Consider the following 72,089-nt stretch of genomic DNA (forward strand, 5'->3'; position numbering starts at 1 on the left):
TTTCAAAGATGCCCAGATCTGAGCTAAACGTTGTATGTCTCCAGCTCATAGAAATAACTGCATGACCCAACTCCCTTACTTCCAGCTTGTATGGATCACATAATTCCTAACAAAGATTTGACACAGATTAACAATTCGGGCATTCAGAACATATAGCACGTTGCTGTAAGCAAGCACATTCTCATTCTAAGTTGCAAGTTACTATGTATGAACAAGTTTGTATAGGTATTTCAAAGATGCCCAGAACTGAGCTAAACTTGGCATGTCTCCAACTCCTAGAAATAACTTCATGCCCCATCTCCCTTACATCCAGGTAGTAAGGATCTCATAATTTCTAACAAAGTTTTGACACAGATTGCCACTTCGGGCATTCAGAACATACAGCACGTTGCTGTAAGCAAGCACATTCTCATTCAAAGTTGCCAGTTACTATGTAGGAACAAGTTTGTATAGGTATTTCAAAGATGCCCAGAACTGAGATAAACGTTGTATGTCTCCAGCTCCTAGAAATAACTTCATGCCCCAATTCCCTTACTTCCAGCTTGTAAGGATCACATAATTCCTAACAAAGATTTGACACAGATTCCCAATTCGGGCATTCAGAACATATAGCACGTTGCTGTAAGCAAGCACATTCTCATTCAAAGTTGCAAGTTACTATGTAGGAACAAGTTTGTATAGGTATTTCAAAGATGCCCAGAACTGAGGTAAACGTTGTATGTCTCCAACTCCTAGAAATAACTACATGCCCCATCTCCCTTACATCCATCTAGTAAGGATCACATTATTCCTAACAAAGTTTTGACACTGATTCCCAATTCGGGCATTCAGAACATATAGCACAATGCTGTAAGCAAGCACATTCTCTTTCAAAGTTGCAAGTTACTATGTAGGAACAAGTTTGTATAGTTATTTCAAAGATGCCCAGAACTGAGCTAAACGTTGTATGTGTCCAACCTCTAGAAATAACTTCATGCCCGATCTCCATTACTTCCATCTAGTAAGGACCACATAATTCCTAACAAAGTTTTGACACAGATTCCCAATTCGGGCATTCAGAAAATATAGCACGTTGCTGTAAGCAAGCACATTCTCATTCAAAGTTGCAAGTTACTATGTAGGAACAAGTTTGTATAGGTATTTCAAAGATGCCCAGAACTGAGCTAAACTTGGTATGTGTCCAACTCCTAGAAATAACTTCATGCCCCAACTCCCTTACTTCCAGCTAGTAAGGATCACATAATTCCTAACAAAGTTTTGACACAGATTCCCAATTCGGGCATTCAGAACATATAGCACGTTGCTGTAAGCAAGCACATTCTCATTCAAAGTTGCAAGTTACTATGTAGGAACAAGTTTGTATAGGTATTTCAAAGATGCCCAGAACTGAGCTAAACTTGGTATGTCTCCAACTCCTAGAAATAACTTCATGCCCCATCTCCCTTACTTCCAGCTAGTAAGGATCACATAATTCCTAACAAAGTTTTGACACAGATTCCCACTTCGGGCATTCAGAACATATAGCACGTTGCTGTAAGCAAACACATTCTCATTCAAAGTTGCAAGTTACTATGTTCGAACAAGTTTGTATAGGTATTTCAAAGATGCCCAGAACTGAGCTAAACGTTGTATGTCTCCAGCTCATAGAAATAACTGCATGACCCAACTCCCTTACTTCCAGCTTGTATGGATCACATAATTCCTAACAAAGATTTGACACAGATTAACAATTCGGGCATTCAGAACATATAGCACGTTGCTGTAAGCAAGCACATTCTCATTCATAGTTGCAAGTTACTATGTAGGAACAAGTTTGTATAGGTATTTCAAAGATGCCCAGAACTGAGCTAAACTTGGTATTTCTCCAACTCCTAGAAATAACTTCATGCCCCATCTCCCTTACATCCAGGTAGTAAGGATCTCATAATTTCTAACAAAGTTTTGACACAGATTGCCAATTCGGGCATTCAGAACATATAGCACGTTGCTGTAAGCAAGCACATTCTCATTCAAAGTTGCAAGTTACTATGTATGAACAAGTTTGTATAGGTACTTCAAAGATGCCCAGAACTGAGCTAAACTTGGTATGTCTCCAACTCCTAGAAATAACTTCATGCCCCATCTCCCTTACATCCAGCTAGTAAGGATCTCATAATTCCTAACAAAGTTTTGACACAGATTCCCAATTCGGGCATTCAGAACATATAGCACGTTGCTGTAAGCAAGCACATTCTCATTCAAAGTTGCAAGTTACTATGTAGGAACAAGTTTGTATAGGTATTTTAAAGATGCCCAGAACTGAGCTAAACTTGGTATGTCTCCAACTCCTAGAAATAACTTCATGCCCCAACTCCCTTACTTCCAGCTAGTAAGGATCACATAATTCCTAACAAAGTTTTGACACAGATTCCGAATTCGGGCATTCAGAACATATAGCACTTTGCTGTAAGCAAGCACAATCTCATTCACATTCGCAAGTTACTATGTAGGAACAAGTTTGTATAGGTATTTCAAAGATGCCCAGAACTGAGCTAAACGTTGTATGTGTCCAACCTCTAGAAATAACTTCATGCCCCATCTCCCTTACTTCCAGCTAGTAAGGATCACATAATTCCTAGCAAAGTTTTGAACACAGATTCCCAATTCGGGCATTCAGAACATATAGCACGTTGCTGTAAGCAAGCACATTCTCATTCAAAGATGCAAGTTACTATGTAGGAACAAGTTTGTATAGGTATTTCAAAGATGCCCGGAACTGAGCTAAACTTGGTATGTGTCCAACTCCTAGAAATAACTTCATGCCCCAACTCCCTTACTTCCAGCTAGTAAGGATCACATAATTCCTAACAAAGTTTTGACACAGGTTCCCAATTCGGGCATTCAGAACATATAGCACGTTGCTGTAAGCAACACATTCTCATTCAAAGTTGCAAGTTACTATGTAGGAACAAGTTTGTATAGGTATTTGAAAGATGCCCAGAACGGAGCTAAACTTCGTATGTGTCCAACCTCTAGAAATAACTTCATGCCCCATCTCTCATACTTCCAGCTAGTAAGGATCACATAATTCCTAACAAAGTTTTGACACAGATTCCCAATTCGGGCATTCAAAACATGTAGCACGTTGCTGTAAGCAAGCACATTCTCATTCAAAGTTGCAAGTTACTATGTAGGAACAAGTTCGTATAGGTATTTCAAAGATCCCCAGAACTGAGCTAAACGTTGTATGTCTCCAACTCCTAGAAATAACTTCATGCCCCATCTCCCTTACTTCCAGCTAGTAAGGATCACATAATTTCTAACAAAGTTTTGACACAGATTCCCAATTCGGGCATTCAGAACATATAGCACGTTGCTGTAAGCAAGCACAATCTCATTCACATTCGCAAGTTACTATGTAGGAACAAGTTTGTATAGGTATTTCAAAGATGCCCAGAACTGAGCTAAACGTTGTATGTGTCCAACCTCTAGAAATAACTTCATGCCCCATCTCCCTTACTTCCAGCTAGTAAGGATCACATAATTCCTAGCAAAGTTTTGAACACAGATTCCCAATTCGGGCATTCAGAACATATAGCACGTTGCTGTAAGCAAGCACATTCTCATTCAAAGATGCAAGTTACTATGTAGGAACAAGTTTGTATAGGTATTTCAAAAATGCCCGGAACTGAGCTAAACTTGGTATGTGTCCAACTCCTAGAAATAACTTCATGCCCCAACTCCCTTACTTCCAGCTAGTAAGGATCACATAATTCCTAACAAAGTTTTGACACAGGTTCCCAATTCGGGCATTCAGAACATATAGCACGTTGCTGTAAGCAACACATTCTCATTCAAAGTTGCAAGTTACTATGTAGGAACAAGTTTGTATAGGTATTTGAAAGATGCCCAGAACGGAGCTAAACTTCGTATGTGTCCAACCTCTAGAAATAACTTCATGCCCCATCTCTCATACTTCCAGCTAGTAAGGATCACATAATTCCTAACAAAGTTTTGACACAGATTCCCAATTCGGGCATTCAAAACATGTAGCACGTTGCTGTAAGCAAGCACATTCTCATTCAAAGTTGCAAGTTACTATGTAGGAACAAGTTCGTATAGGTATTTCAAAGATCCCCAGAACTGAGCTAAACGTTGTATGTCTCCAACTCCTAGAAATAACTTCATGCCCCATCTCCCTTACTTCCAGCTAGTAAGGATCACATAATTTCTAACAAAGTTTTGACACAGATTCCCAATTCGGGCATTCAGAACATATAGCACGTTGCTGTAAGCAAGCACATTCTCATTCAAAGTTGCAAGTTACTATGTAGGAACAAGTTTGTATAGGTATTTCAAAGATGCCCAGAACTGAGCTAAACGTTGTATGTCTCCAACTCCTAGAAATAACTTCATGCCCCATCCCCCTACTTCCAGCTAGTAAGGATCACATAATTCCTAACAAAGTTTTGACACAGATTCCCAATTCGGGCATTCAGAACATGTAGCACGTTGCTGTAAGCAAGCACATTCTCATTCAAAGTTGCAAGTTACTATGTAGGAACAAGTTTGTATAGGTATTTCAAAGATGCCCAGAACTGAGCTAAACGTTGTATGTCTCCAACTCCTAGAAATAACTTCATGCCCCATCTCCCTTACTTCCAGCTAGTAAGGATCACAGAATTCATAACAAAGATTTGACACAGATTCCCAATTCGGGCATTCAGAACATATAGCACGTTGATGTAAGCAAGCACATTCTCATTCAAAGTTGCAAGTTACTATGTAGGAACAAGATTGTAAAGGTATTTCAAAGATGCCCAGAACTGAGCTGAAGGTTGTATGTGTCCAACTCCTATAAATAACTTCATGCCACAACTCTCTTACTTCCAGCTAGTAAGGATCACATAATTCCTAACAAAGTTTTGACACAGATTCCCAATTCGGGCATTCAGAACATATAGCACGTTGTTGTAAGCAAGCACATTCTCATTCACAGTTGCAAGTTACTATGTAGGATCAAGTTTGTATAGGTATTTCAAAGATGCCCAGAACTGAGCTAAACTTGGTATGTCTCCAACCCCTAGAAATAACTTCATGCCCCAACTCCCTTACTTCCAGCTAGTAAGGATCACATAATTCCTAACAAAGTTTTGACACAGATTCCGAATTCGGGCATTCAGAACATATAGCACGTTGCTGTAAGCAAGCACATTCTCATTCACAGTTGCAAGTTACTATGTAGGAACAAGTTTGTATAGGTATTTCAAAGATGCCCAGAACTGAGCTAAACGTTGTATGTGTCCAACCTCTAGAAATAACTTCATGCCCCATCTCCCTTACTTCCAGCTAGTAAGGATCACATAATTCCTAACAAACTTTTGAACACAGATACCCAATTCGGGCATTCAGAACATATAGCACGTTGCTGTAAGCAAGCATATTCTCATTCAAAGATGCAAGTTACAATGTAGGAACAAGTTTGTATAGGTATTTCAAAGATGCCCAGAACTGAGCTAAACTTGGTATGTCTCCAACTACTAGAAATAACTTCATGCCCCATCTCCCTTTCTTCCAGCTAGTAAGGATCACATAATTCCTAACAAAGTTTTGACACAGATTCCCAATTCGGGCATTCAGAACATATAGCACGTTGCTGTAAGCAAGCACATTCTCATTCACACTTGCAAGTTACTATGTAGGAACAAGTTTGTATAGGTATTTCAAAGATGCCCAGAACTGAGCTAAACGTTGTATGTGTCCAACCTCTAGAAATAACTTCATGCCCTATCTCCCTTACTTCAAGCTAGTAAGGATCACATAATTCCTAACAAAGTTTTGAACACAGATTCCCAATTCGGGCATTCAGAACATATAGCACGTTGCTGTAAGCAAGCACATTCTCATTCAAAGTTCCAAGTTACTATGTAGGAACAAGTTTGTATAGGTATTTCAAAGATGCCCAGAACTGAGCTAAACGTTGTATGTCTCCAACTCCTAGAAATAACTTCATGCCCCATCTCCCTTACATCCATCTAGTAAGGATCACATAATTCCTAACAAAGTTTTGACACTGATTCCCAATTCGGGCATTCAGAACATATAGCACAATTCTGTAAGCAAGCACATTCTCATTCAAAGTTGCAAGTTACTATGTAGGAACAAGTTTGTATAGGTATTTCAAAGATGCCCAGAACTGAGCTAAACGTTGTATGTGTCCAACCTCTAGAAATAACTTCATGCCCCATCTCCCTTACTTCCAGTTGGTAAGGATCACATAATTCCTAACAAAGTTTTGACACAGATTCCCAATTCGGGCATTCAGAACATATAGCACGTTGCTGTAAGCAAGCACATTCTCATTCAAAGTTGCAAGTTACTATGTAGGAACAAGTTTGTATAGGTATTTCAAAGATGCCCAGAACTGAGCTAAACTTGGTATGTCTCCAACTCCTAGAAATAACTTCATGCCCCATCTCCCTTACTTCCATCTAGTAAGGATCACATAATTCCTAACAAAGTTTTGACACAGATTCCCAATTCGGGCATTCAGAACATATAGCACAATGCTGTAAGCAAGCACATTCTCATTCAATGTTACAAGTTACTATGTAGGAACAAGTTTGTATAGGTACTTCAAAGATGCCCAGAACTGAGCTAAACGTTGTATGAGTCCAACCTCTAGAAATAACTTCATGCCCGATCTCCATAACTTCCATCTAGTAAGGATCACATAATTCCTACCAAAGTTTTGACACAGATTCGCAATTCGGGCATTCAGAACATATAGCACGTTGCTGTAAGCAAGCACATTCTCATTCAAAGTTGCAAGTTACTATGTAGGAACAAGTTTGTATAGGTATTTCAAAGATGCCCAGAACTGAGCTAAACTTGGTATGTGTCCAACTCCTAGAAATAACTTCATGCCCCAACTCCCTTACTTCCAGCTAGTAAGGATCACATAATTCCTAACAAAGTTTTGACACAGATTCCCAATTCGGGCATTCAGAACATATAGCACGTTGCTGTAAGCAAGCACATTCTCATTCAAAGTTGCAAGTTACTATGTAGGAACAAGTTTGTATAGGTATTTCAAAGATGCCCAGAACTGAGCTAAACTTGGTATGTGTCCAACCTCTAGAAATAACTTCATGCCCCATCTCCCATACTTGCAGCTAGTAAGGATCACATAATTCCTAACAAAGTTTTGACACAGATTCCCAATTCGGGCATTCAGAACATGTAGCACGTTGCTGTAAGCAAGCACATTCTCATTCAAAGGTGCAAGTTACTATGTAGGAACAAGTTTGTATAGGTATTTCAAAGATGCCCAGAACTGAGCTAAACTTGGTATGTCTCCAACTCCTAGAAATAACTTCATGCCCCATCTCCCTTACTTCCATCTAGTAAGGATCACATAATTCCTAACAAAGTTTTGACACAGATTCCCAATTCGGGCATTCAGAACATATAGCACAATGCTGTAAGCAAGCACATTCTCATTCAAAGTTGCAAGTTACTATGTAGGAACAAGTTTGTATAGGTACTTCAAAGATGCCCAGAACTGAGGTAAACGTTGTATGTGTCCAACCTCTAGAAATAACTTCATGCCCGATCTCCATTACTTCCATCTAGTAAGGATCACATAATTCCTACCAAAGTTTTGACACAGATTCGCAATTCGGGCATTCAGAACATATAGCACGTTGCTGTAAGCAAGCACATTCTCATTCAAAGTTGCAAGTTACTATGTAGGAACAAGTTTGTATAGGTATTTCAAAGATGCCCAGAACTGAGCTAAACTTGGTATGTGTCCAACTCCTAGAAATAACTTCATGCCCCAACTCCCTTACTTCCAGCTAGTAAGGATCACATAATTCCTAACAAAGTTTTGACACAGATTCCCAATTCGGGCATTCAGAACATATAGCACGTTGCTGTAAGCAAGCACATTCTCATTGAAAGTTACAAGTTACTACGTAGGAACAAGTTTGTATAGGTATTTCAAAGATGCCCAGAACTGAGCTAAACTTGGTATGTGTCCAACCTCTAGAAATAACTTCATACCCCATCTCCCATACTTGCAGCTAGTAAGGATCACATAATTCCTAACAAAGTTTTGACACAGATTCCCAATTCGGGCATTCAGAACATGTAGCACGTTGCTGTAAGCAAGCACATTCTCATTAAAAGTTGCAAGTTACTATGTAGGAACAAGTTTGTATAGGTATTTCAAAGATGCCCAGAACTGAGCTTAACGTTGTATGTCTCCAACTCCCAGAAATAACTTCATGCCCCATCTCCCTTACTTCTATCTAGTAAGGATCACATAATTTCTAACAAAGTTTTGACACAGATTCCCAATTCGGGCATTCAGAACATATAGCACGTTGCTGTAAGCAAGCACATTCTCATTCAAAGTTGCAAGTTACTATGTAGGAACAAGTTTGTATAGGTATTTCAAAGATGCCCAGAACTGAGCTAAACGTTGTATGTCTCCAACTCCTAGAAATAACTTCATGCCCCATCTCCCTTACTTCCAGCTAGTAAGGATCACATAATTCCTAACAAAGTTTTGAACACAGATTCCCAATTCGGGCATTCAGAACATATAGCACGTTGCTGTAAGCAAGCACATTCTCATTCATAGATGCAAGTTACTATGTAGGAACAAGTTTGTATAGGTATTTCAAAGATGCCCAGAACTGAGCTAAACTTGGTATGACTCCAACTCCTAGAAATAACTTCATGCCCCATCTCACTTACTTCCAGCTAGTAAGGATCACATAATTCCTAACAAAGTTTTGACACAGATTCCCAATTCGGGCATTCAGAACATATAGCACGTTGCTGTAAGCAAGCACATTCTCATTCCAAGTAGCAAGTTACTATGTAGGAACAAGCTTGTATAGGTATTTCAAAGATGCCCAGAACTGAGTTCAACTTGGTATGTGTCCAACTCCTAGAAATAACTTCATGCCCCATCTCCCTTACTTCCAGCTAGTAAGGATCACATAATTCCTAACAATGTTTTGACACAGATTCCCAATTCGGGCATTCAGAACATATAGCACGTTGCTGTAAGCAAGCACATTCTCATTCAAAGTTGCAAGTTACTATGTAGGAACAAGTTTGTATAGGTATTTCAAAGATGCCCAGAACTGAGTTCAACTTGGTATGTGTCCAACTCCTAGAAATAACTTCATGCCCCATCTCCCTTACTTCCAGCTAGTAAGGATCACATAATTCCTAACAATGTTTTGACACAGATTCCCAATTCGGGCATTCAGAACATATAGCACGTTGCTGTAAGCAAGCACATTCTCATTCAAAGTTGCAAGTTACTATGTAGGAACAAGTTTGTATAGGTATTTCAAAGATGTCCAGAACTGAGCCCAACTTGGTGTGTGTCAACCCTCTAGAAATAACTTTATGCCCCATCTCCCATACTTCCAGCTAGTAAGGATCACATAATTCCTGACAAAGTTTTGACACAGATTCCCAATTCGGGCATTCAGAACATGTAGCACGTTGCTGTAAGCAAGCACATTCTCATTCAAAGTTGCAAGTTACTATGTGGGAACAAGTTTGTATAGGTATTTCAAAGATGCCCAGAACTGAGCTTAACGTTGTATGTCTCCAACTCCCAGAAATAACTTCATGCCCCATCTCCCTTACTTCCATCTAGTAAGGATCACATAATTTCTAACAGAGTTTTGACACAGATTCCCAATTCGGGCATTCAGAACATATAGCACGTTGCTGTAAGCAAGCACATTCTCATTCACAGTTGCAAGTTACTATGTAGGAACAAGTTTGTATAGGTATTTCAAAGATGCCCAGAACTGAGCTAAACGTTGTATGAGTCCAACCTCTAGAAATAACTTCATGCCCCATCTCCCTTACTTCTAGCTAGTAAGGATCACATAATACCTAACAAAGTTTTGAACGCAGAATCCCAATTCGGGCATTCAGAACATATAGCACGTTGTTGTAAGCAAGCACATTCTCATTCCAAGTAGCAAGTTACTATGTAGGAACAAGTTTGTATAGGTATTTCAAAGATGCCCAGAACTGAGCTAAACTTGGTATGTCTCCAACTCCTAGAAATAACTTCATGCCCCATCTCCATTACTTCCAGCTAGTAAGGATCACATAATTCCTAACAAAGTTTTGACACAGATTCCCAATTCGGGCATTCAGAACATATAGCACGTTGCTGTAAGCAAGCACATTCTCATTCAAAGTTGCAAGTTACTATGTAGGAACAAGTTTGTATAGGTATTTCAAAGATGCCCAGAACTGAGCTAAACTTGGTATGTCTCCAACTCCTAGAAATAACTTCATGCCCCATCTCCATTACTTCCAGCTAGTAAGGATCACATAATTCCTAACAAAGTTTTGACACAGATTCCCAATTCGGGCATTCAGAACATATAGCACGTTGCTGTAAGCAAGCACATTCTCATTCAAAGTTGCAAGTTACTATGTAGGAACAAGTTTGTATAGGTATTTCAAAGATGCCCAGAACTGAGCTAAACTTGGTATGTGTCCAACTCCTAGAAATAACTTCATGCCCCAACTCCCTTACTTCCAGCTAGTAAGGATCACATAATTCCTAACAAAGTTTTGACACAGATTCCCAATTCGGGCATTCAGAACATATAGCACGTTGCTGTAAGCAAGCACATTCTCATTCAAAGTTGCAAGTTACTATGTAGAAACAAGTTTGTATAGGTATTTCAAAGATGCCCAGAACTGAGCTAAACTTGGTATGTGTCCAACCTCTAGAAATAACTTCATGCCCCATCTCCCATACTTGCAGCTAGTAAGGATCACATAATTCCTAACAAAGTTTTGACACAGATTCCCAATTCGGGCATTCAGAACATGTAGCACGTTGCTGTAAGCAAGCACATTCTCATTCAAAGGTGCAAGTTACTATGTAGGAACAAGTTTGTATAGGTATTTCAAAGATGCCCAGAACTGAGCTAAACTTGGTATGTCTCCAACTCCTAGAAATAACTTCATGCCCCATCTCCCTTACTTCCATCTAGTAAGGATCACATAATTCCTAACAAAGTTTTGACACAGATTCCCAATTCGGGCATTCAGAACATATAGCACAATGCTGTAAGCAAGCACATTCTCATTTAAAGTTGCAAGTTACTATGTAGGAACAAGTTTGTATAGGTACTTCAAAGATGCCCAGAACTGAGGTAAACGTTGTATGTGTCCAACCTCTAGAAATAACTTCATGCCCGATCTCCATTACTTCCATCTAGTAAGGATCACATAATTCCTACCAAAGTTTTGACACAGATTCGCAATTCGGGCATTCAGAACATATAGCACGTTGCTGTAAGCAAGCACATTCTCATTCAAAGTTGCAAGTTACTATGTAGGAACAAGTTTGTATAGGTATTTCAAAGATGCCCAGAACTGAGCTAAACTTGGTATGTGTCCAACTCCTAGAAATAACTTCATGCCCCAACTCCCTTACTTCCAGCTAGTAAGGATCACATAATTCCTAACAAAGTTTTGACACAGATTCCCAATTCGGGCATTCAGAACATATAGCACGTTGCTGTAAGCAAGCACATTCTCATTCAAAGTTGCAAGTTACTATGTAGAAACAAGTTTGTATAGGTATTTCAAAGATGCCCAGAACTGAGCTAAACTTGGTATGTGTCCAACCTCTAGAAATAACTTCATGCCCCATCTCCCATACTTGCAGCTAGTAAGGATCACATAATTCCTAACAAAGTTTTGACACAGATTCCCAATTCGGGCATTCAGAACATGTAGCACGTTGCTGTAAGCAAGCACATTCTCATTCAAAGGTGCAAGTTACTATGTAGGAACAAGTTTGTATAGGTATTTCAAAGATGCCCAGAACTGAGCTAAACTTGGTATGTCTCCAACTCCTAGAAATAACTTCATGCCCCATCTCCCTTACTTCCATCTAGTAAGGATCACATAATTCCTAACAAAGTTTTGACACAGATTCCCAATTCGGGCATTCAGAACATATAGCACAATGCTGTAAGCAAGCACATTCTCATTTAAAGTTGCAAGTTACTATGTAGGAACAAGTTTGTATAGGTACTTCAAAGATGCCCAGAACTGAGGTAAACGTTGTATGTGTCCAACCTCTAGAAATAACTTCATGCCCGATCTCCATTACTTCCATCTAGTAAGGATCACATAATTCCTACCAAAGTTTTGACACAGATTCGCAATTCGGTCATTCAGAACATATAGCACGTTGCTGTAAGCAAGCACATTCTCATTCAAAGTTGCAAGTTACTATGTAGGAACAAGTTTGTATAGGTATTTCAAAGATGCCCAGAACTGAGCTAAACTTGGTATGTGTCCAACTCCTAGAAATAACTTCATGCCCCAACTCCCTTACTTCCAGCTAGTAAGGATCACATAATTCCTAACAAAGTTTTGACACAGATTCCCAATTCGGGCATTCAGAACATATAGCACGTTGCTGTAAGCAAGCACATTCTCATTGAAAGTTACAAGTTACTACGTAGGAACAAGTTTGTATAGGTATTTCAAAGATGCCCAGAACTGAGCTAAACTTGGTATGTGTCCAACCTCTAGAAATAACTTCATACCCCATCTCCCATACTTGCAGCTAGTAAGGATCACATAATTCCTAACAAAGTTTTGACACAGATTCCCAATTCGGGCATTCAGAACATGTAGCACGTTGCTGTAAGCAAGCACATTCTCATTAAAAGTTGCAAGTTACTATGTAGGAACAAGTTTGTATAGGTATTTCAAAGATGCCCAGAACTGAGCTTAACGTTGTATGTCTCCAACTCCCAGAAATAACTTCATGCCCCATCTCCCTTACTTCTATCTAGTAAGGATCACATAATTTCTAACAAAGTTTTGACACAGATTCCCAATTCGGGCATTCAGAACATATAGCACGTTGCTGTAAGCAAGCACATTCTCATTCAAAGTTGCAAGTTACTATGTAGGAACAAGTTTGTATAGGTATTTCAAAGATGCCCAGAACTGAGCTAAACGTTGTATGTCTCCAACTCCTAGAAATAACTTCATGCCCCATCTCCCTTACTTCCAGCTAGTAAGGATCACATAATTCCTAACAAAGTTTTGAACACAGATTCCCAATTCGGGCATTCAGAACATATAGCACGTTGCTGTAAGCAAGCACATTCTCATTCATAGATGCAAGTTACTATGTAGGAACAAGTTTGTATAGGTATTTCAAAGATGCCCAGAACTGAGCTAAACTTGGTATGTCTCCAACTCCTAGAAATAACTTCATGCCCCATCTCACTTACTTCCAGCTAGTAAGGATCACATAATTCCTAACAAAGTTTTGACACAGATTCCCAATTCGGGCATTCAGAACATATAGCACGTTGCTGTAAGCAAGCACATTCTCATTCCAAGTAGCAAGTTACTATGTAGGAACAAGTTTGTATAGGTATTTCAAAGATGCCCAGAACTGAGCTAAACTTGGTATGTCTCCAACTCCTAGAAATAACTTCATGCCCCATCTCCCTTACTTCCAGCTAGTAAGGATCACATAATTCCTAACAAAGTTCTGACACAGATTCCCACTTCGGGCATTCAGAACATATAGCACGTTGTTGTAAGCAAGCACATTCTCATTCAAAGTTGCAAGTTACTATGTAGGAACAAGTTTGTATAGGTATTTCAAAGATGCCCAGAACTGAGCTAAACTTGGTATGTCTCCAACTCCTAGAAATAACTTCATGCCCCATCTCCCTTACTTCCAGCTAGTAAGGATCACATAATTCCTAACAATGTTTTGACACAGATTCCCACTTCGGGCATTCAGAACATATAGCACGTTGCTGTAAGCAAGCACATTCTCATTCAAAGTTGCAAGTTACTATGTAGGAACAAGTTTGTATAGGTATTTCAAAGATGCCCAGAACTGAGCTAAACGTTGTATGTCTCCAGCTCCTAGAAATAACTTCATGCCCGATCTCCATTACTTCCATCTACTAAGGATCACATAATTCCTAACAAAGTTTTGACACAGATTCCCAATTCGGGCATTCAGAACATATAGCACGTTGCTGTAAGCAAGCACATTCTCATTCAAAGTTGCAAGTTACTATGTAGGAACAAGTTTGTATAGGTATTTCAAAGATGCCCAGAACTGAGTTAAACTTGGTATGTGTCCAACTCTTAGAAATAACTTCATGCCCCAATTCCCTTACTTCCAGCTAGTAAGGATCACATAATTCCTAACAAAGTTTTGACACAGATTCCCAATTCGGGCATTCAGAACATATAGCACGTTGCTGTAAGCAAGCACATTCTCATTCAAAGTTGCAAGTTACTATGTAGGAACAAGTTTGTATAGGTATTTCAAAGATGCCCAGAACTGAGCCAAACTTTGTATGTGTCCAACTCCTAGAAATATCTTCATGCCCCATCTCCCTTACATCCAGCTAGTAAGGATCACATAATACCTAACAAAGTTTTGACACAGAGTCCCACTTCGGGCATTCAGAACATATAGCACGTTGCTGTAAGCAAGCACATTCTCATTTAAAGTTGCAAGTTACTATGTAGGAACGAGTTTGTATAGGTATTTCAAAGATGCCCAGAACTGAGCTAAACTTTGTATGTCTCCAGCTCCTAGAAATAACATCATGCCCCAACTCCCTTACTTCCAGCTTGTAAGGATCACATAATTTCTAACAAAGATTTGACACAGATTCCCAATTCGGGCATTCAGAACATATAGCACGTTGCTGTAAGCAAGCACATTCTCATTCAAAGTTGCAAGTTACTATGTAGGAACAAGTTTGTATAGGTATTTCAAAGATGCCCAGAACTGAGCTAAACTTGGTATGTCTCCAACTCCTAGAAATAACTTCATGCCCCATCTCCCTTACTTCCAGCTAGTAAGGATCACATAATTCCTAACAAAGTTTTGACACAGATTCCCAATTCGGGCATTCAGAACATATAGGACGTTGCTGTAAGCAAGCACATTCTCATTCAAAGTTGCAAGTTACTATGTAGGAACAAGTTTGTATAAGTATTTCAAAGATGCCCAGAACTGAGCTAAACGTTGTATGTCTCCAGCTCCTGGAAATAACTTCATGCCCCATCTCCCTTACTTCTATCTAGTAAGGATCACATAATTTCTAACAAAGTTTTGACACAGATTCCCAATTCGGGCATTCAGAACATATAGCACGTTGCTGTAAGCAAGCACATTCTCATTCAAAGTTGCATGTTACTATGTAGGAACAAGTTTGTATAGGTATTTCAAAGATGCCCAGAACTGAGCTAAACGTTGTATGTCTCCAACTCCTAGAAATAACTTCATGCCCCATCTCCCTTACTTCCAGCTAGTAAGGTTCACATAATTCCTAACAAAGTTTTGAACACAGATTCCCATTTCGGGCATTCAGAACATATACCACGTTGCTGTAAGCAAGCACATTCTCAACCAAGTAGCAAGTTACTATGTAGGAACAAGTTTGTATAGGTATTTCAAAGATGCCCAGAACTGAGCTAAACTTGGTATGTCTCCAACTCCTAGAAATAACTTCATGCCCCATCTCCATTACTTCCAGCTAGTAAGGATCACATAATTCCTAACAAAGATTTGACACAGATTCCCAATTCGGGCATTCAGAACATATAGCACGTTGCTGTAAGCAAGCACATTCTCATTCAAAGTTGCAAGTTACTATGTAGGAACAAGTTTGTATAGGTATTTCAAAGATGCCCAGAACTGAGCTAAACTTGGTATGTCTCCAAGTCCTAGAAATATCTTCATGCCCCATCTCCCTTACTTCCAGCTAGTAAGGATCACATAATTCCTAACAAAGTTTTGACACAGATTCCCACTTCAGGCATTCAGAACATATAGCACGTTGCTGTAAGCAAGCACATTCTCATTCAAGTTGCAAGTTACTATGTAGGAACAAGTTTGTATAGGTATTTCAAAGATGCCCAGAACTGAGCTAAACGTTGTATGTCTCCAACTCCCAGAAATAACTTCATGCCCCAACTCCCTTACTTCCAGCTAGTAAGGATCACATAATTCCTATCAAAGTTTTGACACAGATTCCCAATTCGGGCATTCAGAACATATAGCACGTTGCTGTAAGCAAGCACATTCTCATTCACAGTTGCAAGTAACTATGTAGGAACAAGTTTGTATAGGTATTTCAAAGATGCCCAGAACTGAGCTAAACGTTGTATGTGTCCAACATCTAGAAATAACTTCATGCCCTATCTCCCTTACTTCCAGCTAGTAAGGATCACATAATTCCTAACAAAGTTTTGAACACAGATTCCCAATTCGGGCATTCAGAACATATAGCACGTTGCTGTAAGCAAGCACATTCTCATTCAAAGATGCAAGTTACTATGTAGGAACAAGTTTGTATAGGTATTTCAAAGATGCCCAGAACTGAGCTAAACTTGGTATGTCTCCAACTCCTAGAAATAACTTCATGTCCCATTTCCCTTACTTACAGCTAGTAAGGATCACATAATTCCTAACAAAGTTTTGACACAGATTCCCAATTCGGGCATTCAGAGCATATAGCACGTTGCTGTAAGCAAGCACATTCTCATTCAAAGTTGCAAGTTACTATGTAGGAACAAGTTTGTATAGGTATTTCAAAGACGCCCAGAACTGAGCTAAACTTTGTATGTCTGCAACTCCTAGAAATAACTTCATGCCCCATCTCCCTTACATCCAGCTAGTAAGGATCACATAATTCCTAACAAAGTTTTGACACAGATTCCCACTTCGGGCATTCAGAACATATAGCACGTTGCTGTAAGCAAGCACATTCTCATTCAAAGGTGCAAGTTACTATGTAGGAACAAGTTTGTATAGGTATTTTAAAGATGCCCAGACCTGAGCTAAACGTTGTATTTCTCCAGCTCCTAGAAATAACTTCATGCCCCAACTCCCTTACTTCCAGCTTGTAAGGATCACATAATTTCTAACAAAGATTTGACACAGATTCCCAATTCGGGCATTCATAACATATAGCACGTTGCTGTAAGCAAGGACATTCTCATTCAAAGTTGCAAGTTACTATGTAGGAACAAGTTTCTATAGGTATTTCAAAGATGCCCAGAACTGAGCTAAACGTTGTATGTCTCCAACTCCTAGAAATAACTTCATGCCCCATCTCCCGTACTTACAGCTAGTAAGGATCACATAATTCCTAACAAATTTTTGACACAGATTCCCAATTCGGGCATTCAGAACATATAGCACGTTGCTGTAAGCAAGCACATTCTCATTCAAAGATGCAAGTTACTATGTAGGAACAAGTTTGTATAGGTATTTCAAAGATGCCCAGAACTGAGCTAAATTTGGTATGTCTCCAACTCCTAGAAATAACTTCATGCCCCATCTCCCTTACTTCCAGCTAGTAAGGATCACATAATTCCTAGCAAAGTTTTGACACAGATTCCCAATTCGGGCATTCAGAACATATAGCACGTTGCTGTAAGCAAGCACATTCTCATTCAAAGTTGCAAGTTACTATGTAGGAACAAGTTTGTATAGGTATTTCAAAGATGCCCAGAACTGAGCTAAACGTTCTATGTCTCCAGCTCCTAGAAATAACTTCATGCCCCAACTCCCTTACTTTCAGCTTGTAAGGATCACATAATTCCTAACAAAGTTTTGACACAGATTCCCAGTCGGGCATTCAGAACATATAGCACGTTGCTGTAAGCAAGCACATTCTCATTCAAAGTTGCAAGTTACTATGTAGGAACAAGTTTGTATATGTATTTCAAAGATGCCCAGAACTGAGCTAAACGTTGTATGTCTCCAACTCCTAGAAAAACTTCATGCCCCATCTCCCTTACTTCCAGCTAGTAAGGATCACATAATTTCTAACAAATTTTGACACAGATTCCCAATTCTGGCATTCAGAACATATAGTACGTTGCTGTAAGCAAGCACATTCTCATTCAAAGTTGCAAGTTACTATGTAGGAACAAGTTTGTATAGGTATTTCAAAGATGCCCAGAACTGAGCTAAACTTGGTCTGTGTCCAACTCCTAGAAATAACTTCATGCCCCATCTCCCTTACTTCCAGCTAGTAAGGATCACATAATTCCTAACAAAATTTTGACACAGATTCCCAATTCGGGCATTCAGAACATGAAGCACGTTGCTGTAAGCAAGCGCATTCAATTCAAAGTTGCAAGTTACTATGTAGGAACAAGTATGTATAGGTATTTCAAAGTTGCCCAGAACTGAGCTAAACGTTGTATGTCTCCAACTCCTAGAAATAACTTCATGCCACATCTCCCTTACTTCCATCTAGTAAGGATCACATAATTCCTAACAAAGTTTTGACATAGATTCCCAATTCGGGCATTCAGAACATATAGCACGTTGCTGTAAGCAAGCACATTCTGATTCAAAGTTGCAAGTTACTATGTAGGAATAAGTTTGTAAAGGTATTTCAAAGATGCCCAGAACTGAGATAAACTTGGTATATCTCCAACTCCTAGAAATAACTTCATTCCCCAACTCTCTTACTTCCAGCTAGTAAGGATCACATAATTCCTAACAAAGTTTTGACACAGATTCCGAATTCGAGCATTCAGAACATATAGCAAGTTGCTGTAAGCAAGCACATTCTCATTCACAGTTGCAAGTTACTATGTAGGAACAAGTTTGTATAGGTATTTCAAAGATGCCCAGAACTGAGCTAAACTTGGTATGTCTCCAACTCCTAGAAATAACTTCATGCCCCAACTCCCTTACTTCCAGCTAGTAAGGATCACATAATTCCTAACAAATTTTGACACAGATTCCCAATACGGGCATTCAGAACATATAGCACGTTGCTGTAAGCAAGCACATTCTCATTCACAGTTGCAAGTTACTATGTAGGAACAAGTTTGAATAGGACTTTCAAAGATGCCCAGAACTGAGCTAAACTTGGTATGTCTCCAACTACTAGAAATAACTTCATGCCCCAACTCCCTTACTTCCAGCTAGTAAGGATCACATAATTCCTAACAAAGTTTTGACACAGATTCCCAATTCGGGCATTCAGAACATGTAGCACGTTGCTGTAAGCAAACACATTCTCATTCAATGTTGCAAGTTACTATGTAGGAACAAGTTTGTATAGGTATTTCAAAGATGCCCAGATCTGAGCTAAACTTGGTATGTGTCCAACTCCTAAAAATAACTTCATAGCCGAACTCCTTTACTTCCAGCTAGTAAGGATCTCATAATTCCTAACAAAGTTTTGACACAGATTCCCAATTCGAGCATTCAGCACATATAGCACGTTGCTGTAAGCAAGCACATTCTCAGTCAAAGTTGCAAGATACTATGTAGGAACAAGTTTGTATAGGTATTTCAAAGATGCCCAGAACTGTGCTAAACTTGGTATGTCTCCAACTCCTAGAAATAACTTCATGCCCCAACTCCCTTACTTCCAGCTAGTAAGGATCACATAATTCCTAACAAATTTTGACACAGATTCCCGATACGGGCATTGAGAACATATAGCACGTTGCTGTAATCAAGCACATTCTCATTCACAGTTGCAAGTTACTATGTAGGAACAAGTTTGAATAGGACTTTTAAAGATGCCCAGAACTGAGCTAAACTTGGTATGTCTCCAACTACTAGAAATAACTTCATGCCCCAACTCCCTTACTTCCAGCTAGTAAGGATCACATAATTCCTAACAAAGTTTTGACACAGATTCCCAATTCGGGCATTCAGAACATGTAGCACGTTGCTGTAAGCAAACACATTCTCATTCAATGTTGCAAGTTACTATGTAGGAACAAGTTTGTATAGGTATTTCAATGATGCCCAGAACTGAGCTTAACGTTGTATGTCTCCAACTCCCAGAAATAACTTCATGCCCCATCACACTTACTTCCATCTAGTAAGGATCACATAATTTCTAACAAAGTTTTGACACAGATTCCAATTCGGGCATTCAGAACATATAGCACGTTGCTGTTAGCAAGCACATTCTCATTCAAAGTTGCAAGTTACTATGTAGGATAAAGTTTGTAAAGGTATTTCAAAGATGCCCAGAACTGAGCTAAACTTGGAATGTGTCCAACCTCTAGAAATAACTTCATGCCCCAACTCCCTTACTTCCAGCTAGTAAGGATCACATAATTCCTAACAATTTTTGACACAGATTCCCAATTCGGGAATTCAGAACATATAGCACGTTGCTGTAAGCAAGCACATTCTCATTCAAAGTTGCAAGTAACTATGTAGGAACAAGTTTGTATAGGTATTTCAAAGATGCCCAGAACTGAGCTAAACTTGGTATGTCTCCAACTCCTAGAAATAACTTCCTGCCCCATCTCCATTACTTCCAGCTAGTTTGGATCACATAATTCCTAACAGAGTTTTGACACAGATTCCCAATTCGGGCATTCAGAACATATAGCACGTTGCTGTAAGCAAGCACATTCTCATTCACAGTTGCAAGTTACTATGTAGGAACAGGTTTGTATAGGTATTTCAAAGATGCCCAGAACTGAGCTAAACTTGGTATGTCTCCAACTCCTAGAAATAACTTCCTGCCCCATCTCCCTTACTTCCAGCTAGTAAGGATCACATAATTCCTAACAAAGTTTTGACACAGATTCCCAATTTGGGCATTCAGAACATATAGCACGTTGCTGTAAGCAAGCACATTCTCATTCAAAGTTGCAAGTTACTATGTAGGAACAAGTTTGTATAGGTATTTCAAAGATGCCCAGAACTGAGCTAAACTTGGTATGTGTCCAACTCCTAAAAATAACTTCATAGCCGAACTCCTTTACTTCCAGCTAGTAAGGATCACATAATTCCTAGCAAAATTTTGACACAGATTCCCAATTCGAGCATTCAACACATATAGCACGTTGCTGTAAGCAAGCACATTCTCAGTCAATGTTGCAAGATACTATGTAGGAACAAGTTTGTATAGGTATTTCAAAGATGCCCAGAACTGTGCTAAACTTGGTATGTGTCCAACTCCTAGAAATACCTTCATGCCCAAACTCCCTTACTTCCAGCTAGTAAGGATCACATAATTCCTAACAAAGTTTTGACACAGATTCCCAATTCTGGCATTCAGAACATATAGCACGTTGCTGTAAGCAAGCACATTCTCATTAAAAGTTGCAAGTTACTCTGTAGGAACAAGTTTGTATAGGCATTTCAAAGATGCCCAGAACTGAGCTAAACCTGGTATGTGTCCAACCTCTGGAAATAACTTCATGCCCCATCTCCCTTACATCCAGCTAGTAAGGATCACATAATTTCTAAGAAAATTTTGACACAGATTCCCAATTCGGCCATTCAGAACATATAGCACGTTGCTGTAAGCAAGTACATTCTCATTCAAAGTTGCAAGTTACTATGTAGGAACAAGTTTGTATAGGTATTTCAAAGATGCCCAGAACTGAGCTAAACATTGTATGTCTCCAACTCCTAGAAATAACTTCATGCCCCATCTCCCTTACTTCCATCTAGTAAGAATCACATAATTTCTGAGAAAGTATTGACACAGATTCCCAATTCGGGCATTCAGAACATATAGCACGTTGCTGTAAGCAAGCACATTCTCATTCAAAGTTGCAAGTTACTATGTAGGAACAAGTTTGTATAGGTATTTCAAAGATGCCCAGAACAGAGCTAAACGTTGTATTTCTCCAACTCCCAGAAATAACTTCATGCCCCATCTCACTTACTTCCAACTAGTAAGGATCACATAATTCCTAACAAATTTTTGACACAGATTCCCAATTCGGGCACTCAGAACATATAGCACGTTGATGTAAGCAAGCACATTCTCATTGAAAGTTGCAAGTTACTATGTAGGAACAAGTTTGTATAGGTATTTCAAAGATGCCCAGAACTGTGCTAAACTTGGTATGTGTCCAACTCCTAGAAATAACTTCATGCCCCATCTCCCTTATTTCCATCTAGTAAGGATCACATAATTTCTAACAAAGATTTGACACAGATTCCCAAATCGGGCATTCAGAACATATAGCACGTTGCTGTAAGCAAGCACATTCTCATTCAAAGTTGCAAGTTACTATGTAGGAACAAGTTTGTATAGGTATTTCAAAGATGCCCAGAACTGAGCTAAACGTTGTATGTCTCCAACTCCTAGAAATAACTTCATGCCCCATCTCCCTTACTTCCAGCTAGTATGGATCACATAATTCCTAACAAAGTTTTAACACAGATTTCCAATTCGGACACTCAGAACATATAGCACGTTGCTGTAAGCAAGCACATTCTCATTCAAAGTTGCAAGTTACTATGTAGGAACAAGTTTGTATAGGTATTTCAAAGATGCCCCGAACTGTGCTAAACTTGGTATGTGTCCAACTCCTAGAAATAACTTCATGCCCCATCTCCCTTACTTCCAGCTAGTAAGGATCACATAATTTCTAACAAAGTTTTGACACAGATTCCCAATTCGGGCATTCAGAACATATAGCACGTTGCTGTAAGCAAGCACATTCTCATTTAAAGTTGCAAGTTACTATGTAGGAACAAGTTTGTATAGGTATTTCAAAGATGCCCAGAACTGAGCTAAACGTTGTATGTCTCCAACTCCTAGAAATAACTTCATGCCCCATCTCCCTTACTTCCATCTAGTAAGGATCACATAATTCTTAACAAAGTTTTGACACAGATTCCCAATTCGGGCACTCAGAACATATAGCACGTTGCTGTAAGCAAGCACATTCTCATTCAAAGTTGCAAGTTACTATGTAGGAACAAGTTTGTATAGGTATTTCAATGATGCCCAGAACTGAGCTTAACGTTGTATGTCTCCAACTCCCAGAAATAACTTCATGCCCCATCACACTTACTTCCATCTAGTAAGGATCACATAATTTCTAACAAAGTTTTGACACAGATTCCAATTCGGGCATTCAGAACATATAGCACGTTGCTGTTAGCAAGCACATTCTCATTCAAAGTTGCAAGTAACTATGTAGGAACAAGTTTGTATAGGTATTTCAAAGATGCCCAGAACTGAGCTAAACTTGGTATGTCTCCAACTCCTAGAAATAACTTCATGCCCCATCTCCATTACTTCCAGCTAGTAAGGATCACATAATTCCTAACAAAGTTTTGACACCGATTCCCAATTCGGGCATTCAGAACATATAGCACGTTGCTGTAAGCAAGCACATTCTCATTCACAGTTGCAAGTTACTATGTAGGAAGAGGTTTGTATAGGTATTTCAAAGATGCCCAGAACTGAGCTAAACTTGGTATGTCTCCAACTCCTAGAAATAACTTCATAGCCGAACTCCTTTACTTCCAGCTAGTAAGGATCACATAATTCCTAGCAAAATTTTGACACAGATTCCCAATTCGAGCATTCAACACATATAGCACGTTGCTGTAAGCAAGCACATTCTCAGTCAAAGTTGCAAGATACTATGTAGGAACAAGTTTGTATAGGTATTTCAAAGATGCCCAGAACTGTGCTAAACTTGGTATGTGTCCAACTCCTAGAAATACCTTCATGCCCAAACTCCCTTACTTCCAGCTAGTAAGGATCACATAATTCCTAACAAAGTTTTGACACAGATTCCCAATTCTGGCATTCAGAACATATAGCACGTTGCTGTAAGCAAGCACATTCTCATTAAAAGTTGCAAGTTACTCTGTAGGAACAAGTTTGTATAGGCATTTCAAAGATGCCCAGAACTGAGCTAAACCTGGTATGTGTCCAACCTCTAGAAATAACTTCATGCCCCATCTCCCTTACTTCCAGCTAGTAAGGATCACATAATGTCTAAGAAAATTTTGACACAGATTCCCAATTCGGCCATTCAGAACATATAGCACGTTGCTGTAAGCAAGTACATTCTCATTCAAAGTTGCAAGTTACTATGTAGGAACAAGTTTGTATAGGTATTTCAAAGATGCCCAGAACTGAGCTAAACATTGTATGTCTCCAACTCCTAGAAATAACTTCATGCCCCATCTCCCTTACTTCCATCTAGTAAGAATCACATAATTTCTGAGAAAGTATTGACACAGATTCCCAATTCGGGCATTCAGAACATATAGCACGTTGCTGTAAGCAAGCACATTATCATTCAAAGTTGCAAGCTACTATGTAGGAACAAGTTTGTACAGGTATTTCAAAGATGCCCAGAACAGAGCTAAACGTTGTATGTCTCCAACTCCCAGAAATAACTTCATGCCCCATCTCACTTACTTCCAACTAGTAAGGATCACATAATTCCTAACAAATTTTTGACACAGATTCCCAATTAGGGCACTCAGAACATATAGCACGTTGATGTAAGCAAGCACATTCTCATTCAAAGTTGCAAGTTACTATCTAGGAACAAGTTTGTATAGGTATTTCAAAGATGCCCAGAACTGTGCTAAACTTGGTATGTGTCCAACTCCTAGAAATAACTTCATGCGCCATCTCCCTTATTTCCATCTAGTAAGGATCACATAATTTCTAACAAAGATTTGACACAGATTCCCAATTCGGGCATTCAGAACATATAGCACGTTGCTGTAAGCAAGCACATTCTCATTCAAAGTTGCATGTTACTATGTAGGAACAAGTTTGTATAGGTATTTCAAAGATGCCCAGAACTGAGCTAAACGTTGTATGTCTCCAACTCCTAGAAATAACTTCATGCCCCATCTCCCTTACTTCCAGCTAGTATGGATCACATAATTCCTAACAAAGTTTTAACACAGATTTCCAATTCGGACACTCAGAACATATAGCACGTTGCTGTAAGCAAGCACATTCTCATTCAAAGTTGCAAGTTACTATGTAGGAACAAGTTTGTATAGGTATTTCAAAGATGCCCCGAACTGTGCTAAACTTGGTATGTGTCCAACTCCTAGAAATAACTTCATGCCCCATCTCCCTTACTTCCAGCTAGTAAGGATCACATAATTCCTAACAAAGTTTTGACACAGATTCCCAATTCGGGCATTCAGAACATATAGCACGTTGCTGTAAGCAAGCACATTCTCATTTAAAGTTGCAAGTTACTATGTAGGAACAAGTTTGTATAGGTATTTCAAAGATGCCCAGAACTGAGCTAAACGTTGTATGTCTCCAACTCCTAGAAATAACTTCATGCCCCATCTCCCTTACTTCCATCTAGTAAGGATCACATAATTCTTAACAAAGTTTTGACACAGATTCCCAATTCGTTCACTCAGAACATATAGCACGTTGCTGTAAGCAAGCACATTCTCATTCAAAGTTGCAAGTTACTATGTAGGATAAAGTTTGTAAAGGTATTTCAAAGATGCCCAGAACTGAGCTAAACTTGGAATGTGTCCAACCTCTAGAAATAACTTCATGCCCCAACTCCCTTACTTCCAGCTAGTAAGGATCACATAATTCCTAACAATTTTTGACACAGATTCCCAATTCGGGAATTCAGAACATATAGCACGTTGCTGTAAGCAAGCACATTCTCATTCAAAGTTGCAAGTAACTATGTAGGAACAAGTTTGTATAGGTATTTCAAAGATGCCCAGAACTGAGCTAAACTTGGTATGTCTCCAACTCCTAGAAATAACTTCATGCCCCATCTCCATTACTTCCAGCTAGTAAGGATCACATAATTCCTAACAGAGTTTTGACACAGATTCCCAATTCGGGCATTCAGAACATATAGCACGTTGCTGTAAGCAAGCACATTCTCATTCACAGTTGCAAGTTACTATGTAGGAACAGGTTTGTATAGGTATTTCAAAGATGCCCAGAACTGAGCTAAACTTGGTATGTCTCCAACTCCTAGAAATAACTTCCTGCCCCATCTCCCTTACTTCCAGCTAGTAAGGATCACATAATTCCTAACAAAGTTTTGACACAGATTCCCAATTTGGGCATTCAGAACATATAGCACGTTGCTGTAAGCAAGCACATTCTCATTCAAAGTTGCAAGTTACTATGTAGGAACAAGTTTGTATAGGTATTTCAAAGATGCCCAGAACTGAGCTAAACTTGGTATGTGTCCAACTCCTAAAAATAACTTCATAGCCGAACTCCTTTACTTCCAGCTAGTAAGGATCACATAATTCCTAGCAAAATTTTGACACAGATTCCCAATTCGAGCATTCAACACATATAGCACGTTGCTGTAAGCAAGCACATTCTCAGTCAATGTTGCAAGATACTATGTAGGAACAAGTTTGTATAGGTATTTCAAAGATGCCCAGAACTGTGCTAAACTTGGTATGTGTCCAACTCCTAGAAATACCTTCATGCCCAAACTCCCTTACTTCCAGCTAGTAAGGATCACATAATTCCTAACAAAGTTTTGACACAGATTCCCAATTCTGGCATTCAGAACATATAGCACGTTGCTGTAAGCAAGCACATTCTCATTAAAAGTTGCAAGTTACTCTGTAGGAACAAGTTTGTATAGGCATTTCAAAGATGCCCAGAACTGAGCTAAACCTGGTATGTGTCCAACCTCTGGAAATAACTTCATGCCCCATCTCCCTTACATCCAGCTAGTAAGGATCACATAATTTCTAAGAAAATTTTGACACAGATTCCCAATTCGGCCATTCAGAACATATAGCACGTTGCTGTAAGCAAGTACATTCTCATTCAAAGTTGCAAGTTACTATGTAGGAACAAGTTTGTATAGGTATTTCAAAGATGCCCAGAACTGAGCTAAACATTGTATGTCTCCAACTCCTAGAAATAACTTCATGCCCCATCTCCCTTACTTCCATCTAGTAAGAATCACATAATTTCTGAGAAAGTATTGACACAGATTCCCAATTCGGGCATTCAGAACATATAGCACGTTGCTGTAAGCAAGCACATTCTCATTCAAAGTTGCAAGTTACTATGTAGGAACAAGTTTGTATAGGTATTTCAAAGATGCCCAGAACAGAGCTAAACGTTGTATTTCTCACAACTCCCAGAAATAACTTCATGCCCCATCTCACTTACTTCCAACTAGTAAGGATCACATAATTCCTAACAAATTTTTGACACAGATTCCCAATTCGGGCACTCAGAACATATAGCACGTTGATGTAAGCAAGCACATTCTCATTGAAAGTTGCAAGTTACTATGTAGGAACAAGTTTGTATAGGTATTTCAAAGATGCCCAGAACTGTGCTAAACTTGGTATGTGTCCAACTCCTAGAAATAACTTCATGCCCCATCTCCCTTATTTCCATCTAGTAAGGATCACATAATTTCTAACAAAGATTTGACACAGATTCCCAAATCGGGCATTCAGAACATATAGCACGTTGCTGTAAGCAAGCACATTCTCATTCAAAGTTGCAAGTTACTATGTAGGAACAAGTTTGTATAGGTATTTCAAAGATGCCCAGAACTGAGCTAAACGTTGTATGTCTCCAACTCCTAGAAATAACTTCATGCCCCATCTCCCTTACTTCCAGCTAGTATGGATCACATAATTCCTAACAAAGTTTTAACACAGATTTCCAATTCGGACACTCAGAACATATAGCACGTTGCTGTAAGCAAGCACATTCTCATTCAAAGTTGCAAGTTACTATGTAGGAACAAGTTTGTATAGGTATTTCAAAGATGCCCCGAACTGTGCTAAACTTGGTATGTGTCCAACTCCTAGAAATAACTTCATGCCCCATCTCCCTTACTTCCAGCTAGTAAGGATCACATAATTTCTAACAAAGTTTTGACACAGATTCCCCATTCGGGCATTCAGAACATATAGCACGTTGCTGTAAGCAAGCACATTCTCATTTAAAGTTGCAAGTTACTATGTAGGAACAAGTTTGTATAGGTATTTCAAAGATGCCCAGAACTGAGCTAAACGTTGTATGTCTCCAACTCCTAGAAATAACTTCATGCCCCATCTCCCTTACTTCCATCTAGTAAGGATCACATAATTCTTAACAAAGTTTTGACACAGATTCCCAATTCGGGCACTCAGAACATATAGCACGTTGCTGTAAGCAAGCACATTCTCATTCAAAGTTGCAAGTTACTATGTAGGAACAAGTTTGTATAGGTATTTCAATGATGCCCAGAACTGAGCTTAACGTTGTATGTCTCCAACTCCCAGAAATAACTTCATGCCCCATCACACTTACTTCCATCTAGTAAGGATCACATAATTTCTAACAAAGTTTTGACACAGATTCCAATTCGGGCATTCAGAACATATAGCACGTTGCTGTTAGCAAGCACATTCTCATTCAAAGTTGCAAGTAACTATGTAGGAACAAGTTTGTATAGGTATTTCAAAGATGCCCAGAACTGAGCTAAACTTGGTATGTCTCCAACTCCTAGAAATAACTTCATGCCCCATCTCCATTACTTCCAGCTAGTAAGGATCACATAATTCCTAACAAAGTTTTGACACCGATTCCCAATTCGGGCATTCAGAACATATAGCACGTTGCTGTAAGCAAGCACATTCTCATTCACAGTTGCAAGTTACTATGTAGGAAGAGGTTTGTATAGGTATTTCAAAGATGCCCAGAACTGAGCTAAACTTGGTATGTCTCCAACCCCTAGAAATAACTTCATAGCCGAACTCCTTTACTTCCAGCTAGTAAGGATCACATAATTCCTAGCAAAATTTTGACACAGATTCCCAATTCGAGCATTCAACACATATAGCACGTTGCTGTAAGCAAGCACATTCTCAGTCAAAGTTGCAAGATACTATGTAGGAACAAGTTTGTATAGGTATTTCAAAGATGCCCAGAACTGTGCTAAACTTGGTATGTGTCCAACTCCTAGAAATACCTTCATGCCCAAACTCCCTTACTTCCAGCTAGTAAGGATCACATAATTCCTAACAAAGTTTTGACACAGATTCCCAATTCTGGCATTCAGAACATATAGCACGTTGCTGTAAGCAAGCACATTCTCATTAAAAGTTGCAAGTTACTCTGTAGGAACAAGTTTGTATAGGCATTTCAAAGATGCCCAGAACTGAGCTAAACCTGGTATGTGTCCAACCTCTAGAAATAACTTCATGCCCCATCTCCCTTACTTCCAGCTAGTAAGGATCACATAATGTCTAAGAAAATTTTGACACAGATTCCCAATTCGGCCATTCAGAACATATAGCACGTTGCTGTAAGCAAGTACATTCTCATTCAAAGTTGCAAGTTACTATGTAGGAACAAGTTTGTATAGGTATTTCAAAGATGCCCAGAACTGAGCTAAACATTGTATGTCTCCAACTCCTAGAAATAACTTCATGCCCCATCTCCCTTACTTCCATCTAGTAAGAATCACATAATTTCTGAGAAAGTATTGACACAGATTCCCAATTCGGGCATTCAGAACATATAGCACGTTGCTGTAAGCAAGCACATTATCATTCAAAGTTGCAAGCTACTATGTAGGAACAAGTTTGTACAGGTATTTCAAAGATGCCCAGAACAGAGCTAAACGTTGTATGTCTCCAACTCCCAGAAATAACTTCATGCCCCATCTCACTTACTTCCAACTAGTAAGGATCACATAATTCCTAACAAATTTTTGACACAGATTCCCAATTAGGGCACTCAGAACATATAGCACGTTGATGTAAGCAAGCACATTCTCATTCAAAGTTGCAAGTTACTATCTAGGAACAAGTTTGTATAGGTATTTCAAAGATGCCCAGAACTGTGCTAAACTTGGTATGTGTCCAACTCCTAGAAATAACTTCATGCGCCATCTCCCTTATTTCCATCTAGTAAGGATCACATAATTTCTAACAAAGATTTGACACAGATTCCCAATTCGGGCATTCAGAACATATAGCACGTTGCTGTAAGCAAGCACATTCTCATTCAAAGTTGCATGTTACTATGTAGGAACAAGTTTGTATAGGTATTTCAAAGATGCCCAGAACTGAGCTAAACGTTGTATGTCTCCAACTCCTAGAAATAACTTCATGCCCCATCTCCCTTACTTCCAGCTAGTATGGATCACATAATTCCTAACAAAGTTTTAACACAGATTTCCAATTCGGACACTCAGAACATATAGCACGTTGCTGTAAGCAAGCACATTCTCATTCAAAGTTGCAAGTTACTATGTAGGAACAAGTTTGTATAGGTATTTCAAAGATGCCCCGAACTGTGCTAAACTTGGTATGTGTCCAACTCCTAGAAATAACTTCATGCCCCATCTCCCTTACTTCCAGCTAGTAAGGATCACATAATTCCTAACAAAGTTTTGACACAGATTCCCAATTCGGGCATTCAGAACATATAGCACGTTGCTGTAAGCAAGCACATTCTCATTTAAAGTTGCAAGTTACTATGTAGGAACAAGTTTGTATAGGTATTTCAAAGATGCCCAGAACTGAGCTAAACGTTGTATGTCTCCAACTCCTAGAAATAACTTCATGCCCCATCTCCCTTACTTCCATCTAGTAAGGATCACATAATTCTTAACAAAGTTTTGACACAGATTCCCAATTCGTTCACTCAGAACATATAGCACGTTGCTGTAAGCAAGCACATTCTCATTCAAAGTTGCAAGTTACTATGTAGGAACAAGTTTGTATAGGTATTTCAAAGATGCCCCGAACTGTGCTAAACTTGGTATTTGTCCAACTACTAGAAATAACTTCATACCCCATCTCCCTTACTTCCAGCTAGTAAGGATCACATAATTCCTAACAAAGTTTTGACACAGATTGCCAATTCGGGCATTCAGAACATACAGCACGTTGCTGTAAGCAAGCACATTCTCATTGAAAGTTGCAAGTTACTATGTAGAAACAAGTTTGTATAGGTATTTCAAAGATGCCCAGAACTGAGCTAAACTTGGTATGTGTCCAACTCCTAAAAATAACTTCATAGCCGAACTCCCTTACTTCCAGCTAGTAAGGATCACATTATTCCTAACAAAGTTTTGACACTGATTCTCAATTCGGGCATTCAGTACATATAGCACGTTGCTGTAAGCAAGCACATTCTCATTCAAAGTTGCAAGTTACTATGTAGGAACAAGTTTGTATAGGACTTTCAAAGATCCCAGAACTGAGCTAAACTTGGTATGTCTCCAACTCCTAGAAGTAACTTCATGTCCCAACCCCCTTACTTCCACCTAATAAGGATCACATAATTCCTAACAAAGTTTTGACACACATTCCCAATTCTGGCATTCAGAACATATAGCACGTTGCTGTAAGCAAGCACATTCTCATTCAAAGTTGCAAGCTACTATGTAGGAACAAGTTTGTATAGGTATTTCAAAGATGCCCAGAACTGTGCTAAACTTGGTATGAGTCCAAATCCTAGAAATAACTTCATGCCCCATCTCCCTTACTTCCATCTAGTAAGGATCACATAATTTCTAACAAAGTTTTGACACAGATTCCCAATTCGGGCATTCAGAACATATAGCACGTTGCTGTAAGAAAGCACATTCTCATTCACAGTTGCAAGTTACTATGTAGGAACAAGTTTGTATAGGTATTTCAAAGATGCCCAGAACTGATCTAAACGTTGTATGTGTCCAACCACTAGAAATAACTTCATGCCCCATCTCCCTTACTTCCAGCTAGTAAGGATCACATAATTCCTAACAAAGTTTTGAACACAGATTCCCAATTCGGGCATTCAGAACATATAGCACGTTGCTGTAAGCAAGCACATTCTCATTCAAAGATGCAAGTTACTATGTAGGAACAAGTTTGTATAGGTATTTCAAAGATGCCCAGAACTGAGCTAAACTTGGTATGTCTCCAACTCCTAGAAATAACTTCATGCCCCATCTCCCTTACTTCCAGCTAGTAAGGATCACATAATTTCTAACAAAGATTTGTCACAGATTCCCAATTCGGGCATTCAGAACATATAGCACGTTGCTGTAAGCAAGCACATTCTCATTCAAAGTTGCAAGTTACTATGTAGGAACAAGTTTGTATAGGTATTTCAAAGATGCCCAGAACTGAGCTAAACGTTGTATGTCTCCAACTCCTAGAAATAACTTCATGCCCCATCTCCCTTACTTCCAGCTAGTATGGATCACATAATTCCTAACAAAGTTTTAACACAGATTTCCAATTCGGACACTCAGAACATATAGCACGTTGCTGTAAGCAAGCACATTCTCATTCAAAGTTGCAAGTTACTATGTAGGAACAAGTTTGTATAGGTATTTCAAAGATGCCCCGAACTGTGCTAAACTTGGTATGTGTCCAACTACTAGAAATAACTTCATACCCCATCTCCCTTACTTCCAGCTAGTTGGATCACATAATTCCTAACAAAGTTTTGACACAGATTGCCAATTCGGGCATTCAGAACATATAGCACGTTGCTGTAAGCAAGCACATTCTCATTGAAAGTTGCAAGTTACTATGTAGGAACAAGTTTGTATAGGTATTTCAAAGATGCCCAGAACTGAGCTAAACTTGGTATGTGTCCAACTCCTAAAAATAACTTCATAGCCGAACTCCCTTACTTCCAGCTAGTAAGGATCACATAATTCCTAACAAAGTTTTGACACTGATTCTCAATTCGGGCATTCAGTACATATAGCACGTTGCTGTAAGCAAGCACATTCTCATTCAAAGTTGCAAGTTACTATGTAGGAACAAGTTTGTATAGGACTTTCAAAGATGCCCAGAACTGAGCTAAACTTGGTATGTCTCCAACTCCTAGAAGTAACTTCATGTCCCAACCCCCTTACTTCCACCTAATAAGGATCACATAATTCCTAACAAAGTTTTGACACAGATTCCCAATTCTGGCATTCAGAACATATAGCACGTTGCTGTAAGCAAGCACATTCTCATTCAAAGTTGCAAGTTACTATGTAGGAACAAGTTTGTATAGGTATTTCAAAGATGCCCAGAACTGTGCTAAACTTGGTATGAGTCCAAATCATATAAATAACTTCATGCCCCATCTTCCTTACTTCCATCTAGTAAGGATCACATAATTTCTAACAAAGTTTTGACACAGATTCCCAATTCGGGCATTCAGAACATATAGCACGTTGCTGTAAGAAAGCACATTCTCATTCACAGTTGCAAGTTACTATGTAGGAACAAGTTTGTATAGGTATTTCAAAGATGCCCAGAACTGATCTAAACGTTGTATGTGTCCAACCACTAGAAATAACTTCATGCCCCATCTCCCTTACTTCCAGCTAGTAAGGATCACATAATTCCTAACAAAGTTTTGAACACAGATTCCCAATTCGGGCATTCAGAACATATAGCACGTTGCTGTAAGCAAGCACATTCTCATTCAAAGATGCAAGTTACTATGTAGGAACAAGTTTGTATAGGTATTTCAAAGATGCCCAGAACTGAGCTAAACTTGGTATGTCTCCAACTCCTAGAAATAACTTCATGCCCCATCTCCCTTACTTCCAGCTAGTAAGGATCACATAATTCCTAACAAAGTTTTGACACAGATTCCCAATTCGGGCATTCAGAACATATAGCACGTTGCTGTAAGCAAGCACATTCTCATTCAAAGTTGCAAGTTACTATGTAGGAACAAGTTTGTATAGGTATTTCAAAGATGCCCAGAACTGAGCTAAACTTGGTATGTCTCCAACTCCTAGAAATAACTTCATGTCCCATCTCCCTTACTTCCAGCTAGTAAGGATCACATAATTCCTAACAAAGATTTGACAAAGATTCCCAATTCGGGCATTCAGATCATATAGCACGTTGCTGTAAGCAAGCACATTCTCATTCAAAGTTGCAAGTTACTATGTAGGAACAAGTTTGTATAGGTATTTCAAAGATGCCCAGAACTGAGCTAAAAGTTGTATGTCTCCAACTCCTAGAAATAACTTTATGCCCCAACTCCCTTATTTCCAGCTTGTAAGGATCACATAATTCCTAACAAAGATTTGACACAGATTCCCAATTCGGGCATTCAGAACATATAGCACGTTGCTGTAATCAAGCACATTCTCATTCAAAGTTGCAAGTTACTATGTAGGAACAAGTTTGTATAGGTATTTCAAAGATGCCCAGAACTGAGCTAAACGTTGTATGTCTCCAACTCCTAGAAATAACTTTATGCCCCAACTCCCTTATTTCCAGCTTGTAAGGATCACATAATTCCTAACAAAGATTTGACACAGATTCCCAATTCGGGCATTCAGAACATATAGCACGTTGCTGTAATCAAGCACATTCTCATTCAAAGTTGCAAGTTACTATGTAGGAACAAGTTTGTATAGGTATTTCAAAGATGCCCAGAACTGAGCTAAACGTTGTATGTGTCCAACCTCTAGAAATAACTTCATGCCCCATCTCCCATACTTCCAGCTAGTAAGGATCACATAATTCCTAACAAAGTTTTGACACAGATTCCCAATTCGGGCATTCAGAACATGTAGTGCGTTGCTGTAAGCAAGGACTTTCTCATTCAAAGTTGCATGTTGCTATGAAGGAACAAGTTTGTATAGGTATTTCAAAGATGTCCAGAACTGAGCTAAACTTGGTATGTGTCCAACTCCTAGAAATAACTTCATGCCCCAACTGCCTTACTTCCAGCTAGTAAGGATCACATAATTCCTAACAAAGTTTTGACACAGATTCCCAATTCGGGCATTCAGAACATATAGCACGTTGCTGTAAGCAAGCACATTCTCATTCAAAGTTGCAAGTTACTATGTAGGAACAAGTTTGTATAGGTATTTCAAAGATGCCCAGAACTGAGCTTAACGTTGTATGTCTCCAACTCCCAGAAATAACATCATGCCCCATCTCCCTTACTTCCATCTAGTAAGGATCACATAATTTCTAACAAAGTTTTGACACAGATTCCCAATTCGGGCATTCAGAACATATAGCACGTTGCTGTAAGAAAGCACATTCTCATTCAAAGTTGCAAGTTACTATGTAGTAACAAGTTTGTATAGGTATTTCAATGATGCCCAGAAGTGAGCTAAACTTGGTATGTCTCCAACTCCTAGAAATAACTTCATGCCCCATCACCCTTACTTACATCTAGTAAGGATCACATAATTTCTAACTAAGTTTTGACACAGATTCCAATTCGGGCATTGAGACCATATAGCACGTTGCTGTAAGCAAGCACATTCTCATTCAAAGTTGCAAGTCACTATGTAGGAACAAGTTTGTAAAGGTATTTCAAAGATGCCCAGAACTGAGCTAAAGTTGGTATGTCTCCAACTCCTAGAAATAACTTCATGCCCCATCACCCTTACTTCCAGCTTGTAAGGATCACATAATTCCTAACAAAGTTTTGACACAGATTCCCAATTCGGACATTCAGAACATATAGCACGTTGCTGTAAGCAAGCACATTCTCATTCAAAGTTGCAAGTTACTATGTAGGAACAAGTTTGTATAGGTATTTCAAAGATGCCCAGAACTGAGCTAAACTTGGTATGTCTCCAACTCCTAGAAATAACTTCATGCCCAAACTCCCTTACTTCCAGCTAGTAAGGATCACATAATTCCTAACAAATTTTGACACAGATTCCCAATACGGGCATTCAGAACATATAGCACGTTGCTGTAAGCAAGCACATTCTCATTCACAGTTGCAAGTTACTATGTAGGAACAAGTTTGAATAGGACTTTCAAAGATGCCCAGAACTGAGCTAAACTTGGTATGTCTCCAACTACTAGAAGTAACTTCATGCCCCAACTCCCTTACTTCCAGCTAGTAAGGATCACATAATTCCTAACAAAGTTTTGACACAGATTCCCAATTCGGGCATTCAGAAAATGTAGCACGTTGCTGTAAGCAAACACATTCTCATTCAAAGTTGCAAGTTACTATGTAGGAACAAGTTTGTACAGGTATTTCAAAGATGCCCAGAACTGAGATTAACGTTGTATGTCTCCAACTCCCAGAAATAACTTCATGCCCCATCACCCTTACTTCCATCTAGTAAGGATCACATAATTCCTAACAAAGTTTTGACACAGATTCCAATTCGGGCATTCAGAACATATAGCACGTTGCTGTTAGCAAGCACATTCTCATTCAAAGTTGCAAGTTACTATGTAGGATAAAGTTTGTAAAGGTATTTCAAAGATGCCCAGAACTGAGCTAAACTTGGTATGTGTCCAACCTCTAGAAATAACTTCATGCACCAACTCCCTTACTTCCAGCTAGTAAGGATCACATAATTCCTAACAAAGTTTTGACACAGATTCCCAATTCGAGCATTCAGCACATATAGCACGTTGCTGTAAGCAAGCACATTCTCAGTCAAAGTTGCAAGATACTATGTAGGAACAAGTTTGTATAGGTATTTCAAAGATGCCCAGAACTGTGCTAAACTTGGTATGTGTCCAACTCCTAGAAATACCTTCATGCCCAAACTCCCTTACTTCCAGCTAGTAAGGATCACATAATTCCTAACAAAGTTTTGACACAGATTCCCAATTCGGGCATTCAGAACATATAGCACGTTGCTGTAAGCAAGCACATTCTCATTCAAAGTTGCAAGTTACTATGTAGGAACAAGTTTGTATAGGCATTTCAAAGATGCCCAGAACTGAGCTAAACCTGGTATGTGTCCAACCTCTAGAAATAACTTCATGCCCCATCTCCCTTACATCCAGCTAGTAAGGATCACATAATTTCTAAGAAAATTTTGACACAGATTCCCAATTCGGGCATTCAGAACATATAGCACGTTGCTGTAAGCAAGTACATTCTCATTCAAAGTTGCAAGTTACTATGTAGGAACAAGTTTGAATAGGACTTTCAAAGATGCCCAGAACTGAGCTAAACTTGGTATGTCTCCAACTACTAGAAGTAACTTCATGCCCCAACTCCCTTACTTCCAGCTAGTAAGGATCACATAATTCCTAACAAAGTTTTGACACAGATTCCCAATTCGGGCATTCAGAAAATGTAGCACGTTGCTGTAAGCAAACACATTCTCATTCAAAGTTGCAAGTTACTATGTAGGAACAAGTTTGTACAGGTATTTCAAAGATGCCCAGAACTGAGATTAACGTTGTATGTCTCCAACTCCCAGAAATAACTTCATGCCCCATCACCCTTACTTCCATCTAGTAAGGATCACATAATTCCTAACAAAGTTTTGACACAGATTCCAATTCGGGCATTCAGAACATATAGCACGTTGCTGTTAGCAAGCACATTCTCATTCAAAGTTGCAAGTTACTATGTAGGATAAAGTTTGTAAAGGTATTTCAAAGATGCCCAGAACTGAGCTAAACTTGGTATGTGTCCAACCTCTAGAAATAACTTCATGCACCAACTCCCTTACTTCCAGCTAGTAAGGATCACATAATTCCTAACAAATTTTGACACAGATTCCCAATTCGGGAATTCAGAACATATAGCACGTTGCTGTAAGCAAGCACATTCTCATTCAAAGTTGCAAGTAACTATGTAGGAACAAGTTTGTATAGGTATTTCAAAGATGCCCAGAACTGAGCTAAACTTGGTATGTCTCCAACTCCTAGAAATAACTTCATGCCCCATCTCCCTTACTTCCAGCTAGTAAGGATCACATAATTCCTAACAAAGTTTTGACACAGATTCCCAATTCGGGCATTCAGAACATATAGCACGTTGCTGTAAGCAAGCACATTCTCATTCAAAGTTGCAAGTTACTATGTAGGAACAAGTTTGTATAGGTATTTCAAAGATGCCCAGAACAGAGCTAAACGTTGTATGTCTCCAACTCCCAGAAATAACTTCATGCCCCAGCTCCCTTACTTCCAGCTAGTAAGGAACACATAATTCCTAACAAATTTTTGACACAGATTCCCAATTCGGGCACTCAGAACATATAGCACGTTGCTGTAAGCAAGCACATTCTCATTCAAAGTTGCAAGTTACTATGTAGGAACAAGTTTGTATAGGTATTTCAAAGATGCCCAGAACTGTGCTAAACTTGGTATGTGTCCAACTCCTAGAAATAACTTCATGCCCCATCTCCCTTACTTCCATCTAGTAAGGATCACATAATTTCTAACAAAGATTTGACACAGATTCCCAATTCGGGCATTCAGAACATATAGCACGTTGCTGTAAGCAAGCACATTCTCATTCAAAGTTGCAAGTTACTATGTAGGAACAAGTTTGTATAGGTATTTCAAAGATGCCCAGAACTGAGCTAAACGTTGTATGTCTCCAACTCCTAGAAATAACTTCATGCCCCATCTCACTTACTTCCAGCTAGTAAGGATCACATAATTCCTAACAAAGTTTTGACACAGATTCCCAATTCGGACACTCAGAACATATAGCACGTTGCTGTAAGCAAGCACATTCTCATTCAAAGTTGCAAGTTACTATGTAGGAACAAGTTTGTATAGGTATTTCAAAGATGCCCCGAACTGTGCTAAACTTGGTATGTGTCCAACTCCTAGAAATAACTTCATGCCCCATCTCCCTTACTTCCAGCTAGTAAGGATCACATAATTTCTAACAAAGTTTTGACACAGATTCCCAATTCGGGCATTCAGAACATATAGCACGTTGCTGTAAGCAAGCACATTCTCATTCAAAGTTGCAAGTTACTATGTAGGAACAAGTTTGTATAGGTATTTCAAAGATGCCCAGAACTGAGCTAAACGTTGTATGTCTCCAACTCCTAAAAATAACTTCATGCCCCATCTCCCTTACTTCCATCCAGTAAGGATCACATAATTCCTAACAAAGTTTTGACACAGATTCCCAATTCGGGCACTCAGAACATATAGCACGTTGCTGTAAGCAAGCACATTCTCATTCAAAGTTGCAAGTTACTATGTAGGAACAAGTTTGTATAGGTATTTCAAAGATGCCCCAAACTGTGCTAAACTTGGTATGTGTCCAACTCCTAGAAATAACTTCATACCCCATCACCCTTACTTCCAGCTAGTAAAGATCACATAATTCCTAACAAAGTTTTGACACAGATTCCCAATTCGGGCATTCAGAACATATAGCACGTTGCTGTAAACAAGCACATTCTCATTGAAAGTTGCAAGTTACTATGTAGGAACAAGTTTGTATAGGTATTTCAAAGATGCCCAGAACTGAGCTAAACTTGGTATGTGTCCAACTCCTAAAAATAACTTCATAGCCGAACTCCCTTACTTCCAGCTAGTAAGGATCACATAATTCCTAACAAAGTTTTGACACTGATTCCCAATTCGGGCATTCAGTACATATAGCACGTTGCTGTAAGCAAGCACATTCTCATTCAAAGTTGCAAGTTACTATGTAGGAACAAGTTTGTATAGGACTTTCAAAGATGCCCAGATCTGAGCTAAACTTGGTATGTCTCCAACTCCTAGAAATAACTTCATGCCCCATCTCCCTTACTTCCATCTAGTAAGGATCACATAATTTCTAACAAAGTTTTGACACAGATTCCCAATTCTGGCATTCAGAACATATAGCACGTTGCTGTAAGCAAGCACATTCTCATTCAAAGTTGCAAGTTACTATGTAGGAACAAGTTTGTATAGGTATTTCAAAGATGCCCAGAACTGTGCTAAACTTGGTATGAGTCCAACTCCTAGAAATAACTTCATGCCCCATCTCCCTTACTTCCATCTAGTAAGGATCACATAATTTCTAACAAAGTTTTGACACAGATTCCCAATTCGGGCATTCAGAACATACAGCACGTTGCTGTAAGCAAGCACATTCTCATTCAAAGTTGCAAGTTACTATGTAGGAACAAGTTTGTATAGGTATTTCAAAGATTCCCAGAACTGAGCTAAACGTTGTATGTCTCCAACTCCTAGAAATAACTTCATGCTCCATCTCCCTTACTTCCAGCTAGTAAGGATCACATAATTCCTAACAAAGATTTGACACAGATTCCCAATTCGGACACTCAGAACATATAGCACGTTGCTGTAAGCAAGCACATTCTCATTCAAAGTTGCAAGTTACTATGTAGGAACAAGTTTGTATAGGTATTTCAAAGATGCCCAGAACTGAGCTAAACGTTGTATGTCTCCAATTCCTAGATATAACTTCATGACCCATCACCCTTACTTCCAGCTAGTAAGGATCACATTACTCCTAACAAAGTTTTGACACAGATTCCCAATTCGGGCATTCAGAACATATAGCACGTTGCTGTAAGCAAGCACATTCTCATTCAAAGTTGCAAGTTACTATGTAGGAACATGTTTGTATAGGTATTTCAAAGATGCCCAGAACTGAGCTAAACGTTGTATGTCTCCAAATCCTAGAAATAACTTCATGCCCCATCTCACTTACTTCCAGCTAGTAAGGATCACATAATTCCTAACAAAGTTTTGACACAGATTCCCAATTCGGGCATTCAGAACATATAGCACGTTGCTGTAAGCAAACACATTCTCATTCAAAGATGCAAGTTACTATGTAGGAACCTGTTTGTATAGGTATTTCAAAGATGCCCAGAACTGAGCTAAACTTGGTATGTGTCCAACTCCTAGAAATAACTTCATGCCCCATCTCCCTTACTTCCAGCTAGTAAGGATCACATAATTCCTAACAAATTTTGACACAGATTCCCAATTCGGGCATTCAGAACATATAGCACGTTGCTGTAAGCAAGCACATTCTCATTCAAAGATGCAAGTTACTATGTAGGAACAAGTTTGTATAGGTATTTCAAAGATGCCCAGAACTGAGCTAAACTTGGTATGTCTCCAACTCCTAGAAATAACTTCATGCCCCATCTCCCTTACTTCCAGCTAGTAAGGATCACATAATTCCTAACAAAGTTTTGACACAGATTCCCTATTCGGGCATTCAGAACATATCGCACGTTGCTGTAAGCAAGCACATTCTCATTCAAAGTTGCAAGTTACTATGTAGGAACAAGTTGTATAGGTATTTCAAAGATGCCCAGAACTGTGCTAAACTTTGTATGTGTCCAACTCCTAGAAATAACTTCATGCCCCATCTCCCTTACTTCCAGCTAGTAAGGATCACATAATTCCTAACAAAGTTTTGACACAGATTCCCAATTCGGGCATTCAGAACATACAGCACGTTGCTGTAAGCAAGCACATTTTCATTCAAATTTGCAAGTTACTATGTAGGAACAAGTTTGTATAGGTATTTCAAAGATGCCCAGAACTGAGCTAAACTTGGTATGTGTCCAACTCCTAGAAATAACTTCATGCCCCATCTCCCTTACTTCCAGCTAGTAAGGATTACATAATTCCTAACAAAGTTTTGACACAGATTCCCAATTCGGGCATTCAGAACATATAGCACGTTGATGTAAGCAAGCACATTTTCATTCAAAGTTGCAAGTTACTATGTAGGAACAAGTTTGTATAGGTATTTCAAAGATGCCCAGAACTGAGCTAAACTTGGTATGTGTCCAACTCCTAGAAATAACTTCATGCCCCATCTCCCTTACTTCCAGCTAGTAAGAATCACATAATTCCTAACAATGTTTTGACACAGATTCCCAATTCGGGCATTCAGAACATATAGCACGTTGCTGTAAGCAAGCACATTCTCATTCAAAGATGCAAGTTACTATGTAGGAACAAGTTTGTATAGGTATTTCAAAGATGCTCAGAACTGAGCTAAACTTGGTGTGTCTCCAACTCCAAGAAATAACTTCATGCCCCATCTTCTTACTTCCAGCCAGTAAGGATCACATAATTCCTAACAAAGTTTTGACACAGATTCCCTATTCAGGCATTCAGAACATATAGCACGTTGCTGTAAGCAAGCACATTCTCATTCGAAGTTTCAAGTTACTATGTAGGAACAAGTTGTATAGGTATTTCAAAGATGCCCAGAACTGTGCTAAACTTGGTATGTGTCCAACTCCTAGAAATACCTTCATTCCCCAACTCCCTTACTTCCATCTAGTAAGGATCACATAATTCCTAACAAAGTTTTGACACAGATTCCCAATTCGGGCATTAAGAACATATAGCACGTTGCTGTAAGCAAGCACATTTTCATTCAAAGTTGCAAGTTACTATGTAGGAACAAGTTTGTATAGGTATTTCAAAGATGCCCAGAACTGAGCTAAACTTGATATGTGTCCAACTCCTAGATATAACTTCATGCCCCATCTCCCTTACTTCCAGCTAGTAAGGATCACATAATTCCTAACAAAGTTTTGACACAGATTCCCAATTCGGGCATTCAGAACATATAGCACGTTGCTGTAAGCAAGCACATTCTCATTCAAAGATGCAAGTTACTATGTAGGAACAAGTTTGTATAGGTATTTCAAAGATGCCCAGAACTGAGCTAAACTTGGTATGTGTCCAACTCCTAGAAATAACTTCATGCCCCATCTCCCTTACTTCCAGCTAGTAAGGATCACATAATTACTAACAAAGTTTTGACACAGATTCCCAATTCGGGCATTCAGAACATATAGCACGTTGCTTTAAGCAAGCACATTCTCATTCAAAGATGCAAGTTACTATGTAGGAACAAGTTTGTATAGGTATTTCAAAGATGCCCAGAACTGAGCTAAACTTGGTATGTGTCCAACTCCTAGAAATAACTTCATGCCCCATCTCCCTTACTTCCAGCTAGCAAGGATCACATAATTCCTAACAAAGTTTTGACACAGATTCCCAATTCGGGCATTCAGAACATATAGCACGTTGCTGTAAGCAAGCACATTTTCATTCAAAGTTGCAAGTTACTATGTAGGAACAAGTTTGTATAGGTATTTCAAAGATGCCCAGAACTGAGCTAAACTTGGTATGTGTCCAACTCCTAGAAATAACTTCATGCCCCATCTCCCTTACTTCCAGCTAGCAAGGATCACATAATTCCTAACAAAGTTTTGACACAGATTCCCAATTCGGGCATTCAGAACATATAGCACGTTGATGTAAGCAAGCACATTTTCATTCAAAGTTGCAAGTTACTATGTAGGAACAAGTTTGTATAGGTATTTCAAAGATGCCCAGAACTGAGCTAAACTTGGTATGTGTCCAACTCCTAGAAATAACTTCATGCCCCATCTCCCTTACTTCCAGCTAGTAAGAATCACATAATTCCTAACAAAGTTTTGACACAGATTCCCAATTCGGGCATTCAGAACATATAGCACGTTGCTGTAAGCAAGCACATTTTCATTCAAAGTTGCAAGTTACTATGTAGGAACAAGTTTGTATAGGTATTTCAAAGATGCCCAGAACTGAGCTAAACTTGGTATGTGTCCAACTCCTAGAAATAACATCATGCCCCATCTCCCTTACTTCCAGCTAGTAAGGATCACATAATTCCTAACAAAGTTTTGACACAGATTCCCAATTCGGGCATTAAGAACATATAGCACGTTGCTGTAAGCAAGCACATTTTCATTCAAAGTTGCAAGTTACTATGTAGGAACAAGTTTGTATAGGTATTTCAAAGATGCCTAGAACTGAGCTAAACTTGATATGTGTCCAACTCCTAGATATAACTTCATGCCCCATCTCCCTTACTTCCAGCTAGTAAGGATCACATAATTCCTAACAAAGTTTTGACACAGATTCCCAATTCGGGCATTCAGAACATATAGCACGTTGCTGTAAGCAAGCACATTCTCATTCAAAGATGCAAGTTACTATGTAGGAACAAGTTTGTATAGGTATTTCAAAGATGCCCAGAACTGAGCTAAACTTGGTATGTGTCCAACTCCTAGAAATAACTTCATGCCCCATCTCCCTTACTTCCAGCTAGTAAGGATCACATAATTACTAACAAAGTTTTGACACAGATTCCCAATTCGGGCATTCAGAACATATAGCACGTTGCTTTAAGCAAGCACATTCTCATTCAAAGATGCAAGTTACTATGTAGGAACAAGTTTGTATAGGTATTTCAAAGATGCCCAGAACTGAGCTAAACTTGGTATGTGTCCAACTCCTAGAAATAACTTCATGCCCCATCTCCCTTACTTCCAGCTAGCAAGGATCACATAATTCCTAACAAAGTTTTGACACAGATTCCCAATTCGGGCATTCAGAACATATAGCACGTTGCTGTAAGCAAGCACATTTTCATTCAAAGTTGCAAGTTACTATGTAGGAACAAGTTTGTATAGGTATTTCAAAGATGCCCAGAACTGAGCTAAACTTGGTATGTGTCCAACTCCTAGAAATAACTTCATGCCCCATCTCCCTTACTTCCAGCTAGCAAGGATCACATAATTCCTAACAAAGTTTTGACACAGATTCCCAATTCGGGCATTCAGAACATATAGCACGTTGATGTAAGCAAGCACATTTTCATTCAAAGTTGCAAGTTACTATGTAGGAACAAGTTTGTATAGGTATTTCAAAGATGCCCAGAACTGAGCTAAACTTGGTATGTGTCCAACTCCTAGAAATAACTTCATGCCCCATCTCCCTTACTTCCAGCTAGTAAGAATCACATAATTCCTAACAAAGTTTTGACACAGATTCCCAATTCGGGCATTCAGAACATATAGCACGTTGCTGTAAGCAAGCACATTTTCATTCACAGTTGCAAGTTACTATGTAGGAACAAGTTTGTATAGGTATTTCAAAGATGCCCAGAACTGAGCTAAACTTGGTATGTGTCCAACTCCTAGAAATAACATCATGCCCCATCTCCCTTACTTCCAGCTAGTAAGGATCACATAATTCCTAACAAAGTTTTGACACAGATTCCCAATTCGGGCATTCAGAACATATAGCACCTTGCAGTAAGCAAGCACATTCTCATTCAAAGATGCAAGTTACTATGTAGGAACAAGTTTGTATAGGTATTTCAAAGATGCCAAGAACTGAGCTAAACTTGGTATGTGTCGAACTCCTAGAAATAACTTCATGCCCCATCTCACTTACTTCCAGCTAGTAAGGATCACATAATTCCTAACAAACTTTTGACACAGATTCCCAATTCGGGCATTCAGAACATGTAGCACGTTGCTGTAAGCAAACAGATTCTCATTCAAAGATGCAAGTTACTATGTAGGAACAAGTTTGTATAGGTATTTCAAAGATGCCCAGAACTGAGCTAAACTTGGTATGTGTCCAACTCCTAGAAATAACTTCATGCCCCATCTCCCTTACTTCCAGCTAGTAAGGATCACATAATTCCTAACAAAATTTTGACACAGATTCCCAATTCGGGCATTCAGAACATATAGCACGTTGCTGTAAGCAAGCACATTCTCATTCAAAGTTGCAAGTTACTATGTAGGAACAAGTTTGTATAGGTATTTCAAAGATGCCCAGAACTGAGCTAAACTTGGTATGTGTCCAACTCCTAGAAATAACTTCATGCCCCATCTCCCTTACTTCCAGCTAGTAAGGATCACATAATTCCTAACAAAGTTTTGACACAGATTCCCAATTCTGGCATTCAGAACATATAGCACGTTGCTGTAAGCAAGCACATTCTCATTCAAAGATGGAAGTTACTATGTAGGAACAAGTTTGTATAGGTATTTCAAAGATGCCCAGAACTGAGCTAAACTTGGTATGTGTCCAACTCCTAGAAATAACTTCATGCCCCATCTCCCTTACTTCCAGCTAGTAACGATCACATAATTCCTAACAAAGTTTTGACACAGATTCCCAATTCGGGCATTCAGAACATATAGCACGTTGCTGTAAGCAAGCACATTCTCATTCAAAGATGCAAGTTACTATGTAGGAACAAGTTTGTATAGGTATTTCAAAGATGCCCAGAACTGAGCTAAACTTGGTAAGTGTCCAACTCCTAGAAATAACTTCATGCCCCATCTCCCTTACTTCCAGCTAGTAAGGATCACATATTTCCTAACAAAGTTTTGACACAGATTCCCAATTCGGGCATTCAGAACATATAGCACGTTGCTGCAAGCAAGCACATTCTCATTCAAAGTTGCAAGTTACTATGTAGGAACAAGTTTGTATAGGTATTTCAAAGATGCCCAGAACTGAGCTAAACTTGGTATGTGTCCAACTCCAAGAAATAACTTCATGCCCCATCTCCCTTACTTCCAGCTAGTAAGGATCACATAATTCCTAACAAAGTTTTGACACAGATTCCCAATTCGGGCATTCAGAACATATAGCACGTTGCTGTAAGCAAGCACATTCTCATTAAAGTTGCAAGTTACTATGTAGGAACAAGTTTGTATAGGTATTTCAAAGATGCCCAGAACTGAGCTAAACTTGGTATGTGTCCAACTCCTAGAAATAACTTCATGCCCCATCTCCCTGACTTCAAGCTAGTAAGGATCACATAATTCCTAACAAAGTTTTGACACAGATTCCCAATTCGGGCATTCAGAACATATAGCACGTTGCAGTAAGCAAGCACATTCTCATTCAAAGTTGCAAGTTACTATGTAGGAACAAGTTTGTATAGGTATTTCAAAGATGCCCAGAACTGTGCTAAACTTGGTATGTGTCCAACTCCTAGAAATACCTTCATGCCACAACTCCCTTACTTCCATTTGGTAAGGATCACATAATTTCTAAAAAAGTTTTGACACAGATTCCCTATTCGGGCATTCAGATCATATAGCACGTTGCTGTAAGCAAGCACATTCTCATTCAAAGTTGCAAGTTACTATGTAGGAACAAGTTTGTATAGGTATTTCAAAGATGCCCAGAATTGAGCTAAACTTGGTATGTCTCCAACTCCTAGAAATAACTTCATGCCCCATCTCACTTACTTCCAGCTAGTAAGGATCACATAATTCCTAACAAAGTTTTGACACAGATTCCCAATTCGGGCATTCAGAACATATAGCACGTTGCTGTAAGCAAGCACATTCTCATTCAAAGTTGCAAGTTACTATGTAGGAACAAGTTTGTATAGGTATTTCAAAGATGCCCAGAACTGAGCTAAACGTTGTATGTCTCCAACTCCTAGAAATAACTTCATGCCCCATCTCCCTTACTTCCAGCTAGTAAGGATCACATAATTCCTAACAAAGTTTTGACACAGATTCCCTTTTCGGGCATTCAGAGCATACAGCACGTTGCTGTAAGCAAGCACATTCTCATTCAAAGTTGCAAGTTACTATGTAGGAACAAGTTTGTATAGGTATTTCAAAGATGCCCAGAACTGAGCTAAACGTTGTATGTCTCCAACTCCTAGATATAACTTCATGCCCCATCTCACTGACTTCCAGCTAATAAGGATCACATAATTCCTCACAAAGTTTTGACACAGATTCCCTTTTCTGGCATTCAGAGCATACAGCACGTTGCTGTAAGCAAGCACATTCTCATTCAAAGTTGCAAGTTACTATGTAGGAACAAGTTTGTATAGGTATTTCTAAGATGCCCAGAACTGTGCTAAACTTGCTTTGTGTCCAACTCCTAGAAATACCTTCATCCCCCAACTCCCTTACTTCCAGCTAGAAAGGGTCACATAATTCCTAACATAGTTTGACACAGATTCCCAATTCGGGCATTTAGAATATATAGCACGTTGCTGAAAGCAAGCACATTCTCATTCAAAGTTGCAAGTTAATATGTAAGAACAAGTTTGTATAGGTATTTCAAAGATGCCCAGAACTGAGCTAAACTTGGTATGTGTCCAACTCCTAGAAATAACTTCATGCCCCATCTCCCTTACTTCCAGCTAGTAAGGATCACATAATTCCTAACAAAGTTTTGACACAGATTCCCAATTCGGGCATTCAGAACATATAGCACGTTGCTGTAAGCAAGCACATTCTCATTCAAAGATGCAAGTTACTATGTAGGAACAAGTTTGTATAGGTATTTCAAAGATGCCCAGAACTGAGCTAAACTTGGTATGTGTCCAACTCCTAGTAATAACTTCATGCTCCATCTCCCTTACTTCCAGCTAGTAAGGATCACATAATTCCTAACAAAGTTTTGACACAGATTCCCAATTCGGGCATTCAGAACATATAGCACGTTGCTGTAAGCAAGCACATTCTCATTCAAAGTTGCAAGTTACTATGTAGGAACAAGTTTGTGTAGGTATTTCAAAGATGCCCAGAACTGAGCTAAACGTTGTATGTCTCCAACTCCTAGAAATAACTTCATGCCCCATCTCCCTTACTTCCAGCTAGTAAGGATCACATAATTCTAACAAAATTTTGACACAGATTCCCTTTTCGGGCATTCAGAGCATATAGCACGTTGCTGTAAGCAAGCACATTTTCATTCAAAGTTGCAAGTTACTATGTAGGAACAAGTTTGTATAGGTATTTCAAAGATGCCCAGAACTGAGCTAAACGTTGTATGTCTCCAACTCCTAGAAATAACTTCATGCCCCATCTCACTTACTTCCAGCTAATAAGGATCACATAATTCCTAACAAAGTTTTGACACAGATTCCCTATTCGGGCATTCAGAACATATAGCACGTTGCTGTAAGCAAGCACATTCTCATTCAAAGATGCAACTTACTATGTACGAACAAGTTTGTATAGGTATTTCAAAGATGTCCAGAACTGAGCTAAACTTGGTATGTGTCCAACTCCTAGAAATAACTTCATGCTCCATCTCCCTTACTTCCAGCTAGTAAGGATCACATAATTCCTAACAAAGTTTTGACACAGATTCCCAAATCGTGCATTCAGAACATATAGCACGTTGCTGCAAGCAAGCACATTCTCATTCAAAGTTGCAAGTTACTATGTAGGAACAAGTTTTTATAGGTATTTCAAAGATGCCCAGAACTGAGCTAAACTTGGTATGTCTCCAACTCCAAGAAATAACTTCAAGCCCCATCTCCCTTACTTCCAGCTAGTAAGGATCACATAATTCCTAACAAAGTTTTGACACAGATTCCCTATTCAGGCATTCAGAACATATAGCACGTTGCTGTAAGCAAGCACATTCTCATTCAAAGTTGCAAGTTACTATGTAGGAACAAATTGTATAGGTATTTCAAAGATGCCCAGAACTGAGCTAAACTTGGTATGTGTCCAACTCCTAGAAATAACTTCATGCCCCATCTCCCTTACTTCCAGCTAGTAAGGATCACATAATTCCTAACAAAATTTTGACACAGATTCCCAATTCGGGCATTCAGAACATATAGCACGTTGCTGTAAGCAAGCACATTCTCATTCAAAGTTGCAAGTTACTATGTAGGAACAAGTTTGTATAGGTATTTCAAAGATGCCCAGAACTGAGCTAAACTTGGTATGTGTCCAACTCCTAGAAATAACTTCATGCCCCATCTCCCTTACTTCCAGCTAGTAAGGATCACATAATTCCTAACAAAGTTTTGACACAGATTCCCAATTCTGGCATTCAGAACATATAGCACGTTGCTGTAAGCAAGCACATTCTCATTCAAAGATGGAAGTTACTATGTAGGAACAAGTTTGTATAGGTATTTCAAAGATGCCCAGAACTGAGCTAAACTTGGTATGTGTCCAACTCCTAGAAATAACTTCATGCCCCATCTCCCTTACTACCAGCTAGTAACGATCACATAATTCCTAACAAAGTTTTGACACAGATTCCCAATTCGGGCATTCAGAACATATAGCACGTTGCTGTAAGCAAGCACATTCTCATTCAAAGATGCAAGTTACTATGTAGGAACAAGTTTGTATAGGTATTTCAAAGATGCCCAGAACTGAGCTAAACTTGGTAAGTGTCCAACTCCTAGAAATAACTTCATGCCCCATCTCCCTTACTTCCAGCTAGTAAGGATCACATATTTCCTAACAAAGTTTTGACACAGATTCCCAATTCGGGCATTCAGAACATATAGCACGTTGCTGCAAGCAAGCACATTCTCATTCAAAGTTGCAAGTTACTATGTAGGAACAAGTTTGTATAGGTATTTCAAAGATGCCCAGAACTGAGCTAAACTTGGTATGTGTCCAACTCCAAGAAATAACTTCATGCCCCATCTCCCTTACTTCCAGCTAGTAAGGATCACATAATTCCTAACAAAGTTTTGACACAGATTCCCAATTCGGGCATTCAGAACATATAGCACGTTGCTGTAAGCAAGCACATTCTCATTAAAGTTGCAAGTTACTATGTAGGAACAAGTTTGTATAGGTATTTCAAAGATGCCCAGAACTGAGCTAAACTTGGTATGTGTCCAACTCCTAGAAATAACTTCATGCCCCATCTCCCTGACTTCAAGCTAGTAAGGATCACATAATTCCTAACAAAGTTTTGACACAGATTCCCAATTCGGGCATTCAGAACATATAGCACGTTGCAGTAAGCAAGCACATTCTCATTCAAAGTTGCAAGTTACTATGTAGGAACAAGTTTGTATAGGTATTTCAAAGATGCCCAGAACTGTGCTAAACTTGGTATGTGTCCAACTCCTAGAAATACCTTCATGCCACAACTCCCTTACTTCCATTTGGTAAGGATCACATAATTTCTAAAAAAGTTTTGACACAGATTCCCTATTCGGGCATTCAGATCATATAGCACGTTGCTGTAAGCAAGCACATTCTCATTCAAAGTTGCAAGTTACTATGTAGGAACAAGTTTGTATAGGTATTTCAAAGATGCCCAGAACTGAGCTAAACTTGGTATGTCTCCAACTCCTAGAAATAACTTCATGCCCCATCTCACTTACTTCCAGCTAGTAAGGATCACATAATTCCTAACAAAGTTTTGACCCAGATTCCCAATTCGGGCATTCAGAACATATAGCACGTTGCTGTAAGCAAGCACATTCTCATTCAAAGTTGCAAGTTACTATGTAGGAACAAGTTTGTATAGGTATTTCAAAGATGCCCAGAACTGAGCTAAACGTTGTATGTCTCCAACTCCTAGAAATAACTTCATGCCCCATCTCCCTTACTTCCAGCTAGTAAGGATCACATAATTCCTAACAAAGTTTTGACACAGATTTCCTTTTCGGGCATTCAGAGCATACAGCACGTTGCTGTAAGCAAGCACATTCTCATTCAAAGTTGCAAGTTACTATGTAGGAACAAGTTTGTATAGGTATTTCAAAGATGCCCAGAACTGAGCTAAACGTTGTATGTCTCCAACTCCTAGATATAACTTCATGCCCCATCTCACTGACTTCCAGCTAATAAGGATCACATAATTCCTCACAAAGTTTTGACACAGATTCCCTTTTCTGGCATTCAGAGCATACAGCACGTTGCTGTAAGCAAGCACATTCTCATTCAAAGTTGCAAGTTACTATGTAGGAACAAGTTTGTATAGGTATTTCTAAGATGCCCAGAACTGTGCTAAACTTGCTTTGTGTCCAACTCCTAGAAATACCTTCATCCCCCAACTCCCTTACTTCCAGCTAGAAAGGGTCACATAATTCCTAACATAGTTTGACACAGATTCCCAATTCGGGCATTTAGAATATATAGCACGTTGCTGAAAGCAAGCACATTCTCATTCAAAGTTGCAAGTTAATATGTAAGAACAAGTTTGTATAGGTATTTCAAAGATGCCCAGAACTGAGCTAAACTTGGTATGTGTCCAACTCCTAGAAATAACTTCATGCCCCATCTCCCTTACTTCCAGCTAGTAAGGATCACATAATTCCTAACAAAGTTTTGACACAGATTCCCAATTCGGGCATTCAGAACATATAGCACGTTGCTGTAAGCAAGCACATTCTCATTCAAAGATGCAAGTTACTATGTAGGAACAAGTTTGTATAGGTATTTCAAAGATGCCCAGAACTGAGCTAAACTTGGTATGTGTCCAACTCCTAGTAATAACTTCATGCTCCATCTCCCTTACTTCCAGCTAGTAAGGATCACATAATTCCTAACAAAGTTTTGACACAGATTCCCAATTCGGGCATTCAGAACATATAGCACGTTGCTGTAAGCAAGCACATTCTCATTCAAAGTTGCAAGTTACTATGTAGGAACAAGTTTGTGTAGGTATTTCAAAGATGCCCAGAACTGAGCTAAACGTTGTATGTCTCCAACTCCTAGAAATAACTTCATGCCCCATCTCCCTTACTTCCAGCTAGTAAGGATCACATAATTCCTAACAAAATTTTGACACAGATTCCCTTTTCGGGCATTCAGAGCATATAGCACGTTGCTGTAAGCAAGCACATTTTCATTCAAAGTTGCAAGTTACTATGTAGGAACAAGTTTGTATAGGTATTTCAAAGATGCCCAGAACTGAGCTAAACGTTGTATGTCTCCAACTCCTAGAAATAACTTCATGCCCCATCTCACTTACTTCCAGCTAATAAGGATCACATAATTCCTAACAAAGTTTTGACACAGATTCCCTATTCGGGCATTCAGAACATATAGCACGTTGCTGTAAGCAAGCACATTCTCATTCAAAGATGCAACTTACTATGTACGAACAAGTTTGTATAGGTATTTCAAAGATGCCCAGAACTGAGCTAAACTTGGTATGTGTCCAACTCCTAGAAATAATTTCATGCTCCATCTCCCTTACTTCCAGCTAGTAAGGATCACATAATTCCTAACAAAGTTTTGACACAGATTCCCAAATCGTGCATTCAGAACATATAGCACGTTGCTGCAAGCAAGCACATTCTCATTCAAAGTTGCAAGTTACTATGTAGGAACAAGTTTTTATAGGTATTTCAAAGATGCCCAGAACTGAGCTAAACTTGGTATGTGTCCAACTCCTAGAAATAACTTCATGCCCCATCTCCCTTACTTCCAGCTAGTAAGGATCACATAATTACTAACAAAGTTTTGACACAGATTCCCAATTCGGGCATTCAGAACATATAGCACGTTGCTTTAAGCAAGCACATTCTCATTCAAAGATGCAAGTTACTATGTAGGAACAAGTTTGTATAGGTATTTCAAAGATGCCCAGAACTGAGCTAAACTTGGTATGTGTCCAACTCCTAGAAATAACTTCATGCCCCATCTCCCTTACTTCCAGCTAGCAAGGATCACATAATTCCTAACAAAGTTTTGACACAGATTCCCAATTCGGGCATTCAGAACATATAGCACGTTGCTGTAAGCAAGCACATTTTCATTCAAAGTTGCAAGTTACTATGTAGGAACAAGTTTGTATAGGTATTTCAAAGATGCCCAGAACTGAGCTAAACTTGGTATGTGTCCAACTCCTAGAAATAACTTCATGCCCCATCTCCCTTACTTCCAGCTAGCAAGGATCACATAATTCCTAACAAAGTTTTGACACAGATTGCCAATTCGGGCATTCAGAACATATAGCACGTTGCTGTAAGCAAGCACATTTTCATTCAAAGTTGCAAGTTACTATGTAGGAACAAGTTTGTATAGGTATTTCAAAGATGCCCAGAACTGAGCTAAACTTGGTATGTGTCCAACTCCTAGAAATAACATCATGCCCCATCTCCCTTACTTCCAGCTAGTAAGGATCACATAATTCCTAACAAAGTTTTGACACAGATTCCCTATTCGGGCATTCAGAACATATAGCACGTTGCTGTAAGCATGCACATTCTCATTCAAAGTTGCAAGTTACTATGTAGGAACAAGTTGTATATGTATTTCAAAGATGCCCAGAACTGTGCTAAACTTGGTATGTGTCCAACTCCTAGAAATACCTTCATGCCCCAACTCCCTTACTTCCATCTAGTAAGGATCACATAATTCCTAACAAAGTTTTGACACAGATTCCCAATTCGGGCATTCAGAACATATAGCACGTTGCTGTAAGCAAGCACATTCTCATTCAAAGTTGCAAGTTACTATGTAGGAACAAGTTTGTATAGGTATTTCAAAGATGCCCAGAACTGAGCTAAACTTGGTATGTCTCCAACTCCTAGAAATAACTTCATGCCCCATCTCACTTACTTCCAGCTAGTAAGGATCACATAATTCCTAACAAAGTTTTGACACAGATTCCCAAATCGTCCATTCAGAACATATAGCACGTTGCTGCAAGCAAGCACATTCTCATTAAAAGTTGCAAGTTACTATGTAGGAACAAGTTCGTATAGGTATTTCAAAGATGCCCAGAACTGAGCTAAACTTGGTATGTCTCCAACTCCAAGAAATAACTTCATGCCCCATCTCCGTTACTTCCAGCTAGTAAGGATCACATAATTCCTAACAAAGTTTTGACACAGATTCCCTATTCGGGCATTCAGAACATATAGCACGTTGCTGTAAGCAAGCACATTCTCATTAAAAGTTGCAAGTTACTATGTAGGAACAAGATGTATAGGTATTTCAAAGGTGCCCAGAACTGTGCTAAACTTGGTATGTGTCCAACTCCTAGAAATACCTTCATGCCCCAACTCCCTTACTTCCATCTAGTAAGGATCACATAATTCCTAACAAAGTTTTGACACAGATTACCAATTCGGGCATTAAGAACATATAGCACGTTGCTGTAAGCAAGCACATTTTCATTCAAAGTTGCAAGTTACTATGTAGGAACAAGTTTGTATAGGTATTTCAAAGATGCCCAGAACTGAGCTAAACTTGGTATGTGTCCAACTCCTAGAAATAACTTCATGCCCCATCTCCCTTACTTCCAGCTAGCAAGGATCACATAATTCCTAACAAAGTTTTGACACAGATTCCCAATTCGGGCATTCAGAACATATAGCACGTTGCTGTAAGCAAGCACATTTTCATTCAAAGTTGCAAGTTACTATGTAGGAACAAGTTTGTATAGGTATTTCAAAGATGCCCAGAACTGAGCTAAACTTGGTATGTGTCCAACTCCTAGAAATAACTTCATGCCCCATCTCCCTTACTTCCAGCTAGTAAGGATCACATAATTCCTAACAAAGTTTTGACACAGATTGCCAATTCGGGCATTCAGAACATATAGCACGTTGCTGTAAGCAAGCACATTTTCATTCAAAGTTGCAAGTTACTATGTAGGAACAAGTTTGTATAGGTATTTCAAAGATGCCCAGAACTGAGCCAAACTTGGTATGTGTCCAACTCCTAGAAATAACTTCATGCCCCATCTCCCTTACTTCCAGCTAGTAAGGATCACATAATTCCTAACAAAGTTTTGACACAGATTCCCAATTCGGGCATTCAGAACATATAGCACGTTGCTGTAAGCAAGCACATTCTCATTCAAAGATGCAAGTTACTATGTAGGAACAAGTTTGTATAGGTATTTCAAAGATGCCCAGAACTGAGCTAAACTTGGTATGTGTCCAACTCCTAGAAATAACTTCATACCCCATCTCCCTTACTTCCAGCTAGTAAGGATCACATAATTCCTAACAAAGTTTTGACACAGATTCCCAATTCGGGCATTCAGAACATGTAGCACGTTGCTGTAAGCAAGCAGATTCTCATTCAAAGAAGCAAGTTACTATGTAGGAACAAGTTTGTATAGGTATTTCAAAGATGCCCAGAACTGAGCTAAACTTGGTATGTGTCCAACTCCTAGAAATAACTTCATGCCCCATCTCCCTTACTTCCAGCTAGTAAGGATCACATAATTCCTAACAAAATTTTGACACAGATTCCCAATTCGGGCATTCAGAACATATAGCACGTTGCTGTAAGCAAGCACATTCTCATTCAAAGTTGCAAGTTACTATGTAGGAACAAGTTTGTATAGGTATTTCAAAGATGCCCAGAACTGAGCTAAACTTGGTATGTGTCCAACTCCTAGAAATAACTTCATGCCCCATCTCACTTACTTCCAGCTAGTAAGGATCACATAATTCCTAACAAAGTTTTGACACAGAGTCCCAATTCGGGCATTCAGAACATATAGCACGTTGCTGTAAGCAAGCACATTCTCATTCAAAGATGCAAGTTACTATGTAGGAACAAGTTTGTATAGGTATTTCAAAGATGCCCAGAACTGAGCTAAACTTGGTATGTGTCCAACTCCTAGAAATAACTTCATGCCCCATCTCCCTTACTTCCAGCTAGTAAGGATCACATAATTCCTAACAAAGTTTTGACACAGATTCCCAATTCGGGCATTCAGAACATATAGCACGTTGCTGTAAGCAAGCACATTCTCATTCAAAGATGCAAGTTACTATGTAGGAACAAGTTTGTATAGGTATTTCAAAGATGCCCAGAACTGAGCTAAACTTGGTAAGTGTCCAACTCCTAGAAATAACTTCATGCCCCATCTCCCTTACTTCCAGCTAGTAAGGATCACATAATTCCTAACAAAGTTTTGACACAGATTCCCAATTCGGGCATTCAGAACATATAGCACGTTGCTGCAAGCAAGCACATTCTCATTCAAAGTTGCAAGTTACTATGTAGGAACAAGTTTGTATAGATATTTCAAAGATGCCCAGAACTGAACTAAACTTGGTATGTGTCCAACTCCAAGAAATAACTTCATGCCCCATCTCCCTTACTTCCAGCTAGTAAGGATCACATAATTCCTAACAAAGTTTTGACACAGATTCCCAATTCGGGCATTCAGAACATATAGCACGTTGCTGTAAGCAAGCACATTTTCATTCAAAGTTGCAAGTTACTATGTAGGAACAAGTTTGTATAGGTATTTCAAAGATGCCCAGAACTGAGCTAAACTTGGTATGTGTCCAACTCCTAGAAATAACTTCATGCCCCATCTCCCTTACTTCCAGCTAGTAAGGATCACATAATTCCTAACAAAGTTTTGACACAGATTCCCTATTCGGGCATTCAGAACATATAGCACGTTGCTGTAAGCAAGCACATTCTCATTCAAAGTTGCAAGTTACTATGTAGGAACAAGTTGTATAGGGATTTCAAAGATGCCCAGAACTGTGCTAAACTTGGTATGTGTCAAACTCCTAGAAATACCTTCATGCCCCAACTCCCTTACTTCCATCTAGTAAGGATCACATAATTCCTAACAAAGTTTTGACACAGATTCCCTATTCGGGCATTCAGAACATATAGCACGTTGCTGTAAGCAAGCACATTCTCATTCAAAGTTGCAAGTTACTATGTAGGAACAAGTTTGTATAGGTATTTCAAAGATGCCCAGAACTGAGCTAAACTTGGTATGTCTCCAACTCCTAGAAATAACTTCATGCCCCATCTCACTTACTTCCAGCTAGTAAGGATCACATAATTCCTAACAAAGTTTTGACACAGATTCCCAAATCGTGCATTCAGAACATATAGCACGTTGCTGCAAGCAAGCACATTCTCATTCAAAGTTGCAAGTTACTATGTAGGAACAAGTTTGTATAGGTATTTCAAAGATGCCCAGAACTGAGCTAAACTTGGCATGTCTCCAACTCCAAGAAATAACTTCATGCCCCATCTCCGTTACTTCCAGCTAGTAAGGATCACATAATTCCTAACAAAGTTTTGACACAGATTCCCTATTCGGGCATTCAGAACATATAGCACGTTGCTGTAAGCAAGCACATTCTCATTAAAAGTTGCAAGTTACTATGTAGGAACAAGTTGTATAGGTATTTCGAAGATGCCCAGAACTGTGCTACACTTGGTATGTGTCCAACTCCTAGAAATACCTTCATGCCCCAACTCCCTTACTTCCATCTAGTAAGGATCACATAATTCCTAACAAAGTTTTGACACAGATTCCCACTTCGGGCATTCAGAACATATAGCACGTTGCTGTAAGCAAGCACATTTTCATTCAAAGTTGCAAGTTACTATGTAGGAACAAGTTTGTATAGGTATTTCAAAGATGCCCAGAACTGAGCTAAACTTGGTATGTGTCCAACTCCTAGAAATAACTTCATGCCCCATCTCCCTTACTTCCAGCTAGTAAGGATCACATAATTCCTAACAAAGTTTTGACACAGATTCCCAATTCGGGCATTCAGAACATGTAGCACGTTGCTGTAAGCAAGCAGATTCTCATTCAAAGATGCAAGTTACTATGTAGGAACAAGTTTGTATAGGTATTTCAAAGATGCCCAGAACTGAGCTAAACTTGGTATGTGTCCAACTCCTAGAAATAACTTCATGCCCCATCTCCCTTACTTCCAGCTAGTAAGGATCACATAATTCCTAACAAAATTTTGACACAGATTCCCAATTCGGGCATTCAGAACATATAGCACGTTGCTGTAAGCAAGCACATTCTCATTCAAAGTTGCAAGTTACTATGTAGGAACAAGTTTGTATAGGTATTTCAAAGATGCCCAGAACTGAGCTAAACTTGGTATGTGTCCAACTCCTAGAAATAACTTCATGCCCCATCTCCCTTACTTCCAGCTAGTAAGGATCACATAATTCCTAACAAAGTTTTGACACAGAGTCCCAATTCGGGCATTCAGAACATATAGCACGTTGCTGTAAGCAAGTACATTCTCATTCAAAGATGCAAGTTACTATGTAGGAACAAGTTTGTATAGGTATTTCAAAGATGCCCAGAACTGAGCTAAACTTGGTATGTGTCCAACTCCTAGAAATAACTTCATGCCCCATCTCCCTTACTTCCAGCTAGTAAGGATCACATAATTACTAACAAAGTTTTGACACAGATTCCCAATTCGGGCATTCAGAACATATAGCACGTTGCTTTAAGCAAGCACATTCTCATCCAAAGATGCAAGTTACTATGTAGGAACAAGTTTGTATAGGTATTTCAAAGATGCCCAGAACTGAGCTAAACTTGGTATGTGTCCAACTCCTAGAAAAAACTTCATGCCCCATCTCCCTTACTTCCAGCTAGCAAGGATCACTAATTCCTAACAAAGTTTTGACACAGATTCCCAATTCGGGCATTCAGAACATATAGCACGTTGCTGTAAGCAAGCACATTTTCATTCAAAGTTGCAAGTTACTATGTAGGAACAAGTTTGTATAGGTATTTCAAAGATGCCCAGAACTGAGCTAAACTTGGTATGTGTCCAACTCCTAGAAATAACTTCATGCCCCATCTCCCTTACTTCCAGCTAGTAAGGATCACATAATTCCTAACAAAGTTTTGACACAGATTCCGTATTCGGGCATTCAGAACATATAGCACGTTGCTGTAAGCAAGCACATTCTCATTCAATGTTGCAAGTTACTATGTAGGAACAAGTTGTATAGGTATTTCAAAGATGCCCAGAACTGTGCTAAACTTGGTATGTGTCCAACTCCTAGAAATACCTTCATGCCCCAACTCCCTTACTTCCATCTAGTAAGGATCACATAATTCCTAACAAAGTTTTGACACAGATTCCCTATTCGGGCATACAGAACATATAGCACGTTGCTGTAAGCCAGCACATTTTCATTCAAAGTTGCAAGTTACTATGTAGGAACAAGTTTGTATAGGTATTTCAAAGATTCCCAGAACTGAGCTAAACTTGGTATGTGTCCAACTCCTAGAAATAACTTCATGCCCCATCTCCCTTACTTCCAGCTAGTAAGGATCACATAATTCCTAACAAAGTTTTGACACAGATTCCCAATTCGGGCATTCAGAACATATAGCACGTTGCTGTAAGCAAGCACATTCTCATTCAAAGATGCAAGTTACTATGTAGGAACAAGTTTGTATAGGTATTTCAAAGATGCCCAGAACTGAGCTAAACTTGGTATGTGTCCAACTCCTAGAAATAACTTCATGCCCCATCTCCCTTACTTCCAGCTAGTAAGGATCACATAATTCCTAACAAAATTTTGACACAGATTCCCAATTCGGGCATTCAGAACATATAGCACGTTGCTGTAAGCAAGCACATTCTCATTCAAAGTTGCAAGTTACTATGTAGGAACAAGTTTGTATAGGTATTTCAAAGATGCCCAGAACTGAGCTAAACTTGGTATGTGTCCAACTCCTAGAAATAACTTCATGCCCCATCTCCCTTACTTCCAGCTAGTAAGGATCACATAATTCCTAACAAAGTTTTGACACAGAGTCCCAATTCGGGCATTCAGAACATATAGGACGTTGCTGTAAGCAAGTACATTCTCATTCAAAGATGCAAGTTACTATGTAGGAACAAGTTTGTATAGGTATTTCAAAGATGCCCAGAACTGAGCTAAACTTGGTATGTGTCCAACTCCTAGAAATAACTTCATGCCCCATCTCCCTTACTTCCAGCTAGTAAGGATCACATAATTCCTAACAAAGTTTTGACACAGATTCCCAATTCGGGCATTCAGAACATATAGCACGTTGCTGTAAGCAAGCACATTCTCATTCAAAGATGCAAGTTACTATGTAGGAACAAGTTTGTATAGGTATTTCAAAGATGCCCAGAACTGAGCTAAACTTGGTAAGTGTCCAACTCCTAGAAATAACTTCATGCCCCATCTCCCTTACTTCCAGCTAGTAAGGATCACATAATTCCTAACAAAGTTTTGACACAGATTCCCAATTCGGGCATTCAGAACATATAGCACGTTGCTGTAAGCAAGCACATTCTCATTCAAAGTTGCAAGTTACTATGTAGGAACAAGTTTGTATAGGTATTTCAAAGATGCCCAGAACTGAGCTAAACATGGTATGTGTCCAACTCCAAGAAATAACTTCATGCCCCATCTCCCTTACTTCCAGCTAGTAAGGATCACATAATTCCTAACAAAGTTTTGACACAGATTCCCAATTCGGGCATTCAGAACATATAGCACGTTGCTGTAAGCAAGCACATTCTCATTCAAAGTTGCAAGTTACTATGTAGGAACAAGTTTGTATAGGTATTTCAAAGATGCCCAGAACTGAGCTAAACTTGGTATGTGTCCAACTCCTAGAAATAACTTCATGCCCCATCTACCTGACTTCAAGCTAGTAAGGATCACATAATTCCTAACAAAGTTTTGACACAGATTCCCAATTCGGGCATTCAGAACATGTAGCACGTTGCTGTAAGCAAGCACATTCTCATTCAAAGTTGCAAGTTACTATGTAGGAACAAGTTTGTATAGGTATTTCAAAGATGCCCAGAACTGTGCTAAACTTGGTATGTCTCCAACTCCTAGAAATACCTTCATGCCCCAACTCCCTTACTTCCATCTAGTAAGGATCACATAATTTCTAACAAAGTTTTGACACAGATTCCCTATTCGGGCATTCAGAACATATAGCACGTTGCTGCAAGCAAGCACATTCTCATTCAAAGTTGCAAGTTACTATGTAGGAACAAGTTTGTATAGGTATTTCAAAGATGCCCAGAACTGAGCTAAACTTGGTATGTCTCCAACTCCTAGAAATAACTTCATGCCCCATCTCACTTACTTCCAGCTAGTAAGGATCACATAATTCCTAACAAAGTTTTGACACAGATTCCCAATTCGGGCATTCAGAACATATAGCACGTTGCTGTAAGCAAGCACATTCTCATTCAAAGTTGCAAGTTACTATGTAGGAACAAGTTTGTGTAGGTATTTCAAAGATGCCCAGAACTGAGCTAAACGTTGTATGTCTCCAACTCCTAGAAATAACTTCATGCCCCATCTCCCTTACTTCCAGCTAATAAGGATCACATAATTCCTCACAAAGTTTTGACACAGATTCCCTTTTCGGGCATTCAGAGCATACAGCACGTTGCTGTAAGCAAGCACATTCTCATTCAAAGTTGCAAGTTACTATGTAGGAACAAGTTTGTATAGGTATTTCTAAGATGCCCAGAACTGTGCTAAACTTGCTTTGTGTCCAACTCCTAGAAATACCTTCATCCCCCAACTCCCTTTCTTCCAGCTAGTAAGGATCACATAATTCCTAACAAAGTTTGACACAGATTCCCAATTCGGGCATTAAGAATATATAGCACGTTGCTGAAAGCAAGCACATTCTCATTCAAAGTTGCAAGTTAATATGTAGGAACAAGTTTGTATAGGTATTTCAAAGATGCCCAGAACTGAGCTAAACTTGGTATGTGTCCAACTCCTAGAAATAACTTCATGCTCCATCTCCCTTACTTCCAGCTAGTAAGGATCACATAATTCCTAACAAAGTTTTGACACAGATTCCCAATTCGGGCATTCAGAACATATAGCACGTTGCTGTAAGCAAGCACATTCTCATTCAAAGTTGCAAGTTACTATGTAGGAACAAGTTTGTGTAGGTATTTCAAAGATGCCCAGAACTGAGCTAAACGTTGTATGTCTCCAACTCCTAGAAATAACTTCATGCCCCATCTCCCTTACTTCCAGCTAGTAAGGATCACATAATTCCTAACAAAATTTTGACACAGATTCCCTTTCCGGGCATTCAGAGCACATAGCACGTTGCTGTAAGCAAGCACATTCTCATTCAAAGTTGCAAGTTACTATGTAGGAACAAGTTTGTATAGGTATTTCAAAGATGCCCAGAACTGAGCTAAACGTTGTATGTCTCCAACTCCTAGAAATAACTTCATGCCCCATCTCACTTACTTCCAGCTAATAAGGATCACATAATTTCTAACAAAGTTTTGACACAGATTCCCTTTTCGGGCATTCAGAGCATACAGCACGTTGCTGTAAGCAAGCACATTCTCATTCAAAGTTGCAAGTTACTATGTAGGAACAAGTTTGTATAGGTATTTCTAAGATGCCCAGAACTGTGCTAAACTTGCTTTGTGTACAACTCCTAGAAATACCTTCATCCCCCAACTCCCTTACTTCCAGCTAGTAAGGATCACATAATTCCTAACAAAGTTTGACACAGATTCCCAATTCGGGCATTTAGATTATATAGCACGTTGCTGAAAGCAAGCACATTCTCATTCAAAGTTGCAAGTTAATATGTAAGAACAAGTTTGTATAGGTATTTCAAAGATGCCCAGAACTGAGCTAAACTTGGTATGTGTCCAACTCCTAGAAATAACTTCATGCCCCATCTCCCTTACTTCCAGCTAGTAAGGATCACATAATTCCTAACAAAGATTTCACACATATTCCCAAGTCGGGCATTCAGAACATATAGCACGTTGCTGTAAGCAAGCACATTCTCATTCAAAGATGCAAGTTACTATGTAGGAACAAGTTTGCATAGGTATTTCAAAGATGCCCAGAACTGAGCTAAACTTGGTATGTGTCCAACTCCTAGAAATAACTTCATGCTCCATCTCCCTTACTTCCAGCTAGTAAGGATCACATAATTCCTAACAAAGTTTTGACACAGATTCCCAATTCGGGCATTCAGAACATATAGCACGTTGCTGTAAGCAAGCACATTCTCATTCAAAGTTGCAAGTTACTATGTAGGAACAAGTTTGTATAGGTATTTCAAAGATGCCCAGAACTGAGCTAAACCTGGTATGTCTCCAACTCCTAGAAATAACTTCATGCCCCATCTCCCTTACTTCCAGCTAATAAGGATCACATAATTCCTCACAAAGTTTTGACACAGATTCCCTTTTCGGGCATTCAGAGCATACAGCACGTTGCTGTAAGCAAGCACATTCTCATTCAAAGTTGCAAGTTACTATGTAGGAACAAGTTTGTATAGGTATTTCTAAGATGCCCAGAACTGTGCTAAACTTGCTTTGTGTCCAACTCCTAGAAATACCTTCATCCCCCAACTCCCTTACTTCCAGCTAGTAAGGATCACATAATTCCTAACAAAGTTTGACACAGATTCCCAATTCGGGCATTTAGAATATATAGCACGTTGCTGAAAGCAAGCACATTCTCATTCAAAGTTGCAAGTTAATATGTAAGAACAAGTTTGTATAGGTATTTCAAAGATGCCCAGAACTGAGCTAAACTTGGTATGTGTCCAACTCCTAGAAATAACTTCATGCCCCATCTCCCTTACTTCCAGCTAGTAAGGATCACATAATTCCTAACAAAGATTTCACACATATTCCCAATTCGGGCATTCAGAACATATAGCACGTTGCTGTAAGCAAGCACATTCTCATTCAAAGATGCAAGTTACTATGTAGGAACAAGTTTGTATAGGTATTTCAAAGATGCCCAGAACTGAGCTAAACTTGGTATGTGTCCAACTCCTAGAAATAACTTCATGCTCCATCTCCCTTACTTCCAGCTAGTAAGGATCACATAATTCCTAACAAAGTTTTGACACAGATTCCCTATTCGGGCATTCAGAACATATAGCACGTTGCTGTAAGCAAGCACATTCTCATTCAAAGTTGCAAGTTACTATGTAGGAACAAGTTAGTATAGGTATTTCAAAGATGCCCAGAACTGAGCTAAACTTGGTATGTCTCCAACTCCTAGAAATAACTTCATGCCCCATCTCCCTTACTTCCAGCTAGTAAGGATCACATAATTCCTAACAAAGTTTTGACACAGATTCCCTTTTCTGGCATTCAGAGCATACAGCACGTTGATGTAAGCAAGCACATTCTCATTCAAAGATGCAAGTTACTATGTAGGAACAAGTTTGTATAGGTATTTCAAAGATGCCCAGAACTGAACTAAACTTGGTATGTGTCCAACTCCTAGAAATAACTTCATGCCCCATCTCCCTTACTTCCAGCTAGTAAGGATCACATAATTCCTAACAAAGTTTTGACACAGATTCCCAATTCGGGCATTCAGAACATATAGCACGTTGCTGTAAGCAAGCAGATTCTCATTCAAAGATGCAAGTTACTATGTAGGAACAAGTTTGTATAGGTATTTCAAAGATGCCCAGAACTGAGCTAAACTTGGTATGTGTCCAACTCCTAGAAATAACTTCATGCCCCATCTCCCTTACTTCCAGCTAGTAAGGATCACATAATTCCTAACAAAATTTTGACACAGATTCCCAATTCGGGCATTCAGAACATATAGCACGTTGCTGTAAGCAAGCACATTCTCATTCAAAGTTGCAAGTTACTATGTAGGAACAAGTTTGTATAGGTATTTCAAAGATGCCCAGAACTGAGCTAAACTTGGTATGTGTCCAACTCCTAGAAATAACTTCATGCCCCATCTCCCTTACTTCCAGCTAGTAAGGATCACATAATTCCTAACAAAGTTTTGACACAGAGTCCCAATTCCGGCATTCAGAACATATAGCACGTTGCTGTAAGCAAGTACATTCTCATTCAAAGATGCAAGTTACTATGTAGGAACAAGTTTGTATAGGTATTTCAAAGATGCCCAGAACTGAGCTAAACTTGGTATGTGTCCAACTCCTAGAAATAACTTCATGCCCCATCTCCCTTACTTCCAGCTAGTAAGGATCACATAATTCCTAACAAAGTTTTGACACAGATTCCCAATTCGGGCATTCAGAACATATAGCACGTTGCTGTAAGCAAGCACATTCTCATTCAAAGATGCAAGTTACTATGTAGGAACAAGTTTGTATAGGTATTTCAAAGATGCCCAGAACTGAGCTAAACTTGGTAAGTGTCCAACTCCTAGAAATAACTTCATGCCCCATCTCCCTTACTTCCAGCTAGTAAGGATCACATAATTCCTAACAAAGTTTTGACACAGATTCCCAATTCGGGCATTCAGAACATATAGCACGTTGCTGTAAGCAAGCACATTCTCATTCAAAGTTGCAAGTTACTATGTAGGAACAAGTTTGTATAGGTATTTCAAAGATGCCCAGAACTGAGCTAAACTTGGTATGTGTCCAACTCCAAGAAATAACTTCATGCCCCATCTCCCTTACTTCCAGCTAGTAAGGATCACATAATTCCTAACAAAGTTTTGACACAGATTCCCTTTTAGGGCATTCAGAGCATACAGCACGTTGCTGTAAGCAAGCACATTCTCATTCAAAGTTGCAAGTTACTATGTAGGAACAAGTTTGTATAGGTATTTCAAAGATGCCCAGAACTGAGCTAAACGTTGTATGTCTCCAACTCCTAGAAATAACTTCATGCCCCATCTCACTGACTTCCAGCTAATAAGGATCACATAATTCCTCACAAAGTTTTGACACAGATTCCCTTTTCGGGCATTCAGAGCATACAGCACGTTGCTGTAAGCAAGCACATTCTCATTCAAAGTTGCAAGTTACTATGTAGGAACAAGTTTGTATAGGTATTTCTAAGATGCCCAGAACTGTGCTAAACTTGCTTTGTGTCCAACTCCTAGTAATACCTTCATCCCTCAACTCCCTTTCTTCCAGCTAGTAAGGATCACATAATTCCTAACAAAGTTTGACACAGATTCCCAATTCGGGCATTCAGAATATATAGCACGTTGCTGAAAGCAAGCACATTCTCATTCAAAGTTGCAAGTTAATATGTAGGAACAAGTTTGTATAGGTATTTCAAAGATGCCCAGAACTGAGCTAAACTTGGTATGTGTCCAACTCCTAGAAATAACTTCATGCTCCATCTCCCTTACTTCCAGCTAGTAAGGATCACATAATTCCTAACAAAGTTTTGACACAGATTCCCAATTCGGGCATTCAGAACATATAGCACGTTGCTGTAAGCAAGCACATTCTCATTCAAAGATGCAAGTTACTATGTAGGAACAAGTTTGTGTAGGTATTTCAAAGATGCCCAGAACTGAGCTAAACGTTGTATGTCTCCAACTCCTAGAAATAACTTCATGCCCCATCTCCCTTACTTCCAGCTAGTAAGGATCACATAGTTCCTAACAAAATTTTGACACAGATTCCCTTTTCGGGCATTCAGAGCACATAGCACGTTGCTGTAAGCAAGCACATTCTCATTCAAAGTTGCAAGTTACTATGTAGGAACAAGTTTGTATAGGTATTTCAAAGATGCCCAGAACTGAGCTAAACGTTGTATGTCTCCAACTCCTAGAAATAACTTCATGCCCCATCTCACTTACTTCCAGCTAATAAGGATCACATAATTTCTAACAAAGTTTTGACACAGATTCCCTTTTGGGGCATTCAGAGCATACAGCACGTTGCTGTAAGCAAGCACATTCTCATTCAAAGTTGCAAGTTACTATGTAGGAACAAGTTTGTATAGGTATTTCTAAGATGCCCAGAACTGTGCTAAACTTGCTTTGTGTCCAACTCCTAGAAATACCTTCATCCCCCAACTCCCTTACTTCCAGCTAGTAAGGATCACATAATTCCTAACAAAGTTTGACACAGATTCCCAATTCGGGCATTTAGATTATATAGCACGTTGCTGAAAGCAAGCACATTCTCATTCAAAGTTGCAAGTTAATATGTAAGAACAAGTTTGTATAGGTATTTCAAAGATGCCCAGAACTGAGCTAAACTTGGTATGTGTCCAACTCCTAGAAATAACTTCATGCCCCATCTCCCTTACTTCCAGCTAGTAAGGATCACATAATTCCTAACAAAGATTTCACACATATTCCCAAGTCGGGCATTCAGAACATATAGCACGTTGCTGTAAGCAAGCACATTCTCATTCAAAGATGCAAGTTACTATGTAGGAACAAGTTTGTATAGGTATTTCAAAGATGCCCAGAACTGAGCTAAACTTGGTATGTGTCCAACTCCTAGAAATAACTTCATGCTCCATCTCCCTTACTTCCAGCTAGTAAGGATCACATCATTCCTAACAAAGTTTTGACACAGATTCCCAATTCGGGCATTCAGAACATATAGCACGTGGCTGTAAGCAAGCACATTCTCATTCAAAGTTGCAAGTTACTATGTAGGAACAAGTTTGTATAGGTGTTTCAAAGATGCCCAGAACTGAGCTAAACTTGGTATGTCTCCAACTCCTAGAAATAACTTCATGCCCCATCTCTCTTACTTCCAGCTAGTAAGGATCACATAATTCCTAACAAAGTTTTGACACAGATTCCCTATTCGGGCATTCAGAACATATAGCACGTTGCTGTAAGCAAGAACTTTCTCATTCAAAGTTGCAAGTTACTATGTAGGAACAAGTTTGTATAGGTATTTCAAAGATGCCCAGAACTGTGCTAAACTTGGTATGTGTCCAACTCCTAGAAATACCTTCATGCCCCAACTCCCTTACTTCCATCTAGTAAGGATCACATAATTCCTAACAAAGTTTTGACACAGATTCCCAATTCGGGCATTCAGAACATATAGCACGTTGCTGTAAGCAAGCACATTCTCATTCAAAGTTGCAAGTTACTATGTAGGAACAAGTTTGTATAGGTATTTCAAAGATGCCCAGAACTGAGCTAAACTTGGTATGTCTCCAACTCCTAGAAATAACTTCATGCCCCATCTCCCTTACTTCCAGCTAGTAAGGATCACATCATTCCTAACAAAGTTTTGACACAGATTCCCAATTCGGGCATTCAGAACATGTAGCACGTTGCTGTAAGCAAGCACATTCTCATTCAAAGTTGCAAGTTACTATGTAGGAACAAGTTTGTATAGGTATTTCAAAGATGCCCAGAACTGAGCTAATCTTGGTATGTGTCCAACTCCTAGAAATAATTTCATGCCCCATCTCACTTACTTCCAGCTAGTAAGGATCACATAATTTCTAACAAAGTTTTGACACAGATTCCCAATTCGGGCATTCAGAACATATAGCACGTTGCTGTAAGCAAGCACATTCTCATTCAAAGTTGCAAGATAGTATGTAGGAACAAGTTTGTATAGGTATTTCAAAGATGCCCAGAACTGAGCTAAACTTGGTATGTGTCCAACTCCTAGAAATAACTTCATGCCCCATCTCCCTTACTTGCAGCTAGTAAGGATCACATAATTCCTAACAAAGTTTTGACACAGATTCCCAATTTGGGCATTCAGAACATATAGCACGTTGCTGTAAGCAAGCACATTCTCATTCAAAGTTGCAAGTTACTATGTAGGAACAAGTTTGTATAGGTATTTCAAAGATGCCCAGAACTGAGCTAAACTTGGTATGTCTCCAACTACTAGAAATAACTTCATGCCCCATCTCCCTTACTTCCAGCTAGTAAGGATCACATAATTCCTAACAAAGTTTTGACACAGATTCCCTTTTCGGGCATTCAGAGCATATAGCACGTTGCTGTAAGCAAGCACATTCTCATTCAAAGTTGCAAGTTACTATGTAGGAACAAGTTTGTATAGGTATTTCTAAGATGCCCAGAACTGTGCTAAACTTGCTTTGTGTCCAACTCCTAGAAATACCTTCATCCCCCAACTCCCTTACTTCCAGTTAGTAAGGATCACATAATTCCTAACAAATTTTGACACAGATTCCCAATTCGGGCATGCAGAATATATAGCACGTTGCTGAAAGCAAGCACATTCTCATTCAAAGTTGCAAGTTAATATGTAAGAAAAGTTTGTATAGGTATTTGAAAGATGCCCAGAACTGAGCTAAACTTGGTATGTGTCCAACTCCTAGAAATAACTTCATGCCCCATCTCCCTTACTTTCAGCTAGTAAGGATCACATAATTCCTAACAAAGATTTCACACATATTAGCAATTCGGGCATTCAGAACATATAGCACGTTGCTGTAAGCAAGCACATTCTCATTCAAAGATGCAAGTTACTATGTAGGAACAAGTTTGTATAGGTATTTCAAAGATGCCCAGAACTGAGCTAAACTTGGTATGTGTCCAACTCCTAGAAATAACTTCATGCTCCATCTCCCTTACTTCCACCTAGTAAGGATCACATAATTCCTAACAAAGTTTTGACACAGATTCCCAATTCGGGCATTCAGAACATATAGCACGTTGCTGTAAGCAAGCACATTCTCATTCAAAGTTGCAAGTTACGACGTAGGAACAAGTTTGTATAGGTATTTCAAAGATGCCCAGAACTGAGCTAAACTTGGTATGTCTCCAACTCCTAGAAATAACATCATGCCCCATCTCCCTTACTTCCAGCTAGTAAGGATCACATAATTCCTTAAAGTTTTGACACAGATTCCCAATTCGGGCATTCAGAACATATAGCACGTTGCTGTAAGCAAGCACATTCTCATTCAAAGTTGCAAGTTACTATGTAGGAACAAGTTTGTATAGGTATTTCAAAGATGCCCAGAAGTGTGCTAAACTTGGTATGTGTCCAACTCCTAGTAATACCTTCATGCCTCAACTCCCTTACTTCCATCTAGTAAGGATCACATAATTTCTAACAAAGTTTTGACACAGATTCCCTATTCGGGCATTCAGAACATATAGCACGTTGCTGTAAGCAAGCACATTCTCATTCAAAGTTGCAAGTTACTATGTAGGAACAAGTTTGTATAGGTATTTCAAAGATGCCCAGAACTGAGCTAAACTTGGTATGTGTCCAACTCCTAGAAATAAATTCATGCCCCATCTCCCTTACTTCCAGCTAGTAAGGATCACATCATTCCTAACAAAGTTTTGACACAGATTCCCAATTCGGGCATTCAGAACATATAGCTCGTTGCTGTAAGCAAGCACATTCTCATTCAAAGTTGCAAGTTACTATGTAGGAACAAGTTTGTATAGGTATTTCAAAGATGCCCAGAACTGAGCTAAACTTGGTATGTGTCCAACTCCTAGAAATAATTTCATGCCCCATCTCACTTACTTCCAGCTAGTAAGGATCACATAATTCCTAACAAAGTTTTGACACAGATTCCCAATTCGGGCATTCAGAACATATAGCACGTTGCTGTAAGCAAGCACATTCTCATTCAAAGTTGCAAGATAGTATGTAGGAACAAGTTTGTATAGGTATTTCAAAGATGCCCAGAACTGAGCTAAACTTGGTATGTGTCCAACTCCTAGAAATATCTTCATGCCCCATCTCCCTTACTTCCAGCTAGTAAGGATCACATAATTCCTAACAAAGTTTTGACACAGATTCCCAATTCGGGCATTCAAAACATATAGCACGTTGCTGTAAGCAAGCACATTCTCATTCAAAGTTGCAAGTTACTATGTAGGAACAAGTTTGTATAGGTATTTCAAAGATGCCCAGAACTGTGCTAAGCTTGGTATGTGTCCAACTCCTAGAAATACCTTTATGCCTCAACTCCCTTACTTCCATCTAGTAAGGATCACATAATTTCTAACAAAGTTTTGACACAGATTCCCTATTCGGGCATTCAGAACATATAGCACGTTGCTGTAAGCAAGCACATTTTCATTCAAAGTTGCAAGTTACTATGTAGGAACAAGTTTGTATAGGTATTTCAAAGATGCCCAGAACTGTGCTAAGCTTGGTATGTGTCCAACTCCTAGAAATACCTTTATGCCCCAACTCCCTTAGTTCCATCTAGTAAGGATCACATAATTTCTAACAAAGTTTTGACACAGATTCCCTATTCGGGCATTCAGAACATACAGCACGTTGCTGTAAGCAAGCACATTCTCATTCAAAGTTGCAAGTTACTATGTAGGAACAAGTTTGTATAGGTATTTCAAAGATGCCCAGAACTGAGCTAAACTTGGTAAGTGTCCAACTCCTAGAAATAACTTCATGCCCCATCTCACTTACTTCCAGCTAGTAAGGATCACATAATTCCTAACAAAGTTTTGACACAGATTCCCAATTCGGGCATTCAGAACATATAGCACGTTGCTGTAAGCAAGCACATTCTCATTCAAAGTTGCAAGTTACTATGTAGGAACAAGTTTGTATAGGTATTTCAAAGATGCCCAGAACTGAGCTAAACTTGGTATGTGTCCAACTCCAAGAAATAACTTCATGCCCCATCTCCCTTACTTCCAGCTAGTAAGGATCACATAATTCCTAACAAAGTTTTGACACAGATTCCCTTTTAGGGCATTCAGAGCATACAGCACGTTGCTGTAAGCAAGCACATTCTCATTCAAAGTTGCAAGTTACTATGTAGGAACAAGTTTGTATAGGTATTTCAAAGATGCCCAGAACTGAGCTAAACGTTGTATGTCTCCAACTCCTAGAAATAACTTCATGCCCCATCTCACTGACTTCCAGCTAATAAGGATCACATAATTCCTCACAAAGTTTTGACACAGATTCCCTTTTCGGGCATTCAGAGCATACAGCACGTTGCTGTAAGCAAGCACATTCTCATTCAAAGTTGCAAGTTACTATGTAGGAACAAGTTTGTATAGGTATTTCTAAGATGCCCAGAACTGTGCTAAACTTGCTTTGTGTCCAACTCCTAGTAATACCTTCATCCCTCAACTCCCTTTCTTCCAGCTAGTAAGGATCACATAATTCCTAACAAAGTTTGACACAGATTCCCAATTCGGGCATTCAGAATATATAGCACGTTGCTGAAAGCAAGCACATTCTCATTCAAAGTTGCAAGTTAATATGTAGGAACAAGTTTGTATAGGTATTTCAAAGATGCCCAGAACTGAGCTAAACTTGGTATGTGTCCAACTCCTAGAAATAACTTCATGCTCCATCTCCCTTACTTCCAGCTAGTAAGGATCACATAATTCCTAACAAAGTTTTGACACAGATTCCCAATTCGGGCATTCAGAACATATAGCACGTTGCTGTAAGCAAGCACATTCTCATTCAAAGATGCAAGTTACTATGTAGGAACAAGTTTGTGTAGGTATTTCAAAGATGCCCAGAACTGAGCTAAACGTTGTATGTCTCCAACTCCTAGAAATAACTACATGCCCCATCTCCCTTA

This window comes from Diceros bicornis, chromosome 40 (genome assembly GCF_020826845.1).
Source record: "Diceros bicornis minor isolate mBicDic1 chromosome 40, mDicBic1.mat.cur, whole genome shotgun sequence".
Lineage (NCBI taxonomy): Eukaryota > Metazoa > Chordata > Mammalia > Perissodactyla > Rhinocerotidae > Diceros > Diceros bicornis.